Consider the following 72,089-nt stretch of genomic DNA (forward strand, 5'->3'; position numbering starts at 1 on the left):
TTTCTGTCTTACATTTCTCCCCTTCCCATTTTTTCTTTTATAGCCCTTAAAGGCTCATCTAGTGACGCGCCACTCGCGCTCATTAAAACTGGGGGCTTCTTTAACAGAAGCTTATTTATACGGGCTTCACGCCCAACACATGCGTCAAACTTTCGCATGTACCTTTTTCTTCACCATTATATGCATCGATATGACTTAAGTTTTGGCCAAGCTGGGTTGCCTGGCTCCTGTGCTTACCCCTACGTTCCCGATTGTTCGGCTAGGCGGTAAAGGGAGCACCTCTGCGATTGTTACTGCCGGGTCAGCCGGATGTGTACCTCAGACTGGGTGAAGCCGAAAGCTATCGTTCTTAAGGGAATATTCGGTAGGTGAAATAAAAGATGATCTTTTTACTCATTTTATGCGCCCCCAGATGCTTTTTTTCTGCGTCTTTTCACGCAGTCCGGACATGCACCTTAGGGCATGCCTCCCAGCGAAAGGAACCCTTAACGGAACTATTCTCTCTGGAAGATGTTTCTTACTAACCATGTAATATAACATAACTAGTTGGGCACTTGTCTGATAAAGCACTGATGACCCCTACGCCTGGTCTCCACGCATACCCCGGTTCTTATATAACCGCTAAGGTATTCGGACACACTCCAGACCGTCAGGTCTCGAGGTTGAAGCGAAAAGGTCGGCAACGACAAACGATCTACAATCCGGCTAGAAGGCATTACACATGTCAATTCAAAATTACACAGTCATTCTGACTGATTGTATTCCTCTTCTATACCATCTAACAGGCTGTCTAATTTACAGTCCTGCTGGGAATACCTCGCGGCCAACTCTACTTGGCCGTATACTAAGCTTACAGGGATCTCCTTCCCGTCAGGCCCCACTGGTCCGACCTCGGCCATGTGGTTTGGGTCAGACTTCGTAAAACGGGTCTTCACCATGGCCCAGGCCTCCCTAGCGCCTTGTCGGCAGGCCGATATCTTCCACAACCGGAAGCGCCGCCGAGCTCCCTTTAGCTTCTCCACAAGCTCTCCAAGGCCCTCAGGCATGGAGTGGGCAGGCCATAAGGCTTGGGCAACGCCTCGCATCGCCTGCCGAATTCGCTGGTGCAGTTGCAAGAGTTCGGGAAGAAGGTCACCCGTAGAACCAGGCATCTCCTCTGCAGGACGACTTGTGAGCATACCTACAGACATTACTCTGTTAGTCGACTTCCTCGCCGAACTCTTTTTTTCAAAGTTCGTTCAAGCACTTACTAAATATGCCGCGTCGAAGCCGCTAATTCTCCTTCGTGGAGTCCGACAGCTGGCCACGGACATCTTTAAGTTCGACGTCTAGCTTGGTGTTGGCATCCTGAAGATCATTCTTCTCTCGCCTTACCTTTGTCAATGTACTCTCACCGGCCTTTAGCCGGCGTAAGAGTTGTTGCTTTTCCGGATCGAGTCCGGCGCCATCTGCAATATGATTTGTCAGATTTGCACCCACACCGCACAATACTAATCTTTCGAAGTGTATCTTACCTGAGGGGGTCTCTTTGGGCTCCCCTGCTGCGGCTAGTGCGGCCTCTAGTTGGGCCTTGCACTTTTCCAGCTCCTGGGACAGTACGGTATTCTTCTTTGTAAGAACCTGCATATTAAAAGATCCTTAAATCAGTTGCTCTAACTGCTTCAAGTCTCGGGGGCTACTGGCATATATATATATATATTTGACCAAAATTTTCTTACACGTATGTCTTTTACATACTGCTCCGTGACTCTGGCTAAACCATTTTGAGCGGCACGGAGGTACGCATCTCCCGAATTAAAGGCATCTAAAGCCTCTTGGGAGAAACAAGCGTCGCGTAGAACTGTCCGGCGACGCCTGTGGTTCATGGCACTCTCCACTTCAGAATTTGTGGTAGACAGCCTGTCCGCATCCTCTGTCGGAGGAGCGTCCAGTGCGCGCCTTGTGCTCGCCTCCGCTTCCTGGCCAGACGTTGGAGCCTGGCTGGTGGAGGCGCGATTGGCAACCTCTCCGGATGTAGTCCGGCGAGGTCTCTTTGTTCTGAAGACAGCACGAACGTTAATATGCCCTGACAGAATAACTCCAGGGAAACAGAGGGTGCACTATACCTTTGCGCTGGCATCTCAGTCCGGAATACATCCCTTTTTACCCCACAGGGCCCTGCGGCCCCTCGTTAGCTAGCCGCCGCAGGTTCGGCCTCCTGCCTTGGAAATCTCCCCTGCAAAACACGGTTGTCGTCAGAAACACCAGAATACGTGAGAGTGGAATCTCTTTCAAGGGAATGAGGCTCCGGTTTCTGTCACCTGGGAGGCCGGGATTAACCCTGGGTAATCAGCCGTAATGGCTACCAAGGTATTGTCCTTGCTTAGCTGATGGAACTGTTGGGGAACGTAGTAATTTCAAAAAATTTCCTACGCACACGCAAGATCATGGTGATGCATAGCAACGAGAGGGGAGAGTATGATCTACGTACCCTTGTAGATCGCAACGGAAGCGTTGACACAACGTAGAGGAAGTAGTCGTACGTCTTCCCGATCCGACCGATCCAAGCACCGTTACTCCGGCACCTCCGAGTTCTTAGCACACGTACAGCTCGATGACGCTCCCCGGGCTCCGATCCAGCAAAGCTTCGGGGATGAGTTCCGTCAGCACAACGGCGTGGTGACGATGATGATGTTCTACCGACGCAGGGCTTCGCCTAAGCACTATAACGATATGACCGAGGTGGAATATGGTGGCAGGGGGCACCGCACACGGCTAATGAACAATCACGGGGATCAACTTGTACTTTCTTGATGTGTCTTTGGTGCTAGCCCTGCCCCTCTATTTATATGTTGAGCCCTGGGGTCGAAACTTGGAGTAAAAGCCTCCACAAAGTCGGTTTCACCCGATAGGCAAGAGTCCTTCTCGGACTCCAGGGCTAGACGCCAGGGATCCCGGCGTCTGGACCCAGACGCCAGGGACCCTGGCGTCTGGCCCCTGGATGCCGCAAAACTTCCTTTTGCGCTTTCCAAAACCCTTGTGGGCTTTCCCTTTTGGCCCAAATAACGTGTTCTCGTACCCAAACATTTCGGGAAACATCCGGAACCCCTTCCGGTGATTTCCGGAACCCTTCCGGTGACCAAACACTATTATCCCATATATCAAACTTTATCTCTGGACCATTCCGGAGTTCCTCGTCATGTCCGTGATCTCATTCCGGACTCCGAACAACATTCGGTCACCAACATACATAACTCACATAGTACTATATCGTCAACGAACGTTAAGCGTGCGGACCCTACGGGTTCGAGAACTATGTAGACATGACCGAGACACGTCTCCGGTCAATAACCAATAGCGGGACCTGGATGCCCATATTGGCCCCTACATATTCTACGAAGATCTTTATCGGTCAGACCGCATAACAACATACGTTGTTCCCTTTGTCATTGGTATGTTACTTGCCCGAGATTCGATCGTCGGTATCCAATACCTAGTTCAATCTCGTTACCGGCAAGTCTCTTTACTCGTTCCGTAATACATCATCTCGCAACTAACATATTAGTTGCAATGCTTGCAAGGCTTATGTGATGTGCATTACCGAGAGGGCCCAGAGATACCTCTCCGACAATCGGAGTGACAAATCCTAATCTCGAAATACGCCAACCCAACATCTACCTTTGGAGACACCTGTAATGCTCCTTTATAATCACCCAGTTACGTTGTGATGTTTGGTAGCACCCAAAGTGTTCCTCCGGCAAACGGGAGTTGCATAATCTCATAGTCATAGGAACATGTATAAGTCATGAAGAAAGCAATAGCAACATACTAAATGATCGGGTGCTAAGCTAATGGACTGGGTCATGTCAATCAGATCATTCAACTAATGATGTGATCCCGTTAATCAAATAACAACTCTTTGTCCATGGTTAGGAAACATAACCATCTTTGATTAACGAGCTAGTCAAGTAGAGGCATACTAGTGACACTCTGTTTGTCTATGTATTCATACATGTATTATGTTTCCGGCTAATACAATTCTAGCATGAATAATAAACATTTATCATGATATAAGGAAATAAATAATAACTTTATTATTGCCTCTAGGGCATATTTCCTTCAGTCTCCCACTTGCACTAGAGTCAATAATGTAGTTCACATCGCCATGTGATTTAACAGCAATAGTTCACATCACCATGTGATTAACACCCATAGTCCACACCGATATGTGACCAACACCCAAAGGGTTTACTAGAGTCAATAATCTAGTTCACATCGTTTATGTGATTAACACCCAAAGAGTACTAAGGTGTGATCATGTTTTGCTTGTGAGATAATATTAGTCAACGGGTCTGTCACATACAGATCCGTAAGTATTTTGCGAATTCTATGTCTACAATGCTCTGCATGGAGCTACTCTAGCTAATTGCTCCCACTTTCAATATGTATCTAGATCGACACTTAGAGTCATCCAGATCTGTGTCAAAACTTGCATCGACGTAACTTTTTACGACGAACCTTTTTGTCATGTCCATAATCGAGAAACATATCCTTATTTCACTAAGGATAATTCTGACCACTGTCCAGTGATCTACTCCTAGATCACTATCGTACTCCCTTGCTTAATCAGTGCAGGGTATACAATAGATCTGGTATACAGCATGACATACTTTATAGAACCTATGGCCAAGGCATAGGGAATGACTTTCATTCTCTTTCTATCTTCTGCCGAGGTCGGGCTTTGAGTCTTACTCAACTTTACACCTTGTAATACAGGCAATAACTCTTTCTTTGACTGCTCCATTTTGAACTATTTCAAAATTTTGTCAAGGTATGTACTCATTGAAAAAACTTATCAAGCGTCTTGATCTATCTCTATAGATCTTGAAGCTCAATATGTAAGCAGCTTCACCGAAGTCTTTCTTTGAAAAACTCCTTTCAAACACTCCTTTATGCTTTATAGAATAATTCTACATTATTTCCGATCAACAATATGTCATTCACATATACTTATCAGAAATGCTGTAGTGCTCCTACTCACTTTCTCGTAAATACAGGCTTCACCGCAAGTCTGTATAAAACTATATGCTTTGATCAACTCATCAAAGTGTATATTCCAACTCCGAGATGCTTGCACCAGTCCACAGATGGATCGCTGGAGTTTGCACATTTTGTTAGCACCTTTCGGATTGACAAAACCTTCTGGTTGCATCATATACAACTCTTCTTTAATAAATCCATTAAGGAATGCAGTTTTGTTTATCCATTTGCCAGATTTCATAAAATGCGGCAATTACTAACATGATTCGGACAGACTCAAGCATAGATACGAGTGAGAAACTCTCATCGTAGTCAACACCTTGAACTTGTCGAAAACCTTTTGCGACAATTCTAGCTTTGTAGATAGTAACACTACTATCAGCGTCCGTCTTCCTCTTGAAGATCCATTTATTTTCTATGGCTTGCCGATCATCGGGCAAATCCATCAAAGTCCATACTTTGTTCTCATACATGGATCATATCTCAGATTTCATGGCCTCAAACCATTTCGCGGAATCTGGGCTCATCATCGCTTCCTCATAGTTCGCAAGTTCGTCATGGTCTAGTAACATGACTTCCAGAACAGGATTACCGTACCACTCTGGTGCGGATCTCACTTTGGTTTACCTACGAGATTCAGTAGTAACTTGATCTGAAGTTACATGATCATCATCATTAGCTTCCTCACTAATTGGTGTAGTAGTCACAAGAACAGATTTCTGTGATGAACTACTTTCCAATAAGGGAGAAGGTACATTACCTTATCAAGTTTTCTACTTTCCTCCCACTCACTTCTTTCGAGAGAAACTCCTTCTCTGGAAAGGATCCATTCTCAGCAACGAATGTCTTGCCTTTGGATCTATGATAGAAGGTGTACCCAACAGTCTCCTTTGGGTATCCTATGAAGACATATTTCTCCGATTTGGGTTTGAGCTTATCAGGATGAAAACTTTTTTCTCATAAGCATCACAACCCAAAACTTTAAGAAATGACAACTTTGGTTTCTTGCCAAACCACAGTTCATAAGGCGTCGTCTCAACGGATTTAGATGGTGCCCTTTTAACGTGAATGCAGCTGTCTTTAATGCATAACCCCAAAAAGATAGTGGTAGATCGATAAGAGACATCATAGATTGCACTATATCCAATAAAGTACGGTTATGACGTTCGGACACACCATTATGCTGTGGTGTTCCATGTGGCATGAGTTTGTGAAACTATTCCACATTGTTTTAACTGAAGACCAAACTCGTCACTCAAATATTTGTCTCCGTGATCAGATCGTAGAAACTTTATTTTCTTGTCACGATGATTTTCCACTTCACTCTGAAATTCTTTGAACTTTTCAAATGTTTCAGGCTTATGTTTCATCAAGTAGATATACCCATATATGCTCAAATCATCTGTGAAGTTCAGAAAATAATGATACCTGTCGCGAGTCTCAATATTCATCGGACCACATACATCAGTATGTATGTTTTCCAACAAATTTGTTGCTCGCTCCATTGTTCTGAAGAACGGAGTCTTAGTCATCTTGCCCATGAGGCATGGTTCACAAGCATCAACTGATTCATAATCAAGTGATTCCAAAAGCCCATCAGCATGGAGTTTCTTCATGCGCTTTACACCAATATGACCTAAACGGCAGTGCTACAAATAAGTTGCACTATCATTATTAACTTTGCATCTTTTGGTTTCAATATTATGATTATGTGTATCACTACGATCGAGATCCAACGAACTATTTTCATTGGGTGTGTAACCATATAAGGTTTTATTCATGTAAACAGAACAACAATTTATTCTCTTACTTAAATGAATAACCGTATTACAATAAACATGATCAAATCATATTCATGCTCAACGCAAACACCAAATAACACTTATTTAGGTTCAACACTAATCCCGAAATTATAGGGAGTGTGCGATGATGATCATATCAATCTTGGAACCACTTCCAACACACATCATCACTTCACCCTTAACTAGTCTCTGTTTATTCTACAACTCCCGTTTCAAGTTACTAATCTTAGCAACTGAACTAGTATCAAATACTGAGGGTTTGCTATAAACACTAGTAAAGTACACATCAATAACATGTATATCAAATATACTTATGTTCACTTTGCCATCCTTTTTATCCGCCAATCACTTGGGGTAGTTCCGCTTCCAGTGACCAGTCCCTTTGCAGTAGAAGCACTTAGTCTCAGGCTTAGGACCAGACTTGGGCTTCTTTACTTGAGCAGCAACTTGCTTGTTGTTCTTCTTGTAGTTCCCCTTCTTCCCTCTGCCCTTTTCTTGAAACTAGTGATCTTGTCAACCATCAACACTTGATGTTTTTCTTGATTTCTACCTTCGTTGATTTCAGCATCATGAAGAGCTTGGGAGTTGTTTCCGTTATCCCTTGCATATTATAGTTCATCACGAAGTTCCACTAACTTGGTGATGGTGACTAGAGAATTCTGTCAGTCACTATCTTATCTGGAAGATTAACTCCCACTTGATTCAAGCGATTGTAGTACCCAGACAATCTGAGCACATGCTCACTAGTTGAGCGATTCTCCTCCATCTTTTAGCTATAGAACTTGTTGGAGACTTCATATCTCTCAACTCAGGTATTTGCTTGAAATATTAACTTCAACTCCTGGATCATCTCATATGCTCCATGACGTTCAAAACGTCTTTGAAATCCCGATTCTAAGCCATTAAGCATGGTGCACTAAACTATCAAGTAGTCATCATATTGAGCTAGCCAAACGTTCATAACGTCTGCATCTGCTCCTGCAATAGGTCTGTCACCTAGCGGTGCATCAAGGACATAATTCTTCTGTGCAGCTATGAGGATAAACCTCAGATCACGGATCCAATCCGCATCATTGCTACTAACATCTTTCAACACAATTTTCTCTAGGAACATATCAAAATAAACATATGAAAGCAAAAACGCGAGCTATTGATCTACAACATAGATATGCTAATACTACCAGGACTAAGTTCATGATAAATTAAAGTTCAATTAATCATATTACTTAAGAACTCCCACTTAGATAGACATCCCTCTAATCCTCTAAGTGATCACGTGATCCAAATCAACTAAACCATGTCCGATCATCACGTGAGATGGAGTAGTTTCATTGGTGAACATCACTATGTTGATCATATCTACTATATGATTCACGCTCGACCTTTCGGTCTCCGTGTTCCGAGGCCATATCTGTATATGCTTGGCTCGTCAAGTATAACCTGAGTATTCCGCGTGTGCAACTGTTTTGCACCCGTTGTATTTGAACGTAGAGCCTATCACACCCGATCATCACGTGGTGTCTCAGCACGAAGAACTTTCGCAACGGTGCATACTCAGGGAGAACACTTCTTGATAATTAGTGAGAGATCATCTTATAATGCTACCATCAATCAATGCAAGATAAGATGCATAAAAGATAAACATCACATGCAATCAATATAAGTGATATGATATGGCCATCATCATCTTGTGCTTGTGATCTCCATCTTCGAAGCACCGTCGTGATCACCATCGTCACCGGCGCGACACCTTGATCTCCATCGTAGCATCGTTGTCGTCTCGCCAATCTTATGCTTCCACGACTATCGCTACCGCTTAGTGATAAAGTAAAGCATTACATCGCGATTGCATTGCATACAATAAAGCGACAACCATATGGCTCCTGCCAGTTGCCGATAACTCGGTTACAAAACATGATCATCTCATACAATAAAATTTAGCATTATGTCTTGACCATATCACATCACAACATGCCCTGCAAAAACAAGTTAGACGTCCTCTACTTTGTTGTTGCAAGTTTTACGTGGCTGCTACGGGCTTAAGTAAGAACCAATCTCACCTACGCATCAAAACCACAACGATAGTTTGTCAATTTGACTCCGTTTTAACCTTCGCAAGGACCGGGCGTAGTCACACTCGGTTCAACTAAAGTTGGAGAGACTGTCGCCCGCAAGCCACCTATGTGCAAAGCACATCGGGGAAACCGGTCTCGCGTAAGCGTACGCGTAATGTTGGTCCGGGTCGTCTCGTCCAACAATACCGCCGAACCAAAGTATGACATGCTGGTAGGTAGTATGACTTATATCACCCACAACTCACTTGTGTTCTACTCGTGCAAATAATATCAAACCATAAAACCTAGGCTCGGATGCCACTGTTGGGGAACGTAGTAATTTCAAAAAAATTCCTACGCACACGCAAGATCATGGTGATGCATAGCAACGAGAGGGGAGAGTATGATCTACGTACCCTTGTAGATCGCAACGGAAGCGTTGACACAACGTAGAGGAAGTAGTCGTACGTCTTCCCGATCCGACCGATCCAAGCACCGTTACTCCGGCACCTCCGAGTTCTTAGCACACGTACAGCTCGATGACGCTCCCCGGGCTCCGATCCAGCAAAGCTTCGGGGATGAGTTCCGTCAGCACAATGGCGTGGTGACGATGATGATGTTCTACCGACGCAGGGCTTCGCCTAAGCACTACAACGATATGACCGAGGTGGAATATGGTGGCAGGGGGCACCGCACACGGCTAAGGAACGATCACGGGGATCAACTTGTGTTTCTTGATGTGTCTTTGGTGCTAGCCCTGCCCCTCTATTTATATGTTGAGCCCTGGGGTCGAAACTTGGAGTAAAAGCCTCCACAAAGTCGATTTCACCCGATAGGCAAGAGTCCTTCTCGGACTCCAGGGCCAGACGCCAAGGATCCCGGCGTCTGGGTCGGCGTCTGGACCCAGACGCCAGGGACCCTGGCGTCTGGCCCCTGGACTCCGCAAAACTTCCTTTTGCGCTTTCCAAAAACCTTGTGGGCTTTCCCCTTTGGCCCAAATAATGTGTTCTCGTACCCAAACATTTCGGGAAACATCCGAAACCCCTTCCGGTGATTTCCGGAACCCTTCCGGTGACCAAACACTATTATCCCATATATCAAACTTTATCTCCGGACCATTCCGGAGTTCCTCGTCATGTCCGTGATCTCATTCCGGACTCCGAACAACATTCGGTCACCAACATACATAACTCACATATTACTATATCGTCAACGAACGTTAAGCATGCGGACCCTACGGGTTCGAGAACTATGTAGACATGACCGAGACACGTCTCCGGTCAATAACCAATAGCGGGAACTGGATGCCCATATTGGCTCCTACATATTCTACGAAGATCTTTATCGGTCAGACCGCATAACAACATACGTTGTTCCCTTTGTCATCGGTATGTTACTTGCCCGAGATTCGATCGTCGGTATCCAATACCTAGTTCAATCTCGTTACCGGCAAGTCTCTTTACTCGTTCCGTAATACATCATCTCGCAACTAACATATTAGTTGCAATGCTTGCAAGGCTTATGTGATGTGCATTACCGAGAGGGCCCAGAGATACCTCTCCGACAATCGGAGTGACAAATCCTAATCTCGAAATACGCCAACCCAACATCTATCTTTGGAGACACCTGTAATGCTCCTTTATAATCACCCAGTTACGTTGTGACGTTTGGTAGCACCCAAAGTGTTCCTCCGGCAAACGGGAGTTGCATAATCTCATAGTCATAGGAACATGTATAAGTCATGAAGAAAGCAATAGCAACATACTAAACGATCGGGTGCTAAGCTAATGGACTGGGTCATGTCAATCAGATCATTCAACTAATGATGTGATCCCGTTAATCAAATAACAACTCTTTGTCCAAGGTTAGGAAACATAACCATCTTTGATTAACGAGCTAGTCAAGTAGAGGCATACTAGTGACACTCTGTTTGTCTATGTATTCACACATGTATTATGTTTCCGGTTAATACAATTCTAGGATGAATAATAAACATTTATCATGATATAAGGAAATAAATAATAACTTTATTATTGCCTCTAGGGCATATTTCCTTCAGGAACACCCCGTCGATAAGCTCCACCGATATGTCCGGATCCTCTTCGGAGTCCGGATTGAGGGACCGTTCTGGGTCCTCGGGCTGTGGAGGGCGGCTGTTTATATCCTTTACCTCCCGTCGCAGTTCCTGCATTGAAGTCGTTAGACTACCTATCTAACTGTGAGAGTATAAAACAAACGGGCAAGCGCAATTTTTCACTTACCCAACTTGGAGGATCGTACATACTGAATCCGGCCCGCGGGTTGACGCGAAGGAATTCCTCCTTTTCTCCCTTGTACAAAGAGGATAAGATCTTTACTAGGGCGGCGGCTGAGGCCGGCCCCTTACGACCGTAACGGGTGGCGTCATCCTCTCCGTTGAAATCCCACATGGGGTGGCCTCTATATTGAAGCGGCTGCACTCCCCGCATAATGCATGTGGCCATGACTCCAATCATGGTTAGTCCGGAATGAGCCAACAGTCTTATCCGGCCCATCAGGTAAAGGATGTCTCTGTCGCTTTCTCTCTGAGAGCTCCGCGGACGCCAGCTCAAGCGTTTCTTCAATGGGGCACTGTTGAACTCAGGGAGACCGACCCGGATAGGGTCCGGTCGCGGGACGTCATCTATGTAAAACCATTCTGAAGGCCAGTCCTCGGACGCCTTCTTCGGGGTTCCGGATAGGTATCCGGTCCCGGCGATGCGCCATACTTCGGCTCCGCCCACTTGGTAGATAGACCCCTCTTGAGAACGGGGCACCAGGCAGAATAACCCCTTCCACAGCGCGAAATGAGCCTCAACGCCTAAAATAGCTCGCAAAGGGCGACGAAACCCGCAATATGTAATACGGAGGCGGGCGTGAGATTGTGCAGCTGGAGGCCGTAGAACTCCAGAAGCCCGCGGAGAAATGGATGAATTGGAAATCCCAGTCCCCTTACTAGATAGGGGACGAGGCACACCCGCTCTCCTTTAGAAGGATTGCGGGTGCTCTCCGCTTGTTTTCCGCCATTGTAGGTGGCGAGACCGGCTCGGACCGGGACCATGTATGCCTGGGGGAGAAATCCCTTGGCTTGAAGCGACACTAACTCGCTATGCGGGATGGTGCAACTCTCCCAGTCCCCGGGTTTGGGACCGGGGGGGCGAGGGGAGGAGCTGCGACGGCTGGTCATGTTGGAATGGACCTTTGCTGGAAGCGCTCTGATGATAACTTGCGGAGAGGAGAAGATGTGGTTTGGACCTGAATCCCCATCCCGTTAAATAGGCGGCTCGTTTATATGGCTAGGGGCGTGGATGTAAAAACGCCCCGGCTTTTCGCATTCGTTTGACACGTGGAGAACGGCCATTATTGGGCGTGGAAGCCGAGGAGCACTACATTACAAAAGTCGGACATTATTCCTACAGGTACACAGGATTTGGAGAAGAACCCGCCTTGCAATGCCGAACAATCTGCGCGCCGGACTTATCGTCATTGAAGCCTGGTTCGGGGGCTACTGAGGGAGTCCTGGATTAGGGGGTGTTCGGATAGCCGGACTATACCTTCAGCCGGACTCCTGGGCTATGAAGATACAAGATTGAAGACTTCGTCCCGTGTCCGGATGGGACTCTCCTTGGCGTGGAAGGCAAGCTTGGTGATGCGGATATTCAAGATCTCCTACCATTGTAACTGACTCTGTGTAACCCTAACCCTATCCGGTGTCTATATAAACCGGAGGGTTGTAGTCCGTAGGACATCAACTCCATATACAACAATCATACCATAGGCTAGCTTCTAGGGTTTAGCCTCCTTGATCTCGTGGTAGATCTACTCTTGTACTACCCATATCATCAATATTAATCAAGCAGGACGTAGGGTTTTACCTCCATCAAGAGGGCCCGAACCTGGGTAAAACATCGTGTTCCCTGCCTCCTGTTACCATCCGGCCTAGACGCACAGTTCGGGACCCCCTACCCGAGATCCGCCGGTTTTGACACCGACACTCCGTCCTTTGCTTTCTATATGGGGATCGATTAAATCTTAAAGCAAAATAGGGAACTAAATATTAGCAAATGCATGCAAAAAATATGTTAATTCTAGAGGGAGAAGCCAAATAGAGGGATGGGCACTACCCCTCACATAGTACCCACCGATGTGTGACCCCCCACCCCTCGCCCCCATGACTTCATGGCCAACCCCTCTGGCTTGTTTGTCCTCACCTGCAACACCGCAAACTCTTACTCCGTCCTTTGCTTCCTATAGGAATCGATTAAATGCTGCAACTAAATATTAGCAAATGTGTATATATATATATATATATATATATATATATATATATATATATATATATATTTGGAGGGAGAAGCCAAATAAAGGGATGGCACCATCCCTCACATAGTACCCCTACCGATGCCAGTCCAAAAAAAGGGAAATGCTACACTTACAGAATGATTCTTACTGATTGAAGTTACAGACTGAGCTGTTAAACCTTGATTGAAAATCAGAAAGGGGTGGGACCCGCACTAGAAATCAAGGGGAAAAAGAGATTGGTGGAGAGTAGTCCGTAGGTAGTTTCCATGCTATCTTGCTCGTAAGTGTAGAATTATCGCCAAAAAAAAATAGCACCAATCCACCTATTGCCGTTTTGGATCATACTGAAGACCTAGAAGCAATCCACACAACGGCACATGACACATCCCCCGCTAAAGGGCAAATAATCCAACTCTACAAAGAAATCAATAATTGCGGTGTACCCGGTGAGATTCTGTTATTGTTAGTCAAATGACGTTGCAGGGCTTGCACCTTGATATTCCACTTTATAAAGTTCCTTTTTTTTACATAACAATAACAGAATCTCCTGATAACCTCTTGGTTCAATTTGATAGAACGTGTGTCTACGAAACCCGATGTTATAAGAGCATCTCTGGCAGATCCGTATAAGCTCACCGGCCCGTTAGATTCTGGCAGATTTACAGTACGAGTGAAAAAAATACGGGCAGCCTGCAAACCGCCCACGTTTCCGCTATATGTACAAGAGCGACCGCATTTCAGGGTTCACATTTGGTATTTCCCCTCCCCCCTCCGCCGCAAATCGCTCCCTCCGGTGAGAAATCCCTCTGCCCCCGGCCACACACCACGCCCGCCCCGATGTCGAGCACTAGACGCTGGAGGGGTGGCCGAGGGGGCCGCGGCGGCTTGCCACCGCGCAAGGGCAGCCATGACGACGAGGTCGGGAGCTCCTCCCTCCGTCCGCCAGTGAAGGAGTGGCGCAAAGTGCGGGTGCGCGAGTACAACACGCTCTCCCATAGCGGTGGCCAGCGGGCGTGGCGGAATTTCGACCACGTCCACAAGATCTTCTGACCGACAACCAAGCGCTTCCGGGAGGGCGGAGCACACGTTCTTAGAGGCGAAGGAGGCGGTCGCCGCCGGAGAAGAAGGTGTCGCGGTGCAGCCGGAGGCGGCGAAGGAGGAGTACGACCTCACCTTCGTCCTCTCCAACTCCTTGATGGATTAGCATCTCCACGTCAAGAAGGATTGCGATGAGTAGTTAGATTTAGGTTCTTGTTTGTATCACGTTTGTGATGAACTCTGTTTTAATTTGGCAAAGTATCTTGACGGGAAATACGCCTCCTGACATAGTGTGATCCTCTCCAATTTTTTATGTATCTCTATGTTTAAATTATGCAGTTCGTGTTACAGGATCTGTTTTGCTATGCCGCACCTGGTACCACAAAATCGACTTACAACATCTTGTAAACGAATTTTACAGTACCGCGATTTACCGGATCCGTTAGAGATGTTCTAAAGCCGATGGTTTGCTAACAATGCAACACTTGGATTTCACCCGTGGTAATAGGCCGCAAAATATGGGGGTGAATTCGTGCTTCTCGAGAAAGCCACCAACATGGGAACCATTTGGTTTTCGATTTGTTCAACTGTGTCAGCTTATAAGGACATCTGCAAGGAAGACCCATAAAGCTTCGGTATATGTCTGATCGAACACATTGTTCACTTTTGTAATCTAATTGGGACTTGTGTTGGTCTGCAAAGCGGTCTGAACGTTCGTTTTTCGGTAAAGTGAAGACAAAAGTAGGTAAGATATACCATAGTCCGGACATCCACTTGATCAACCATTAATAACCACCACATGCATGGCCTTCATCTACTTTTTCTCCTCCCACCGGATACTTTGTAATTAGCGTTGGATGACTCACTCTCGTACCATGTCCGCAGATCACGTCCAGACACAAAAATAAACATATACCGAAAGAATTTACGGGACTGCATCGAAGATGCCCTAATCAACCAATGACAGTTTCATCTGAAAGCATACGTTGATATGTTCCCGAAACAAAGAAACGACCAATTTGCATGATGTACAGCAGATTGCGTATCGTCCATGCATATAGTACCACATAACCACCACATTTGCAAGTGCGATTAGCATGCAAAAGACCACCGCTTTAGAAATTGATGCGTTTCTCACCGCAGCGAATCTTGGACACCGACAAAAAACACCGAGCCAAAAGTTAAGCTCATTTTGACGTGGCAAAGCACGCAGGTGCCGATAGGCTTGACAACGGCCGTTCTGCCCGGCTCGGTCAGCAAATCTAGTCACTCCACTCACTTGCTCGCTCTCTCCCCTCTCCTCTCGCGGATGGCGGCAGCTGGATCTATCCAAGGCGGCGGTGGATCCTGCGGCGAGCCAGCGATGGCACGGTGGGTCTAGGCAGAGGCTGACTGTCACGCCCCAGTCGATCGGATCTGAGAGAGAAGGGGGTGAGAGGATCTGGGGAGAGGAGCAGAGGGAAGTAGGTGAGAGGAAGCGTGAGGAAGGAGGACATGAAGAAATGTCTCATTCATTCGATGCCTTTCCTCGTCCACACACGCGCTACAAGTAAGCCACCCACAGTTGGCACCCACGCACACCACACCTACTCCTGTAGCTGGACCCGGTCCGTCAGGTGGCCACCTCCTGCGGTTGCGGGTTCAGAGTCTGAACCTGCATCTTCAGTCCGCTGCTGTGATCGATCAGCAGGCGTGACAGGTTCCCCCCTCGAGCAGCAGCTTCCTCTTCTGCCCACAACTGTGCGTTGGGGTAGCGCTGGCGCAGGACGGCGTAGTCTTCCCAGGTCGCGGAGGAGGGCGCCATAGAGCTCCAGTGAACTTGCACTTGCACCACTGATGCGTTCCCCTTCTTCATCATGCGGCGGTCTAGGATGGCCACCGGAAAACGGTCGTCGATGGTGAGGTCCGGAATCTTGGGCAACTCGGCGAAGGCACGGGTGTAGTCGGCGACGAACGGCTTGAGCTGGGAGACATGGAAGACCGGATGGATACGGCTATCCGGTGGCAGATGCAGGCGATACGCCAGGTTGCCCACGCGCTCCAACACGGTGAACGGGCCGAAGAACTTGAACGCCAGCTTCTTGCACGGGCGGTTGGCGACGGATGATTGTGCATAAGGTTGCAGCTTGAGGAGCACTTGCTCCCCCACATCGAAGGCACGTTCGGCGCGGTGGCGATCTGCCTGTTTCTTGAAGCGAGCTTGGGCGCGTTCGAGCTGATTGCGAAGCAGCTCCGTGTGGGTCGCCCAGTCGATCTCGTCCGGGGGCGCATCCGCGGGCATGGTGGAGCTCGCCCCTGGGAGACCTCCCAGATTTGGTTCCCGCCCGTACAGGGCCTTGAAGGGCGAACACTTGAGCGAGGCGTGGTGGGAGGAATTGTACCAGAATTCGGCTGCGGATAGCCACCGGGGCCATTGTTTGGGCGCGTCATGGACGGCGCACCGAAGGTACATTTCCAGGCACTGATTCATGCGCTCCGCCTGGCCGTCCGTCTGGGGGTGGTACGCCGTGGAGTATAGCAGCTTGGTGCCTGCAGCCGCGAGAATTTCGCGCCACATTGCACTGGTAAACACCTTGTCGCGGTCGGAGACGATGGAGTGCGGCACGCCATGGAGCTTGATGATGTTGTCCCAGAAGGTGCGGGCGACTTGGGCCGCGGTGAAGGGGTGCCGGAGAGGAACGAAATGCGCGTACTTGGTGAGGCGATCCACGACCACCATGATCGCGTCGTGACCATCAGACTTGGGCAGCCCCTCGACAAAATCCATGGTGATGTCGCGCCACAGTTCTTGCGGAATTGGCAGCGGTTGAAGCTTGCCCGCTGGATGGGTTTACTCGTGCTTGCCATGCTGGCAGATGCCGCACTGCTTGACGAACTCCTCGACAGCGTGCTTCAAGCCGGTCCAGGCGAAAAGCTTGCGGACTCGCTGGTAAGTGGCGGTGGCTCCCGAGTGCCCGCCCACCGCACTGTGATGGAGTGCGGCGATCAGCTTGGTCTGGAGCGCGGTGTTGGCGCCAATCCAGAGCTGCCCGCGCTGGCGGATCACCCCTTGCTGCAGAGTGTGGCCCTGGTCGTCGGTGTCGCAGAGGACCAACTTGGCGAGCAGTTCTTGGGCGTCTGCATCTGTCTCATACGAGTTTGCCACTTCCTGGAGCCATTGGGGCTGGCACACCGAGAGCGCGTCGAGGACCAGCAAGTGCCCCACTCGAGAGAGCACGTCGGCCGCGCCGTTGTCCGTGCCCTTCTTGTAGCGGAACGTGAACTGCAGCCCCACCATCTTGGACATCGCCTTGCGCTGCAGGTCCGTGACGAGCTGCTGATCGCCCAAGGAACACAAGCTCCTGTGATCGGTGACGATCTCGAACGGTGCACGCTGGAGGTACGGGCGCCATTTGTCAATTGCCATCATAACGGCGAGGAATTCCTTCTCGTATGCCGAGAGCTTCTGATTGCGCATGCCCAGTGCCTTGCTCAGGTACGCGACCGGATGGCCGTCCTGCGTAAGCACGGCGCCGACGCCGGTGTCGCACGCGTCCGTCTCGATCGCGAACGGGCGCTTGAAGTTAGGAAGCGCCAGCACTGGCATGCTCACCATCGCCTTCTTCAGCAGCTCGAACGCGGTTTGCGCCTTGTCGTCCCAGAGAAATCCCTTCTTGGTGAGCAGACGCGTCAAGGGCTTGGCGATAATGCCATAGTGTGGCACGAACTTGCGGTAGTAGCCTGTGAGGCCGAGGAAGCCGCGGAGCTCGGTGGGAGTCGTGGGCACAGGCCATGCGCTCATGGCGCTGGTCTTGCTGGCGTCCGTGGCGACGCCGTTCTTGGAGATGACGTGCCCGAGGTACTCGATTTCCTGCTGTGCGAACGAGCACTTGGAGGCGTTGGCGTAGAGCTGGTGTGCCCGCAGTAAGTCGAAGACCGTGCGCAGGTGTTCCTCGTGTTTCTGCAAATCAATACTGAATACCAGGATGTCATCTAGGAAGATAATGATGAACTTGCGGACATGGCGACCGAAGATCGAGTTCATGAGGCACTGGAAAGTTGCCGGGGCGTTGCAGAGGCCAAACGACATCACCCTGAAGTGGTAGTGGCCGTGGTGCATTTTGAAAGCCGTCTTCTCCTCATCCTCCTCTCGCATTCTTATCTGATGGTAGCCCGCTCGCAAGTCGATTTTGGAGAAGTATGCTGCTCCTCCCAGTTCATCGAGCAGCTCATCCACCACTGGCAATGGGAACTTGTTCTTGACAGTGGCTATGTTCAACTGTCTGAAATCCACGCAAAATCGCCACGAGCCGTCCTTCTTCTTGACTAACAACACAGGTGCTGCATATGGACTCAGACTATGGGCAATGACACCTGATTGCAGCATCTCCTGGACCTGCTTCTCGATTTCATCTTTCTGTGCTGGCGAGTAACGATAGGGCCTGGTGTTGATGGGTGTTGTGCCAGGCTCCAGATTGATTGCGTGATCATACTGTCTTTTGGGAGGTAGGACCTTAGGTTCAGTGAACACGTCTGCATATTCAGACAGGAGTTTCTGAATTCTGGGAGGTGGAGGTGCGGGTTCAGGTTTGTCCGTTCGCTCCAGTGTGACCAGTGCTGCTGTCCAAATGTCGTTGGCAATCTCCATGCGGTGCAATTCGTATGCATCCATTTTCGCAATGGGAGGAAGATCTGAAGTTCTGACGCCTTGTAAATGCACTTGTTTGCCGTTGGTTGCGAACGCGATAGTTTTCTCCTGCCAGTGACAGTTCATGGGGCTGTGCGCTGCTAGCCAGTCAATTCCCAGAACTCCATCGTAGGCGCTGAGCGGCAGCACCGTGGAAGGTGTGGCCTGGTACTTGCCATTCCAATCCTCGCACCATTTTGTTGCACAGTAATCTCTGACCATTGGCGACGCGAACTGACACCGGTGGAAGGTTTTCTGTCTGAACTTGCAGGCGCGCGAGAAAGTTTCGCTGATGAAACTGTGTGTGCTCCCGGAATCGACCAGCAGGAGCATGATCTGATCGCCCACCTGTGCTCGTAGGCGAATTGTGGAGGGAGTTTCCTCGCCGGACAGGGCCTGTTGAGAGAGCGAACAGCATTCCGGCTCCTGAACAGCCGGTGCATCCAGCAATTGTAGGGCGTGGACGGTGTCATCAGACAAGATCTCGCCGAAGTCGCCCACCTCGATCATCAGAATCTGGCCGGTGCATTTGCACTGATGCTCACGCGAGTACTTGTCCCCGCAGCGAAAACAAAGGCCGTTCGCTCGGCGAAACTCGCGCAGCTGGCGCTCTCTTGCATAATCATCGGCGCCTTGCCATGGTGCGGCTGCAGCGCGAGCTGGAGCAGCGGCTGCTGGTGGTGCAGGTGGAGGTGGACGCCCCACTGGTGTGAGGCGCGGACGCAGAGTACGTTGTTTCTCCAGTTCTTCCTCCTGAATGCGGGCAAAAACAGCCGCACGAGTGATACTCGTTGCTGCTTGCAACCGAACGCCCAGGCGCAGCTCGTCCTCGAGACCGATCAGGAACTGGGATATGAAAAATTTGGGACTCAAGGTTGGATCCAAGGCCATCAGATGATACATTGCTGTCTCGAATTGCTGACGGTATTCCTGAACACTGCCGGTCTGACGTAACTGAACAAAGTGATGCATCTGAACCTCGAATTCCTTTGGGCCAAATTCCTCCAGCACGGCAGCTCTGAATGTTTGCCACGACACGCCCGGGTGAGTCTGTCGATAGGCCTGTAGCCACATCGCGGCGAGTCCGTCCATGTACAGCGCCGCGGTGGTGACCCAGCTGTGTTGTGGCACCCGGTACAGCTCGAAGTAGGTGGTGCAGCGGTCCAGCCAGATGCGCGGGGCCTCGCCGTCGAACCGCGGAAAATCATGCTTGGGCGGCTTGATGTAGTGGTCGCCGTGGCGATCGAGCTCCGAAGACGACGGGGACCGCGCGGGGAGGAGCGGTGGTCCGTGGTTGACGAGGCGGGCGAACGGAAGCTGTGCCGCGCCATCCGTGTAGAGGGGCAGCGGTGGAGGGCGAATCGGTGGTGGTGGCGGCGGTGGTGGTGGGTGCGCGGAGGAGTCCGCGGTGGCCGTGACGCCCGAGGGAGATGCGCCTGCCGAGGCGGTCGCCGCGGGATCGACAGACGGCGCAGCCTTGCGGGCCTCGTCCACGTCGGCTTGGGTGAGGTCGATTTGCTTGGAGAGAAGCTTGATCTCGGCGGAGACCTGGTCGTTGTAGGCGATCTGCGCCTGGTGGCGCTCGTCGGCGGTCTTCTGATTCACGTCGAGGCGGCGTATGACGGATTCGAGCATACTCTGCAACTTGTCCGTGGTCTCTGACATGGCGTCGAGCACGCGGCGGGTCAGCGCCGAGGGTTTGGATGGTGGTGCCGTTGTCTCAAACTAAATCGGATCGAACCCCAGGCAGGATTTTGTGCGAGCTCGCCGGAGCGGCGCGCACCTAACCCGGTGGATTTTACCGATCGATCAGCGAGCCAACTGCGGTGGTGGGAAAAAATTTTGGGCTCTGATTACCAGATTGTCACGCCCCAGTCGATCGGATCTGAGAGAGAAGGGGGTGAGAGGATCTGGGGAGAGGAGCAGAGGGAAGTAGGTGAGAGGAAGCGTGAGGAAGGAGGACAGGAAGAAATGTCTCATTCATCCGATGCCTTTCCTCGTCCACACACGCGCTACAAGTAAGCCACCCACAGTTGGCACCCACGCACACCACACCTACTCCTGTAGCTGGGCCCGGTCCGTCAGGTGGCCACCTCCTGCGGTTGCGGGTTCAGAGTCTGAACCTGCATCTTCAGTCCGCTGCTGTGATCGATCAGCAGGCGTGACACTGACTTGGCTGGGAGGATTGCCGACAGCGAGGAAGAGGAATGATGTGGCAGCGGGAGCCTTTTCATTATCGCCCCTGTCATCGCCGACTAAGGTCGCTTGTCGGGTGGTGGTGGACTCACCCAGTGGAGTTTTGCACCTTGGTGAGCTATCTTTCCCTGTTAGGTATGCCAGGGTTTGAGTGCACTTAGAATTTGGGGATTAAGCTATGCTAGGATTCAGAATTGCAATTTAGGGTTGGCTGCAACTTGCTACGATCTATAGGCTGTTATTTCGATATGGCTAAAGTTGAGCCTGCATTTATGTGTATTTTAGTTTGAACAAGTCTGAATTTGATTCTGAAGTTTAGTCTGAATAGTAAATAATAATAATAATCTTCCCTAATAATAAAGCAAATAGTGTTTCTGGTCGTACGTCGTCGCCGTTTTTGCAGAAATGTCCTTGTGTTTTCTGTGAATTGAACCCGCAGTCCCTTTTCAAGTGAATATCATGTTTTTGCACAAATCCCCTGTCATTCCATATATTCATCCCGCAGTACTCCTTCCCCTCCATATTCTGTACCTTATCTGCTGCTCTACTGCTGCTGCAGATTGCCGGCGGGGGGTGACGGGCTCGACTGACTCGGGTTCGAGCTCCTGCGAGCGCTCGCGTGAAGGCTGCGAGAGAGGTGCCCCTGGGAGGCGGCTGACTGCTTCTTGGATGAAGGCGCGAGAGGAGGAATTCGGCATGGATGAAGGTGTGCTCTCAACGCTCGGGTGCGTGTGGGATCTGGGAGGACTCGGACTGCTCTGTTTGTGGATGAAGATGCTCACCGCTCGGGCGCGTGTGGGATCTGGGAGGACTCGGACAGAGACGGAGATACATGCGTCGACCACGCTGCCCAAACGAAACCATCCATCGACGGCCGCAAATAACAAGGAGCAGGGAGATTTATTAATAAGATCCGGTGCAATCCACAACAAAGAGGGAGGGAAGATCCCGGATGTGCATGCAATGCACAGTGCCCTTGCATTAACATGCACGCATATTGAATTACTTCCGGCCTAACAATAAATAAAGCAAGTAATAAATGTGGGGAAACTAGAACCAAATTGTTGATGCACATACAACTCAAAAAAACCGAATACTGCCCAACGTTCCTGAATATAAGTCTTTATAGACATTTTAAATGAATTACAACATATGGATGTATGTAAACATATTTTAAAGTGTTGATTCACTCATTTTACTCTGTATGTAGTCACTTATTTAAATCTCTAGAAAGACTTATATTTGAAAACGGAGGGAGTACATGTCAAAAAAATGCTATCGTTGCAACCACTGCATGTTTGCTATCATTGCAATTTGCTCAATTCTCTCAAATACGACCTCCTTGGTGTAGCTTTTGACAGAATTTTTATCCCGTTGCAACACACGGGCCATTTTCCTAGTAATAATAGTAATATAAAGGGGCTATTGTTTCTGGTGGTACGTCACACAAATTGCCCCCAAAGTTACAAAATATTACCCACCACTGATAAAAAACGTTTCACACAGACGAATCCTCCACCTGCGCCGGCCCATGCAGTAGAGACCTCCTATACTGCGCTCTGCGTGTTGGAAGAAGATGCAGCACGCCCGTTTGGGCCGACCCATGTCCGGGCGGCCTGTTTTCCAAATTCTGTTTTATAATTTTTCTTTTTCTTTCGTTTTTGTTTTTACTACATTAAATCATTTGCAACTTCAAAAAAGTTTCGAAAATTAAAAAAATAAGAATTTTTAAATAAAATGCTTAATAAATCATAAAATGTTTCTGGGTTAAAAAAATGTTCGGGATTTCGTAAAAGATATGTTTGCTTATTAGAAATATATTCAAAATTTTGATATCAAATGTTCGAGAGAAAAAAAACTTCATGACTTTTTAAAAAGTTTGTGTATTGATTTTTTTAATGAAATTGAACAAAGTTTCACCAATTCAAAAAATATTCATGAATGGAAAAATATCCAAAAAATTCAAAAACTGTTCATGAATTACAAAATAGTTTATTCATTCATAAAATGTTTGCTGATTTAAAAAATAATCTTGCATTTCAAAAAATGTTCGTTAAATCAAAAAATTGTTCCACCAATTTGCAAAAAAATGTTTGCCGATTCAAGAAAACTGTTTAATTTTTTTATGCAAATAATATAAAATGTTCATGAATTCAAAAAATGTTCCTGATTTTAGAAAATGTTTGAAAATTTATAAAAGTGTTCACGAATTTGAAAAATATTCATGATTTCAAATATGTGCATGAGTTTAAAAAATGTTCATGAGTTCAAAAATTGTTCATGACTTTACGAAATTGAGAGTGATAGTGTGTCTCGGTGATGCAGGAAAATGTGGTCATGGCCACTGGAGATTATGATTTTTTTTCTCATGTTGCAATGCTATAGGGAGGAAAAAGTATCGAGTGAACGAGCCGCTTCGGCCTACCCCACTTGGGCCGAAATGGCGTGGTACGACCGGCCCATTGACGACCATGAACAGGCATTAACGATGCCGCGTCTAGCCTGTCGGATCGCGCTTGCTTTGCCATGCAAAAAGAGCTCAACTTTTGGCTCAGTGTTTTTTGCCAGCGTAAAAAAATCGCTGCAGTGAGAAACGCACCAATTTCTACAAGAGTGTTTTTTTTTACTAATCATGTCGTAAATGTAGTGGTTCTGTGGATTTAACTCTACTAGATCGACCATGCATATAATAGTACTCGTATGCATGAATTTAGGTTCCATGATTATGCAGCTCCCACTTCAACTCGTAGGGTGAATATCACATCAAATTTCACCTTGGAAACAAGTCCGACAACTTCCTTTGAAGTGTGGTGGTTGTTATATGTCGCCGCTCAAGAGGAGTCTAAGGCCGCTTTTATTAAAGAGCTTGTTAATACCTATCGAGACAATCCCCACCCAATGTTAATGGGGGGGGGGGGGGGGGGGGTTTAATATCTTTAGATATCAAACAGGAAAAAAAAATTGACCGATTTGACATTAGGTGGCCTTTCCTGTTCAATGCTGTTATTGAGAGTCTGGACCTGCGAGAGCTCACTTTGTCTAGTCACCAGTAGACGTGGGCCAATAACCAATCCATCCCTACCTATGAAAATCTTGACCGGGTGCTAGTGACCACCGACTGGGAATATAAATACCCCCTTGCATCGGTACACACAGTAGAAAGAATCAAGGCCTTATTGTATCAATGCTCCTTTGCTAACCAATTTCGGGCAAACAACTCCAAGGTCTAATTGTCCACAGTTTAAATTCAAACTGGGATGGCTAATCAGGGAGGGTTTCCATGGTCTGGTTAAGAAAGTGTGGGCGCATCAACCTCGAGGTAACACCGCCATTCAACGATTGTTCGAATTCGTGCCTTGCGACGATTCCTTCGTGGATGGGATAAACACACTGCCGGCATATACAAAAAAGAAAAGTTGCGACTATCTACCTTAATCAATACCCTTGCACTAGTAGAAAAAGGATCAAATGTGAAGCACAATAGTGCCGGTTTGAATTTGAGCCGGCACTAATATGTACATTAGTGTCGGTTCGTGGCGGCGATCAATTGTACCGGTTCGTGGCGAACCTTTAGTACCGGTTCATGCCACGAACCGGTACTAAAGAGGCTGCGTCAGCCTGCGGTCAGGCTATGGCCCCACCATCACCATTTAGTGCCGGTTCGTACCACGAACCGGTACTAATGAGGTTATGGCAAGCTGTTTTTAGTCCCATCTCGCTCCCCTAACAAGGCTTTTACCACCTTAAATATGTTACTTTCAAACTATCACAAGCACTTGGTCTTCATTGAACTCTATGTGTAGAATTTGTGGCCGCAATATGAGTCTTCACCGGTTTATGAATCGTTGAGGACTCATATTGACAATTCACATTGTACACAAAAAGATCATTGATGATCAAAGTATTTTTGATGTATAAGATCATATTGACAATTCAGACTGTAAAGAAATATAAGATCATGATCTAAATGCTCTTATATTTTTTGCGTTCAGTATGCACCAATCAAAGCGACGCCATCAACTTTCAACCATTTATGCCTTCATTTGCTATTTTTCATGCATTTAATGATTTGTTTTGAGAACTAAATGACCTGGAAATTGAAAAGCACTACAAATGAACTCTGAAAAAGTTGAAACTTGGCATGGTATCATCATTTCACCCACATATCATGTTCAAAAAGTAGAGAGGGTTACGGCAAAAACTGGATGCACTTCGTTTACAAACTGGACAATCTCTTTCGAAGTATTCGGGTTTCTGACGAAATTAAACTCATCTGTTATAAAGGCATTTCATTTTTTAAACTTATTATAACTCCAGACTTTTTGTGCATTCAGTATGCACCATTCAACTACTAGGCGGGAGGAGCTCTTTAGTAGCGGTTCCAACTGCTAGGCGGGATGAGCTCTTTAGTACCGGTTCGTGGCGAACCTTTAGCACCGGTTCGTGCCACGAACTGGTACTAATGAGGTTGTGTCAGGTAAGGCTGGGGCCCACGAGCACCTTTAGTACCGGTTCATGGCATGAACCAGTACTACAGTTTCTTAGTAAGCTGTTTTTTAGTCCCACCTCACGAAGAGAGAGGGACTAGGAGCGGTTTATAAGCTCTGAGTGCAGAGACGATGAAGAAGAGGTTCAATGCTCACGTTGTTTAGCTTCAAGCCTTGAGGAATATGGTAGACTGCACGGAGCTATGTGCAGTGCAGTTTACACTATTCCGAAAGGCTTGAAACTAATTAACGAGCATTGCACCTCTTTTTTATTTTTAATAACTTATTACAACTCCGGATTTCTTCTGTTATGGCAAAAACTAGTTGCACTTCGACATTTCATTTTTTTTAAACTTTAGTTATAACTCCAGACTTTGACCATCAAGTTTTAACCATCAACTTGGCATGGTATATAAAAATAAATGAATAGAAGAAAATAAATAAAGCAGAAAAGAAAAAAATAGCAGAAAAGAAAAAACTATAGCAGAAAAGAAAAAAACTATATAAAAAAACTACTCAAAAATAAATAGAATAAAATAAATATAGCAGAAAAGAAAAAAACTACTTAGAAATAAATAGAAGAAAAAATAAAGCAGAAAAGAAAAAACTATATTTGCCATTTTTGATTTGTTTAGAGAGCCAAATGACCGTGAAATTGAAAATCACTACAAAATGAACTCTGAAAATATTGAATTTTGGCAAACTAGATGAAAAACTACTCACAAATAAATAGAAAAAATATAAATATAACAGAAAAGAAAAAAATATACAAAAAACTACGCAGAAATAAATAGAAGAAAATAAAGCAGAAAAGAAAAAACTATAAAAAAAATTGGGGCGCTGCCCTGTGGGCCTGCTAGGCCACGGGCGTGCAATTACAGGCCCTAAAGGCCCAGCAGACTCACAGGGCAGCGCGCAGAAGTTAGGCCTACAAGCCTGCTAAATAGAGGAGTTCAAAGAGGCAGCCGCGACTGGGTTTATAAACCAGTACGGCTGCCCTTCGCCCGGCGAGGTGGGACTAAAATTTGTGCACCGCGGGGTGGCAGCGCAAGGCCGGTACTAAAGGTCTTCGTTTCCCGCCGCTTGGCCTGATGAAAATAGGCCTTTAGTACCGGTTGGAGCCACCAACCGGTACTAAAGGCCCATCCTATATATATATAGCACTTACGAAAATTTCAGTTACATCTCCCCACTTCGTCTCCAACCTCTCGCGAGACATTACCGCGTGCCGCTCGATCCCGTCGTCGCCACTCGTCGCCCGTCGTCCGTCGTCGTCGTCGCTGTCCCCGCCGCCGCCCGTCGTCGTCGTCTCCCGCCGCCGCCCCGAACGCCGCCGCCGTCCGTCGTCGTCGTCGCGGCCGTACTCTCTCGCACCCGCGCCGCGCGCACCCGTACGTACGCCGCCGCCCCCGTCCCGTATGCCGGCGCCCCCGCTCGTACGTACGGGGCGGCACTGCAGTATACACACACACACATACACACATACATACACACACACACACACATACACACATACATACACACACACACACACACACACATTTTTTTTACTTATTTTCTGTTTTCTGTTTTTTAGAAAAGTTAATTAGATGATCGAATGTTAGATTAATGTCAAATGTTAGATGAATTAGATAGAAAAGTTAAATATATATTAATGTCAATTGTTAGAGATGAATATAGTTAGATATTAATTAAGTATATGAGATTTAAACTAGTTGAATAATTAATATGACTAGTTTATTTTTAGTAAGAAAATTGTCGAACTAGTTTATTTAGGTATATGAGCTAGATTTGAACTAGTTGAATAATTAATATAACTAGTTTATTTTTAGTAAGAAAATTTAGGTATCTGAGATTTGATGATCTAATTAAAATATTATTTGTTAATGAGTTTTTCTGTTTATTTAAATTTTTATATATTTTTAGTTTATATAAATGTTAGATTAATGTCGAATATTAGATGAATTAGATAGAAAAGTTAAATATATAGTAATGCCATGAATATAGTTAGATATATTAATGTCAAATATTAGATGAATATATATTTGAATTAGCTAGATATTAATTAATGTTAGATAGTAATAAGTGTTTAATGTTTCACCTATATGAACGTAGGAAATGTCATCTGACGACAAAAAAGATTTCATTATGTGCGAACACTGTGAAGACCAGTGCGGCCTGTGCGAAAAAAATTTCCTTGTTGATGGTAGGCGCTTCAGCATCAAGCTGGATGAGACATTCGAAGTGGATACAGTAAGTCACAACGGCAATTATTATTTGAATGCAAAACTTATGCTTCATTTGCTTCAACTTATAATTTTAAAGCATGACTTATGCTTCATTTGCTTCAACTTGTAATTTTAAAATTTCACTATTCTACTAGCGCATCCCCTGCCATGCAAGAATTTTTGTCTTGGATAAGATAGATTTTAGTGCTATAGATGATTTGGAGGTAAAGAGAGTTTACTTGAAGACCGAGAATGGGTATACTTTCAACGTCAAATTATATAATGGAGACACATACACCCATTTTGAATGCAAAACTTGGCAAGCACTATGCAAGGCTTATGCATTTGAGCCTGATATGGTTATCACCTTTGATATTCGTCCGGAAGATGATATTGAAGGTAATAGAGACATCTGGGTCGATGTGCAAACACCTCCAGTTCTACCATTATGTGAGTTTTTCTCAACCATGCATGCATATGTTTATGTTTTTGATATTGTTTATTCAAAAATAGTTGACAACTAATTTGTATTGTCAGCTTATTTCGGTTCAAGCAAACATGTCCGGCGCTTGGTAGACAGGACCTACTACTGCCCCGGGGCTCAACTAAACTGCGAGGAGATAAGTCATTATGTTTCATGGCTTGAGGATCTTCATACTGTCAAGACAAATTTTCTTCCTGAACTTAGAAATGTTAGTACTCAAAACATGCGACCAATAGTGATCGTATTGGACTACGGTCACATCTATAATCGAAAGATGGTAAGATTTTACTATTTGTCCTTAGTGCATCTTTTGCATACATTATTTTTGAAGCTAAACTTTCATTGCTAAGTATATTAATTACTATACGATGTTCTTCAACAGGGACTCCCGATGACAGTTGTGCCTCAGTGGGTCGAGACAAAAGGTCGCATGTCAATGGTTAGCTTATGACCAAGATTTCCTACATTGCACATGCGTGCATTCAGGATTTCTAAAAGCGAAGAATGCTTAATAGTGAAAGATTGGAGCAAAATTGTTAACGATCACAGAGAAGTACTAGGGGGCAGCAAGGAGAAGCGCAATCCAAGATTAGGAGACAGATTCATTTGCATGCTCCAGTATGATGAATCAGGAGAGCTATACATGTTCTATGCTATTCTACCTGAGAGGGAGCAGCAGGAGTGATTTAGCTAGTTCATGCTCTTAGTACTTGTCCTCTCTCATGTCCGTATTGTCCTGACCTTAATTAATCTCAAATAGTGATTTGCTTTTGAACGCTTATAATATCATGACCATGTTGAACTCGATGATATCTTTGCTTCTGTTACAAGTGAATGTTTCTTCTTTAAGCTAGTGTTGGTGGTGATTAGATAGCAGTAATGACTATGATGATTAAATAGTGGTAATTAATGACGACTACGATGATTTTTAGCTAGCTAGTATATATATACTGTTGTTGGTGATGATATGATGCAAGAGTTTATTTATTTATTAATATGTGATGATGATGATGAGTTATTATATATATCATTTATGAAAGAAACCGCAAATTAGTTTGAACTGGATGGATCCTAGCTAAGTGATCAAGCATATATATATGCCATATCCATATCCATATCAAGTATAACAACTCATTATAACGTAAAACAATCCTAAATTAAATTGATAACACAAATTTAAATGAAAAATAAAAAATAAAACAAAAACCCACAAACATTTAGTACCGGTTGGTGTTACCAACCGGTACTAAAGGGCTCCCGGCCCGCGGAGCTGGCTCGTGCCACGTGGTTGCCCTTTAGCACCGGTTTGTGCTGAACCGGTACTAAGGGGGGGGGGCTTTAATGCCCACACTTTAGTGCCGGTTACGGAACCGGCACTAAAGGGCCTTACGAACCCGTGCTATTGCCCGGTTCTGCACTAGTGTTGATAAAATTGCATCCGTCTAAATCGGAGGTGAGGCCTCTTTCTGTTGGTGAGATTGAGCAAAAAAGGCATCTAAATGAGTAGATTGCCCGCCTTTTACGCGAGGAAGAGATTAAACGTACCAACGTTCCAAGGTCAACTCGCCTTTTCAAGGTGATGATAATACGAATTACTTTCAAATATTGGCCAATGGCACACATAGAAAGAAAGGTATTTCCGCTCTTGACGAGGATGAAGGCCGTATAGAGGGGGATGCACCGCTCAGAAATTTCATTACTAAGTACTACAAAGAGCTTTTTGGACCTTCACCTGAAATCTTTTTTGCACTCGACGAGTCTATTACTCATGACATTCCTCAAGTTTCGGAGGCGGAAAATGAGCTTTTAACCTCTCCATTCTCTGAAGAGGAAATTCGGACATCGGTGTTTCAAATGGAGCACAACAAAGCTTCGGGACTAGACGGTTTTCCGACAGAATTTCACCAATGTTTTTGGGATATGATTAAGGCGGATTTGGTTCAGTTGTTTAACCAACTGCTTGCTGAAAACCTTGATATTGCCCGTTTAAACTTGGGGGAAATTATTCTTCTGTCCAAGACTAAGGAGGCTAGTCGTATTCAACAATACAAACCGATTTTCTTTCTAAATGTCTGCTTTAAAATATTCACAAAGGTGGCAACTAATCGGTTGAACGGGGTGGCTGACCACGTGGTCAAGCCCACTCAAACAACATTTATGCAAGGACGCAACATACTAGATGAAGTTGTTGTGCTTCATGAAATTGTACATGAGCTTCATCGTAAAAAGTTGAATGAAGTTATCTTCAAAATAGACTTCAAAAAAGCATATGAACAAGTCAAATGGCCCTTTCTCTTGCAAACTTTGTGCATGAAGGAGTTTCTGCCAAAATGGTTTCGATGGGTAGAGAGTTTTGTTTGTGGAGTTAGTGTGGCTATCAAAGTGAAAGATGATGTCGGTAACTACTTTCAGACTAGGAAGGGGCCTTGTTAAGGGGACCCCATACCCCTATTCTGTTCAACATTGTGGCCGATATGTTAGCTACCTTGTTGAGCGGGCTACTGTTGCTGGTCAGGTTAGCAGCGTGATTCCTCATTTGGTAGGAGAAGGTTTGTCTATTCTATAATATGCGGATGACACTATAATTTTTATGGATCATGACCTAGATAAAGCAAACCACAAATTGCTTTTATGTGCATTTGAGGAGCTCTCTGGTCAAAAAATTAACTTCCATAAAAGCGAGCTTTTCTGCTTTAGCGAGTCCGCATCTGAGTATGCTGAGATTTTCGGTTGTCGGCTCGGGCAGTTCCGATTCGGTATCTAGGTATTCTAATTCACTATCGGCGTTTAAGTATCGCTGAGTGGAAGCACATAGAAGAAAGACTTGAGAAACGTCTAGCCAGCTGGAAGGCCAAACTCTTGTCGTATGGGGGACGGTTGATTCTGATCAATTCCGTCCGCAGCAACATGGTTCTATATATGTTGTTATTCTTTCACTTACCGAAAGGGGTTCTTCATCGTCTCGATTATTTTAGATCCAGATTTTTCTCGCAGTGCGATAATGAATCCAAAAAATATCGGCTAGCTAGGTGGAGTGTATTACGACCTAAAAGTCAAGGGAGCCATGGAATTCAGGATCTTGAGATTAAAATATTGCTCTTCCGGGTAAATGAGTATACAAACTACTCACTGAGAATGGAGTGTGTTAGAAAATCATTCGTAACAAGTACGTGGGGTCCAAAGCCATTTCTCAAGTTCTTTGAAAACCCGATGATTCACAAGTACGTGGCGTGATGAAGGCCAAGAAATTCTTTTTCCAATTTGGTACTTTCTCGATTAGGGATGATTCTCAGGTTCGATTCTGGGAAGACACCTGGCTGGGGTTCACTCCACTTATGGTGCAATACCCTGGCTAATATAGGATCGTCAGACATAAATTCGTCACAATCAAATAAGTATTGGGACAAGAAAACCTTGATATTTATTTTCATAGGGATCTTTTTGGGCCTCGCCTGATAGCATGGAATGAATTACTCATTCGTCTCGAGGCCATTCAGCTGTCAGGCGAACCAGACAAGTTCCGATGGAATTTGCATCAGAATGGTAGCTTTTTGGTCAAATCCTTGTACGATGTATTGGTCCACACTGATGTTCCGGTTGATAACAAGAAATTGTGGAAGCTCAAAATTTCTTTAAGAGTGAAGATATTTCCATGGTTTCTAAACAAAGGGGTCATCTTAAGTAGCACATGACACAACTGGCAGATGATGCAACTGGCAAGGTAGCAAGACATGTGTTTATTGCCAATATGACGAGTCCATTAAACACTTATTTTTTGAGTGTAAATTTGCTCGTGCGTTCTGAGCCATAGTTCAGGTAGCTTCAAATCTTTATCCCTATGTAGTGCACGTAACATGTTCGGCAATTGGTTGCGGGCTATCCATGAACAATTTTCTGCACATTTACTTGTGAGGGCGGCTGCCTTATGTTGGGCATTGTGGCTTATCAGGAATTATGTGGTTTTCAACAATAAAAGTGTTTCATCTCCTGTGCAGGTTATTCATGCGTGTACTCGATGGCTTCGTACATCGTGTATCCTGCAGAGGCCGGAGGACATAAATCTTCTTATGATGGCGTCTACACGGTTGGAACATACGGCCAGGAAGGTTTTCTCCCAACATGGATGACGGTGTAATCTCCGGATAGGATTTGCCACACCGTTGGACTGATTTACTTTTGCTGTAAAACGATATTTATTTTTAGGCTTGTTGGACTTGTTGGATATGTGCAGCTATTAGAGCCCGGACATTCTTTCAATGCGATTATATCACCTTGATATTTCAATTTGATATATCAATTGAATGAAATTTTCTTTATAAAAAAACTCCAACTCGTAGGAGATGTGTTCGGATACGTTCTAACTCCAACTGGTAGGCCGCTCAAAAAAAAAAACACTCCTAATCGTAGGCGTCTAGCGCTCAGGTATTTATGCCATCCAAAACTCCCCTCCAGTTCGATCGATCTCAACTTTAGATTTGGTGCCAAAACCCAAACCCTAGAAGCCTGACGCACATGGCCGCCGGCGACGGCAGCACCCAAGGGACCTCGTCGGTGGCAGGGCAGTGGTCCGACCTCCCCCATGATCTCCTCGCCATGGTCTATATCAGGTTCGCCTTCCCCGCCGACCGCGTCCACTTCGCCGCCGTGTGCGCTTCGTGGCGGGCCGTCGCTTCGACGCACCCACCACCATCACCACCCTATACCCCGTGGCTCATACTCGATCCACGTGACGGCGACGAAACTAGACACTTGTATTGCCCCCATGACGGCACGGTCCTGCCCCGCGTCCTTCTCCCGAGCAAGGCTGCCGCTAGGTGCTTCATCGGTGGTTACGACGGCGGATGGGTCGCCTTGTCGGATGCGCCGCTCGGGATCGTGAACCTCTTCTCGGGCGCTCAGGTGCCGCTCTCCGCGGAGCAAAGGAGGATCGTCAGTGAACGCGGAGATCTGCGGAAGGTCATTTTTTCTAAGGCACCCACCTCGAGTGGTTGTATCCTCGCCGCCATCACCGATAAGCCTGGTGTCGCGATATGCAAGGTTGGATGCCGGGAGAAAGGTTGGATAATACAAGAGCTTCGTGGGCACGACAGGCTCATGGATATCACCTTCTACAATGGCGAGCTTTACGGGGTCACACGGCATGGTGACAGGCTCGTCAAGTTTGAGATTACCATGGATAGCGAGTGGGCGCCGATGCGCATAGATGTCCACCCGCTAAATATGCAGAATCGCTTTTCACATCCATACTCTGATGAGTATCCTAAGTACTCCCTCCGTCCGGAAATACTTGTCATCAAAATGGATGGAAATTGATGTACTTACAACTAAAATACATCTAGATACATCCATTTCAATGACAAGTATTTTCGGACGGAGGGAGTACATCATTGTGCTAGATGGGAAGCTCCTGCTGGTGCAGAGGACCCTTTGGGAGTGGCCGCCAAACAACATGTCTTTCTTCAGAGTGGACCAGCTAGTGCACTCTGACAGCAACACAAGGAGGCGTAGCTACGATTACAAGTGGGAGGATATGATGAGTTTGGGTGATTACGCTTTATTTTTAGGGCCGATGTGCTCCAAGGCGATGCGCGTGCCAACGGATGGGCGCGGCAGTTTGAAAAGGAATCACATCTACTACTCCCACCATCGTTGCTTAAGGCGAAAAGATCAAATCCCTGACGGTGCCAAATTATTGCACGCGAGCTCAGATAGCAATGGAGACCGTGTGTACTACATGGAAGAAGAGAGCACCGGCAACAACATGGAGGGGATCATGTCGGTACGATACTATGCGTCGAGTGATCTACATCCTCCTATGTGGCTTCCCCCCCCCCCCCCCCCCCCCCCCCCCCCCCACACACACACACACACACAAATATCTAGCTGATTCATGATTAGTATCTGTATTGCTCCCTCTATTCCTAAATATAAACCCTATTTGAACCGTCCAATTTTGATCTTTTTCCATTAATCCTTTCAACAGTACACGGATTTTGTAACGTAGATATGATACTACTGAATTTGTGCTTAAGAGCAGTTTTAATGTTGGTCTAAACAATCAAATATTGTCCTATATTTCAAAAGAAGATCATTTCTTTAGTATATGGACAGTTTAGAATGATTCATCAGGCGTTTAGACATATTGCTTGCCCACCGTATTTTACCATCTTAATTTTTTTTCCAAGGGTAGCAATATTCTCTTCTTGACTTGTCCATTTGAACTTGTATCCGAATACAGTTCACACACTTGGCCTTCATCCGTATTTAGTAGTAATTAAATTTTTTCTAGATAGAGTAGGTACCTTCATGAAGTTTGGCAGGACATATTTTGGTTTGGCAAGTTTACACTGGCAACATTTCCTTGTATTTTGGTCATTATGTTTGCTATTAGCAAGTTGCGCGAAAATGCAACTCGCGATTAGAAGGATGGTCTGGTGGCACCAAATCGACGGAGGTGGTGGCTTGAGGAGGGCGGGGTTGCGAGACGGGCTTGGCGGTGCCACAGGTGACAGGGCAGCTGGCAAGGTTCATAGGAGGAAGAGGAAACGATGACGGCAGAAAAGAAGAAGAAGCTAACAAAAACTGACCTACACCATAAAACAATTCATGCAACTACTTGCACATAATCGGTCACTTTGGTTACTTTGTTTCACTTTAATTTGTTTCTAACAACGGAATTAAATATCACGCCCCCAAAATCTTGTGAGGATGACAAAAGATCACTAGTGCACAGGCTACGTGTCAGCGGTTGTCTCATCTAAGGACCAGCCCGAGGTGGTGAACGTCTTAGCTGGTGTAGGCGTGTAGCTCTCCGTGGAGTAGAGAGGATTGTTCGCTGCACCAACAATGCAACCCGCCTTAGCTATTAGTCATCGAGATTTAGCCAAGGTATTCTTGAAGGCTTGGGAAATGTTGAAGTATATTGCACGCCTCTCTCCATCAGTTCGACTTTTGAATGAGTTGGCTGGTGCATGAATTCAATATGGTATTCGAGCCAGGAGGTCTTGAGTTTAAGATTCTACCAACGCAGTATAAAAAAAAGATTCTACGGCCTATATAAATCCCACGTCTAAGAGCTAAATAAGCCTAGACGTGAGGTGGAGTGTTGAAGTATATTGCACGCCTCTCTTCACCAGTTTGGAGTTTTGGATGAGTTGACTGATGCATGAATTCAATAGAAAAAGAACGACTGTGAGGAGCGTACGCAAATGCAAAAGAATAAATAAAATAGCTTAAGAGTGAATTGGATTCTTTGCGCAGAAGGCCAGACTAGTGGGATCTGATCGCCAAGAAAAGATAAATGAAACAACTGTATTTCCGTTCGTTTGCAATGAAAAGGGGTATAGCCCGGTTCGAAAAAAATGAAACAATTGTGGAGTTATACGCCAGGAAAGATACGATGTGGCGACAAGGTTCCAGAATACAGTGGTTGCCGGACAAGAATACACATTTTTATCATCAGAGGGTCAATAAGAGAAGGAAAAGAAACCGGATCAAATCTATTTTCAATTTGCGGGGGGTTCTGGTGAACATGGCCACCGAGTTCTATCATAGACTTTTTTGGTGCACCTTACACTGTTGAGGAGGTGAATACAGCCCTTTTTCAGATGTATCCTCTGAAATTTCCTGGTCCGGACGGTTTCCCAGCTAAGTTTTCTTCACATCACCCATGGCCGGGCTAGAATTCGAGGCCGAATTCTCCTGGTTCTCTGTCTGTGAAAAGCAGGTTTCCGCAGACGGGACAACCCTAATTGCTTCACCGTCCAGCCGCGCGAGCCGCAAGTCGAAGACCCCGCAGTCACCGGTGAGAGGGAAGGCAGGAGAGCGAAGGTTCTCCACGTCGTCGCTAGGCGCCGTCGGGAGGAGATGAAACCCTGACGTGAGTGGATCGTCAGCTACGAGTTGGATGAGATGAGATATTTTCTTTTTTGAGAATCGGATGAGATGACGTGCAGGTGCCAAACCTAACCGGCCATTTACGCCTCTGGGCGCATGTAGGCCAGCCCACCACTTCATTCCATAGGTTTCCTACGACTACGGTGAAACAAACAGCCATTTTTTTTTACAACTGAAACAGACAGTCAGGTTGTTTTTTGCAGGGTTAAGAAACAAACAGTCAGGTTGACAACAATAATTTGAGTTGTGTTAATTCTCAAATGGAACCAACTCTTGCCAGAGTTCATATGATATGCTAACTAGAGTGCAGAATTTACTCATCCTAATAATGTTGCAGGCGTCGGTCAACAAGTCAGCATCCCTCAAGTGAAATGTTCTCTGTTCCCAAATCTAACAATTATAACCAACTCTTAAGAGCCTTGGCCTCACTCGTTTCTTTCCATGATCATTGTTTTTGATGAGGGAGGCTGGCGACAGTGAAGCTCCCTTTGCATGAGGACCTCCAGCTTTTGTTGCATTCAAATCGGGATAACAAAATCGGAAAAAGTCAATCAACATAATCTGGACACAAATAAAAGTGACTCCCTACTTTACATAAAAAAAGTGACTCCCTACTTGCCGAATTATAGTGCATATAAGTTTTTCCAAAGTCAAACTTTGTAAATTTGACCAAGCTTATATGAAAGATTATCAACATCTACTACCAATCATTCGCAAAGAGGGAGAACATAGAGTTCTCCAGAGTCGTGTTACGATCTCAGCCACGTGGATCTTGAACTTTCATTACACACCTGATGAAAAAACTATTACAGAGGACAAGATCAGTACGAGCTAGATAACATGCAAATTATTTTGAGAAGTTGCACAAAGTGATAGGCTTAAAACCTTTTGATGCATGTGGTCGGGGACACATTCCTTGTTATCATAACATAATTGTAATAGGAGCAAACCAAGAGCACCAGATGGCAAAATATTAGAAGCAGAACCAAAACAAACTTGGTTAAACATCCGGATGCAAAACACACATGGGAGAATGAGCTTGAGCACCACTCGACACGTAGTACCCTGCTGACGTGATCCCCTTCATGCCTTTGTCAACACTTTCATCTTACTTGTAGTACACATGGGGACCGTGGATGTTACTGCTCGTCAAGAACTCCTTGGCGTCATCAGGCAAACATTCTTTTGGTTTGTAGCATGGACAGTGCGAGTAGTAGATGTGGTTTCTGCACAAACCACCAAATTCGATGGTCGATAGGCGCATCACCTTCGAGCACGTCCGGCGCAAGAACAAGACTTAGTCGGAGGCAAAAGCCACCTGGGAGGATGTCCACCACCAGATACATAGTACCCTATTGACGTAATCCCATTCACGCCATTGTCAACGTTTTCGTCTTTCTTGCAGTACACACGGCAGCCCCTGCTGGTGTCTTTAGGCACGCTTTTTCTCTGTGTGAAGCATTGACTATGGGAGTAGTAGATGTGGTTTCTTTGCGGACCGTCATGCTCGCTCGTCGATAGGTGCATCGACTTAGCACACATCGGCCCCAAGAATAAGGCGTGGTCGCCAAGGCTTGTCACGTCTTTCCACTTCTGCGTCTTCCCTCTGTTTGTATCAACATCAATGAGCTCAAACACCAAGAAAAAGGCCTGCCTGTGTTGCACGGCCACGACCGTGGGTCTTTGGTCTTCCTCGCCACCATCACAAGGTTGCCGCGTAGCTCAAGAATGTATCTGGTATATGCCTCCTTTTTGCCCTCCATCACCAAGTGGCGGTTTGGCATGGGTAGCCAGTGGACGGCTCCAAACACTGCTGTGCCGTATTCAGTTAAGCCGAACTCGCACCTGACAAGTTGGTCGCTCAATCCCAGGAGGCAATAGAGATGGCCATTGGAGAAGGTGATGTCAAAGACTGTATCCTCGCCGAATCTTTGCCTCGTCCATCCATGCTCCAGGTGGCCAAGTCCGCAGATCGCGACGTCATGCCCGTCATTGATGGCAGCAAGGATGCAGCTGCTCGAGGTGGGCGGCCCGAAGAAGATCATCTCCGACGGAAATAACTGGTCGCCGGTGCCCAAGCGTGCAGTTGGGTTTTTCGGTCGCACTTTAGACGACGCTACCTCGGGACCGTTGGGTTGGTTCACGATCCTGATCTTCTTCTGTTGCGCGGAGAGTGGCACTTCGGCACGGGAGAAGAGGTTGATGATCCTAAGCGGGGCATCGGACGGGACGACCCAACCACCATCGTAGCTGCCAACGAAGCGCTTGCCGACGGTCTCACTTGGAAACGGGATGGGCGGCAGGATGGTGCCGTCTTCGAGGCAGTACACATGCTTCGCCTTGTCGTCGCTGCTTGGGTCGAGGATCAGCCACGGGAGACGTGGCGGGAGCCCCGGCACGACGGCGCGCACGATGTGCACACGGCGGCGAAGCGGGCGCTGTCAATGGGGCCGACAAGCTTGGCAAGGACCTGGCGGAGGAGATCATCCGGGAGCATGGACCACCGCCTCGTCGGCGCTGCAGAGGTTCCTTGGATGCTGCCATCATCGCCTGTGACGGTTTGCGTCGTCTCCATCTTAGTGTTCTAGCTAGGCTTCCTTGACAATGGCACGTGAAATCGTTAGATGGACGGTGTGGACGATGATGGAGGCAGTATATAATAACGAAAACACTAACGCCTATATATGTGGGCGTTTGCATTTCGCCCACACGCGTGGATCCGCGTCCGTTTGTGAGCGCACGAATCTTGGCATGTTTCTAATGCCACGTAGGACTGGGCTGGTGTGTGGGCATCCACCCGGTCGTCCACACGGCCGTTTCACCACACGGAGGGGCTGGTGTATGGACGTTCAGTAGTTCACTCACACGCCACTTTCCACTCACGCATAAGGGCTGGTGTGTGGGCATTTGCCATCTTGCCCACATGCCCGTCTCATCTCCCACACCCAAGTTGCCACTTGCCATGTGTTTTGCAGTGTACATGGCAACTGCCCTAGTGTGCTTTATAAGCAGGTGGCAACTCTTTTTTTTTACCCGAACATGTCAGTTGCCATGTATTTTGCAGGGTACACGGCAACTGCCCTAGTGTGCTTGTAAGCAGATGGCAACTCTTTCTTTTTTACCCGAACATGTTGCTTTGCCATGTCTTTTTGTAGCGCTACACGGCAATTGCCTAGTGTTAGTAGGTGGCAACTCCTAAGGTTTTCAAATCATGGCAACTGTAGTAAACCAGACCATAAATGGCAACAGCCGCAGTTGCCCAAAAATGGCATCTGGAACTTTTGACATGAGATGGCAACTGCAGTTGAGCAACCATGGCAACTGTAGTTATCCGACATGGCAACCATAGTTCAGCGATATGGCAACTGCAGTTAAACGAACATGGACGAGGGTCTGGACCATGGCAACTACGGGCGCGCGATGACTGTCACGCGGGGTGTGCGGGACCACGAGGTACGAGGCCTGACGTACGGGGCGTGTGGGCGTTATCTATTTCGCCCACACGCACGCGTGTGAGGGGGATTGGGAGGGAAAAAAGAGGTGTGTGGGCATTACTTGTTTTGCCACACATAGGTGTGTGGACTGTTCCTTTTATACATCACACAAAATGTGTGGGCAGACCCCCTAATGCCCACACGTGTGGCATTTATCGGCGTCCTATAATAATAGTAATAAATAAAAGTTAATACGTAACATGAATGGAGTCGGATTCAGGTAATTCCTTTACCTACACGTACAAGACCTACTCGATCAGGAAACGCAGCTCCGATTCAGCGATCCCAAATAGTGGATCTCGACCCAACTTGCAGGGCCGCTCCTGATATTTCCGGGGCCCGGGGCGAAACTAGGACTCGGGGCCCTTGTTTTGTTAGGCCTCAGAATAGTAATCTCATCTTTGTATAGACTCGTTTCTTAGCAAATTATTATCATCCTTGCTAAAAAAGCAAATTATTATCATCTTGTTTCATAATAATACGAAAATGTCAACTAAGGATTCAGTAGTAGAACGAGCCTTAGATGCTTTTATTTCTCTCTGGTGTTATTGTAGCTCGCTTCACATATCTGATTATGTTTGTTTCGTGGTGGTTTCTTTAATAGAAATCGGAGGGGAAACCCTCTTTTGCTAGAAAAAAGTAGCAGAACGAGTTAACTAGAGAAAGTGCTGAATAGGATAGAAAGAGCACTGATTAAAGGTTTGATGTTTGAAGGTTTGAATTATTATCCTGAGGTTTCAAGTTTTTGAAGCTTCATTCGCAGCAACACAGACCTTTTACGTGATGTCTACGGGAGTATGAGTGATTTTTTATATAACCATATTTGGGTTGAAGCTATGCCTGTAAGAATAGCCGAGTCCATCTTCCAATTCTAACCGAACTTGCAATCAACAAAGAAGGCTCCGTATTGTCCCGGCAAAGTCCAAACAAAATTAAGAAATAGTCAAACAAAGAACAGTGCAACACAAAGGGCAAATGAATCAGCGGAGCGGTCACATGCATGCATGGACTCAAAATTTTGAACCACAGCACATGCGAACCCACATAAGAGCTTAGCTATTATATACCGCACCTTGAAACGTGAACAAACCGAAAGGGAAATAGAGAGGAAGGGGAGGCGTAGAGTACTCAGAACCGATTATGGATTACCTTATAGATGGGCGGCTTGTCTTGCCCATCAGATCTATAAACTTCGACGGCTGCGTATGGCAGCGAGTGGAAGGGGACTTGGAAGAACATCGTCTAGGCGCATGGCGGCGACCGGATTTACTTCGGCGGCGCGACTCGTGATCGGGCGCCCCCGGAGAAATAGGATCGTGGAAACGCGGGCGAACTCACGATCGGAAGAAGGAATACATGACGAAGTGGGCTATGTGCGACTTGGGCCATGGGCTACCGAGCAATGCTACACCTACGAAGAGCTACGTTCAGTTTTACGTAATTAGCCACTTGGCATTGTGTGATTGGAAGTTAGGGGGAAGAGGGGCCCACCCCCACTGAAAATCAGGGGGGAGAGAATGGGTGAAGGAAAGTTACGTAAGATAACTGTTCGTAGGTGTAGAATTATGCTGGGCTACCTGCAACCTGGGAGGGCGCTCCTGGATTTCGGGTCAACCGGAGTCCATGGCATGAGCCTTCCGCCGTTGACCAAAACGATGCGTGGCGGAAACAGGTGTGGACGTGTGGACAGCGGACGCTGTGCTCCACGGCCGGACGGCGCCGGCGGCTGGTGTGGGCCTGCGGATGCGGCGTGCCCGGCTTCCCGCTGCCCGTTCTCTTGATTGGAGTTTGGGAATCATGCATACTAGTGGCACATTCTGTGGAGTAGATTGCTTTCCGCGGTCCAAACTTCCAAAAAAGAAAATGTGCTTCCAAAAAAGAAAATGTAATTCCTATATATTCTCTGAAAGATGGATAATTTGACGAGGGTGGCGACCGTTCCTTGACCCGCGGTATCGTTCCAGGGTCATCTTCGCCAAATTAATTGGGTCACGTTCGATAGGTCGGTCGGTTCGCTTGAAAGATGTATACCCCCATAGTTCCCTACTATATTGCCCACCCGGCGATCCTCGACCCTCTTTCCCCTCGTCTCGAGAACTTGGCAACTGCCTAGTCACCTTGGACCTCTTGCCATAAGATGACGCAATGCTGCAGAAGATAGTCAAGGGTACGCTTCTAACCTTCTCGGAGACGGCGGCGCTTTCTCGTCATAGCTAGAGGTGGCAGTCGATAGTCGTGGGGGAGTCCAGGCCCAAGGCCACGTCTGTCGCCGCCCCGGGCATGCTCCCGCTGTTCAACCACGACATCTGCTTATTTTTGTCTTGCCTCGTGATCCCCACCGTTGACGAAATCCACGTGTCGGCGCGGGTGCGGTGGATGGACAAAAGAAAAAAGTTTCTCGACAAGCTTTGTCAGGTCAAGAACAAGAAGGCCGGCGATAAAGTAGGGTTGGAGGACAAGGTTCACGTGGATCTGCTCACCACGGGCAACGTGGAGGACCAGAAGGAGTACGTGGGGTGGGCTCCTATTATGAAGATGAGACGGATGACGATGGAGCCTGCTTGTCCATGTGAATTTGATGAGAAGAATCCAGGATGTGTGCATGGTGCTGTTGATCTGAGAGAAAGTAACATAAAACTTTGTTATTGAACTGTCTATCTATCTAAATTGCCGGTCCTGTTTTATTTACCTACGTAGGCTATGTTTAGCACCGGAGATGGTGGCATGGCAAGCTCGTCCTGCGATAATACTACACGCATGGGCAAAAGTGACGGACTTTCACAGACCAGGTTGCATGCGCTACACGTATTCGTCAGTTTTCTCCGAAACCCTAAAAACCCCTCTGGCGGCGGCGACTAGGGCTTCAAAGTGGAACTGCGGCGGCCACTAGTTTCCACACCGGCGGGCCGCGCTTGAGATCCCGGCGCGGGGATGGCCTCACCCTCCCAAGGCGCGGGCACGGGAAAGACGCCGGAGTCACCCAGGGCGGCGAGAGCACGTCTGGAGGAGGCTCTGGGCAAGATGGGAATCACCGATGAAGAGGCAACACCGTTGATCATTGATGATAGAGAGGACGATAGACCGAAGAGATGGCTCATCGCCGGCAAGGTTCTACACCGGAATCTGCTCCATACCAACACCATAGCCGGCGCTCTTCGGCCTGCATGGGGCAATCCTCGAGGTCTACAATTTAGATCGATGGGGGAGAATATGTTCGTGGCAGAGTTTGAGAATCAACGGGATCGTGATCGCATCTGGCAGGGATCGCCATGGCACGTGAGTAAGAACGCTGTAATTCTGGCGGACTTTGAAGATTGCATGCGGCCCGACGAAGTTAAGTTTGAGCGGCTCCATCTATGGGCTAGGGTTCCAAATCTCCCATACAACCTGCGTGATGATACATGGGGGAAACTGATCGCGCAGCAGATCGATAAGGATGTTCAATCCAGTTTGATCATGTGGGTGGCTTCTTGCGAGCGGGGTATCCATTGATGTCAGCAAACCTCTTAGGAGGTGGATTTTGATAGACTCGGCAAAGAGAAAGAAGGTTGATCTCTATGATATACAGTACGGGCAAGTTCCTCACTTTTGCTTTTCTTGTGGTCGTTTGGGCCAGTCTGAGATCATGTGCCCTACACCGGGTCCTCGCGATGACAAAGGAAATCCCTTTTGGACCAAAGTTGAGGGCACCAGAACAACGGGGGAAGGCTACGTCGGCGGACAACTCAAGTCATGAGCAGCACACGGAGCCGAGTAGCCACCGAGAGTCCAAGAATTCTTCCAACGCCGGCAAAGGTGAGGAGGTGACCTCCCCTGCAAAGGAACGTGCAAACATCAAGAGGAAGGGAGCCCCAAAACAGGTCTACCGGCGGGTGGAACACCCTCCTCTCATGCTAACGGATGGTGTAGCTCCTGGGAACATTGACCATACTAAAGATGAGGACGCAAATGCATTAGCACTCGGAGATGGATAAGAGTTAGAGCGGGAAGCAAAGAAGAAGAAACCCACACCTGAGAATTCGGCAGAGACTACAGGGCAGTCCTGCCCGTCCCAATGAGCTGCATAAGCTGAAACTGCCAGGGGCTTGGGAACCCCGAGGCAGTTCGAGAGCTTCGCAATATTGTGAAGCAAGAGTTACCCATCCTACTCTTTATCATGGAAACTAAAATATCAGCGAAAAGAGTAGAGAGCCTGCAACATTCGCTGGGATTTGCAGGATGTTTTGCAGTCAATAGCACGGGATTGAGCGGCGGCATCGGACTATTTTGGTCCCGGGATGTGGATGTTGAGCTCAAAAATTTCATCTCCGCCCACATTGATGTGATGGTGCGGAGGACAGACCAAGTTTCGCCAATATGGCGGTTTACGGGGTTCTATGGAGCCCCAAGAGTGGAGAATCGTCACCATAGCTGGCGGTTTCTTCGGACCCTGCATGCCATACAACACTCCGCGTGGTTATGCATGGGTGATTTCAACGAGACTCTCTACGCCACTGAACACTTCAGTATCTCGGCTAGGCCGGAGTGGCAAATGAGAGCGTTCCGAGAGGTCGTCGATGAGTGTTCCTTCCAAGACCTTGGCTGGTCCGGGGTGCCTTACACCTGGGATAACCGGCAGGGGGGAAATTCGAATGTTAAAGCCCGCCTGGATCGAGCATTAGCAAATGAAGATTTCAGGCAGCTTTATGATCATATTGGAGTAAGGCACGTTTGTGCAGCTGAGTCGGACCATTGCTTCATTGTTGTAAATCTGAACCAGCTGTCAAATAGGTCTCGCTCAAAGCGTCAGTTCCGGCACGAGAACGTTTGGCAGACGCATATTGATTATGAACGCCTAGTTACTAAAACTTGGCGTCGGAGGGGGACCGGGACTGCAGGGTGTGGCTGATTCACTTGGTGATCTTCAAAGAACACTCGAACCATGGGGAGCAAGGGAGTTCGGATGTCTAGCCCGGACAGTCCGACAACTACAGCAGCGTCTTGACAGGTTGCGACGGCAATCTGTTGGTCGGGGCCCTTCTGAAGAAGAGAAGAAAACAATTATCAAGCTAAGATAAGCGCTCAGGCAGGAGGAAATTTGGGTGCGGCAACGATCTCGTGTACCTTTGCTACGAGAGGGCGACTGCAACACGGGGTTTTTTCACGCTCAAATGAAAAGCGACAACGAATGAATCGCATAGCTGGTTTGCAGTGAGCTGATGGCTCGGTGTGTGCAAACGCAGATGAGGATAAAGTGGAGGTTCAGAATTTCTATCAACAGCTATATGAGTCCCAAGGGGCATCAGACTGTAGCGTGTTGTTATCACATGTTCCTAGCAGGGTAACACCGGCCATGAGCAAGTTTCTGGATAGACCATATGAAGCTGTTGAGGTGCGCACAACATTATTTCAGATGTCTCCGTCTAAGGCACCGGGTGTAGACGGCTTCACATCGGGTTTTTTCTAGCGGCATTGGGACTTGCTCCATGATGATGTAACACAAGCAGTCCTCGGATTTCTAAATGGGGGAGATCTTCCAATAGGTTTAAATGATACCTCTATCACATTGATACCTAAGGTACGACACTACCAGTCTATCTCTCAATATCGACCCATCGCTCTCTGCCCTGTGCTCTACAAGATAGCAGCTAAGGTTATTACTAACCGTTTGCGGAGCTTGATGGATGGGCTGATTAGTGATGAACAGAGCGCTTTTGTCCCCGGCCGCCTAATAACGGACAATATATTGGTTGCTTATGAGAGTATTCACACAATGAAGCGGAGGAAGAAGGGGAAGAATTATATGTGCGCTGTTAAACTAGACATGATGAAAGCTTACGATCGAGTGGAATGTCATTATCTGGAATCCATTCTACTGAAAACTGGGCTTTAGCGTCGTTTTTGTTCAATTGATAATGAAGTGTGTCACCTCGGTACGCTTCACAGTTCGAGTCAACGGAGAACTCCTACCATACTTCACCCCTTCATGGGGCCTGAGGTAGGGGTGCCCTGCGTCACCGTTTTTGTTTCTTCTGTGTGCAGAAAGACTGTCCTTGTTGCTTAACTCGTATGGTGGATACATTGATAGGGGCATCCGTGTGAGCTTCAGATCACCATGGGTTAATCAACTACTGTTTGTTGACGATTGCCTGATTTTCATGAAAGCGGGCAGTCAAAGTGCAACAAGACTTAATGATATCCTTCACATCTATGGGGAGGCATCGGGACAGAGTGTAAATTGTGGAAAGAGCTCAGTATTTTTCAGTCCCAATACTCCTCATCAGCTCCGTGAGGAAGTTAAGATTTTGCTGCCTGTCGAGGCTTTTGGCGAGCGCTATCTTGTCCTGCCCACATCAATAGGCAGGATCACCAGTGGCACTTTCGTTTATATGGCTGAACGGGCGCGCGCGCACATGCAGGGGTGGTCGGAGCGACTACTAGCTTGTGCTGCGAGAGAAGCGCTCCTAAAATCCGTGATCCAAGCAATTCCTACCTTCAGCATGTCATGTTTTCTCCTGACTAAGAAAGTATGCAAGACTCTGACATCAGGTATGGCAAAGTTCTTTTGGAGCAGTTCCATTGATCGGCGGTCTATGCACTGGATATCATGGGATAAACTAGCTACACCGAAATGCAAATGTGGAATGGGCTTTCGTGATCTCCGCTTGTTCGACCTAGCTCTTTTGGGGAAGCACGGATGGCGCTTTATGACTAACCCCAATTCTCTATGTGCTCGGGTTTTGAAGGGCCGTTACTTCCCAGATTGTGAGTTCCAGCTCGCCACAGTACCAAAAGCTGCATCTGCTACTTGGCGAGCCATCGTTGCCGGTCGAGAGGCGCTCGATGCCGGCCTTATCAAACGCGTGGGCACCGGTTCAACCATATCCATGTGGGAGGATCGATGGATTCCTTCGACAGTATCTATGACTCCCATGCTGAGACCTCAAAATGCATTTGTTGAGTTGGTTAGTGAGCTGATCGACACTGACAACTGGACATGGAAGACGGAGTTAGTACATGAGCTGTTTATCGGCCCCGATGCACAAGCTATTTTGAATATACCTTTGTGCCAGGGGGCGGTGATGATTTTATGGCATGGGCACATGAAAAATCTGGCATCTACACAGTCAAATCGGCGTACTGGTCTCTAGTGAACAAAAAAGAGCGTTTTGCTCTCGAAGAAGGGACCGGTATCGGGTCTTCAACTGACAACACAGAGCTGTGGCGTGCCTTATGGAAACTCAATGTGATCCCTAAAGTTCGGGTCTTCTACTGGCGAGTCTTGAGAGGAATTATTCCGGTGGAATGTACCTTGAAGCATCGCCATATTCAGGAGCTCGGAAGATGCAAAATCTGCATGGCCATGGATGAGGATTTAGCTCACGCACTCATCCACTGTTTGCATGCAAAGCAATTCTGGGTGCAAGCTCAACAGCTATTTGATTTCTCTCTACCGAAGCTACACCCAAGCACTTGGTCTCATGACATTTTATGTGACCAGCTTTTCTCAGAGAAGAAGCGAGCGATCATAGTCACAGTGATGTGGGCGATCTGGCACTCTCGGAATCGTCTCACACATGATCAGGAGAAACTTGACCCGTCTACTTATGTGAGACGCATTAAAGAAGATCTAGCGATCTTGGATATACCTCGGCAAGACCTAAAAATTCTGCCAGGTTATGGGTGGCGGCCCCCTGATGGAACGATCATCAAAGTAAACACCGACGCAGCAATTCATCTGGATGGCGGCAATGGTGGAGCAGGGGGGGTGGCGCGATCAGCTGGTCGCCTCTTGGGAGCATGGAGCAAACCCCTTGTGGGTGTCACGGACCCCCTTATAGCTGAAGCCATGTCTATACGGGAAGGCGTGCGCTTTGCGAATCTCAGAGGATTTCAGGAGGTGATCATCGAAACAGATTGCCTGGAGGTTGTGGAACTCTGGAAGAATCGTCACAATTCCTTCGCGGTTGTGGCACCGTTGTTTTATGAGATAGGAGAGCTAGCTACTGTTTTTCTTATTTTGATATTATTCATGTAATCCGGTCAGCAAACTATCCAGCTCATCTCTGTGCCAAGCGTGCTTGCACACTGAGTATGACTGGAAGTTGGCTGGAAGAGACCCCTAGCTTCCTGATGAGCAGCCTGTTGGCTGACGATCGCGAATGCTTTTGTTTGAATAAAGCTCTCACTATTGCCTGCAAAAAAAAATTGCGCCCCCTATTTTAACTGGTGGGCCCGCCTCACTTAATCAAATCTTAGCCAATCAATTCTAACCACCCCGTAATCCCCCGTGTATCTAGCATTGCTCCTTGTCCTGCGATAATACTACATGCACGGGCCAAAACGATGAACTTTCACGAACCAGGCTGCATGCGGCGATGCGCTACTCTAATTGCCCCCCTGTTTTTAACTGGTGGGCCTGCCTCACTTAATTAAATCTCAGCCAATCAATTCTAAGCACCCAGTAGTACCCCTCTAAATCCCTCGTGTGTCTAGCATTGCTCCACGTCCTGCGGTTATCCTTACCTGGAACGGCCGCACGTCAACTTCAGGGAAGGCAATCTAAAAAAAACTGTTGGCCAGCGCAAGCCGCGACTCCCACCAGTCAAGCGCCAACGCCAACGCCAACGTGTGCGCAGCGTTCCGTCCAGCTGCATGCACATCGTGCACGTTGCCGCGCGCGTTGCTCAGGGATCATTGATGGCGCGGGTTGCTGCATCCATCTATTTTGGCTCTTGATTATTAGGGATGAATACAGTATTTTTTACATATTTGTATTCAATTTTCCTTCAAGTGTTATATGTGCATGCACATCCTGCACTTGAAGATAGTGTTAATGACACAGCGGAAGTAGGCATGGTCGATGAGAGGTTGGCCATAGGAGCGAGCAGGCGGGGCACTACCGAGGTGGCGGCGGGAGGGAGAATCTCTCGCTCTCATTACTTTCAAAGTTTCGGACCAAAACAGTGTATTTTCAAGTACTCTGTCCCAGGCCAAATCAGTGTTCTTTTTTCAAGCACTGTATCGTTCAACAAAGATTCATTACCAATTTTTTTTATAGAATATTGGATCATAGTCAAGCTGGGTACAGATACGGTCTATCAGGTACATCACTTGCATACTTCATATATGCCTCTTGCTATTGAGTCTATGCATAAACCCACTTCTAGATGTACTTCCTCCTTGCTTCTTGCCTTCTTTCCATCGTGTTATCGCCAAAGTATGTTTCCAGAGCCACACAATAGTAATCCCGTATTATCCTCTATGGTGTTGCAAACACAAAATGATTCAATGAACTATGCTAGATCTATGCATGAGACAAATAGGAGTTGACTGTTATTATTTGTGGAACTAATTTAATTCCAAAATATGAACAAAAAATGGATTTATATATCAGTTCAGTAATAATGTTCTGCAGCCTTTTGAATTTCATCAAACACCTTGTCTACAGAAATGTTGGCCGGCGTGCCAGCACACTCTGGTACCCGATCGACATCTTGGTCCTGGAGGAGCCGGTGATGGTGGACCGGGAGGATGATGGTGGCCGGAGGCCTCCACCGCCGCCGTCGCCACCTTTGGGGAATGATGATCCGGTGCGAGGGCCGCCGAGGGGGGATGCCCGCAATCTTGCGGTGCCCGTCGCTTTGGTCGGTACGGCAGAGTCGTCGACGGTGGCGCCGCCGCCGGCGACGCGCTGCATTCAAACCGGGGCGGGTTCGGCAGGTGGCTCGGTCAGCGGCAGCTGCCAAGCCATCGTCACTGGATCGCTTTTGGCTGATCCTGTGGGTCCGCATGCAGGAGACGCTGGTTGCCAGCCTATAGTGGAGGCCGACGTGTCGGCGCAAGCGGGGATTGGTCAAAAGGAAAGATCGGCGGTCCAGTGTGCTGTGACGGCGCGGGGGGCAGATGTGCAGGTTTCCGTTGTCTCTCCCGCCTCGGTCCAGCTGTCCTGGTGGGCACGAGCCGACAAAGATGCTCACGCGCCCGAGGTGGACAGGCTCTCGGATCTGGAGCCGGTTGGTGGTGTGCATGGGGATGGATCCGTCCAAACCGGATCGTGTTGTATCCCCCTGCGGGGCCCGGTGGATGATGAGGGCGCCTACTCCTGTGGGGACAGATGGGACGGATTGGACTCGTTGTTCGAGGAGGATTCGGGGAGTGGCTGCTCGCGAAGGCTGCATGGACAGGTGGAGGACTGGGATACGTTTTCGGTGAGCCTATCAGAGGATGGTTGCACCCATGCACCATGCACTCCTTTACGTACAGTGGGGCTGGCGAGTCCGGATGGTGCGGTGGAGGAAGCCAGGCATCTCAGCCCTATACAGACCGTGGCCACACCGCAGCGTGCTAATGGGGAGGTTCCCTTGCTAGATGACATTCAATCCATGCGGGTGCAGATGTGCCAGTCTCTAGCACCAATTTTGCCACTCCCACCCAGCCGTGAATGTGGGTTGCAAGCCCGAAACCCCAGAAAGAAGCAGAGGGTAGATGTTACGCCGAGGAGGAGTGCGCGGTTGGCGAAGAATGGTGCTTCCAAACAGCAACAAGTACTCATTAGAAGACTGTGTTTGGCGCATGAAGGGGAGGTAATCTCGGAGGAAGCATTGCGGATGCACGTGGACCTTTTCTCTCGTTCACTCTCGAATGCTCACATCGCTGCGATACTTGCTTTGTTTGGGTGGGAGTCACCGGCAATGCCGCTGGCGAGTGCGGTGGTGCACTAGCAGCTTGGCTGGTGGTCATGGTTGGCTCTGATCATGAATGCGCAACCATTGAGGATGATCGTGTGGAATGTTCGTGGGCTAAATGCTCCGGCCTGCATGAACGCCGTTTTCCAGGTTGTTAATTCGGCAGGCTCAGCTATTGTTTGCCTCCAGGAAACAAAATTGCAAGATGTATCTGTGACCATTGTGCGTCAGTGCCTTGGCGCTAAATATGAAAAATTTTCCTACTTGCCGGCTTTGGGTACACGAGGTGGGATTTTGGTGGCTTGGGATGCCGCTGTTACGCAATTATCGAATCCATACTACACGAATCATACGTTAACGACACTGGTGATGTGCCCGGAAGACGAGCAGCCATGGTGGCTCACATGTGCGTATGGGCCGCAGGATGAGGCGGACAAGGTGGATTTTTTGCAAGACCTTGTAGACATTCGGGACTTACACGCAGGGCCCTGGTTGGTGGCGGGAGACTTCAATCTAATTGCCAGGGAGGAGGACAAAAGCAATGCTTTGATCAACCGCAGGATGATGGTCAAGTTCAGGGCGAAGTTGAACTTGCTCGAGCTAAAGGAGCTCTACCTGAATGGCAGACGGTATATGTGGTCCAATGAGAGGCAGATGGCTACTTTGGAGAAGATCGATCATGTGTTCGTGTCAAATGAGTGGGATGAGGCGTACCCAACGTGTTTCCTCTCAGCTTTGGGAACTGTGGTCTCGGACCATTGCCTGTTAATGTTGGATATGAATGGCTCCATCTGTTCTAAGAAGAGGTTCAAGTTTGAGTCTTTCTGGACTTGTGCGGAGGGTTTCCTTGATGTGGTCAAGCTGGCTTGGACTACGACTCCGGCGGCCTCTAATGATTACCTCACTTTGCAAAACAAGCTAAGGGCCACGGCGCGGAGTCCACAAAAGTGGAGTGATCGCTGGATTGGTAATGTGAAGCTTCAAATTGCCATTGCTATCGAGGTTATTAAGCAGTTGGATATTGCTATGGAGGCAAGGACGTTGTCGGATGCGGAGAGGGATTTGCGGAAGTGCTTAAAGAGGAAGCTTTTGGGTTTGAGCTCGTTGGAGAGAAAAATTGCTAGGCAGAGATTAAGAATGCTGCAACTACGTGAGGGCGATAGGAACACGAGGATGTTTCACCAGCAAGCAAGTCATAGGGAAATAAAGAACGTCTTGAGGACGGTCAAGTACAATGATCAACTATACTCCGGGCAGGATGAAGTGGCTTCGGCTGTAGATGCTTATTTGGGTGCGACCTTTGGGGTTGCAAGCTCTAGAAGGTATGCGCTCAACCCGGAGGAGCTAGGCCTTCCACGCCTTAACTTGGCACACCTCGATCGGCCGTTTACTGAGGAGGAAGTAGAGGGGGTGATCAAGTTGATGCCCCGGGATAAAGCGCTGGGTTCGGATGGTTTTACGGGCAGATTCTATGCAACTTGCTGGAGTATAATCAAGGAGGATTTCATGAGAGCGATGGGCTGCTTCTATAAAGGTGACATGAGGGGTTTGTCGGCCATCAATAAGTCCTTAGTCTCTCTTTTACCCATTTAATAAGGAGCCCTAGAGGTGAGTGACTTCAGACCCATCAATCTTGTGCATGGGGCAGTGAAGATCTTCGAGAAGGTGCTTGCATGTAGAATCATGGAAGATCTACCTAAACTGGTTGGTAATCACCAAAGTGCTTTCGTCAAGGGCAGATCTTTGCATGATAATTTCATGCTTGTGCAAAGCACGGCAAGACGGCTGCATGCTCTGAAGAACTCTACGATTTTACTTAAGCTAGACATCTCAAAAGCTTTTGACTCGGTGCAATGGCCCTTCTTGGTCGAGGTGTTGCAACATATGGGCTTCGGGCCAAGGTGGAGGTCGTAGATTTGTGGTATCCTCTCAACTTCTACCACAAAAGTTATGGTTAACGGTGAACCGAGTGACACGATCTACAACTGCAAAGGGCTACGACAAGGGGATCCTATCTCCCCAATGCTTTTCATCCTAACTATGGAGCCGATGCAAAAGATGATGCAATTAGCAGTGACCCGAGGGGTGATGGCACCTTTGGCGCGAGTGGGCATGGAGAAGCGACTATCAATCTTTGTGGATGACGTTGTATTATTTGTCAAGCCCAATAAGGTGGATCTTGCGGCTTGCAAGTGCATCTTGGAGCTCTTTGGAGAAGCGTCAGGTCTGAGGATCAACATGCAAAAATCGGTAGCTATTCCTATTAGATGCTCGGAATATCGGATTACTATGGCAAGTGCCGAGCTCCAGTGCCCCTTGGGATCCTTTCCCGATCAAGTACTTGGGGCTGCCACTCTCGTTAAGGAAGCAATCGGTGACACAGTTGAAGTACTTGGTGGATCAAATGGCTAATAAGTTATCAAAATGGAAGGCAGCTCTTATGCCAAAGAGTGGCAGGTTAACGTTGGTCCAATCGGTGCTATGTGCCATGCCTATCCACACAATGATGGCGTTGGATCTACCAATGAAAACCATTGTTGCAATGAACAAGATCTGCAGAGGTTTCTTGTGGTGTAGACGCACGGAGGCTAATGGTGGTAATTGTGCGGTTGCTTGGGATGCGGTGTGCACACCGAAGTGGGCAGGTGGTCTTGGTTTGCCGAACCTACGCTGGATGAACATAGCAATGCAAGCGATATGGCCGTGGCTTGCAAGGATAGATGTGACGAGGCCATGGAAGGAGTTCCAGATCAAAGTCCCGGAGGAGTCAAAGTGGCTTTGTGAGGCGGCCATGAGGAGTGTGGCTAATTCTGGGCTCACGCCACTTTTTTGGGAGGACCGATGGCTCGATGGCAGCAGAATTCAGGAGATTGCACCACTCCTTTATAGTTTGGTTCCAAAGCACATCAGAGCCTCCCGGTTAGTTGGACCGGCGGTGGAGAATGGAAGTTGGGCATTGGGCGTTGGCCCGGACATAGGACCTGGTGTGCTGCATGAGTTCTTCTTGATATGGCAATTGGTTCCAGCTTGGGAGCCCATGGTGGATGTCCCTGACAAGGTATCATGGTCGTGGGAGGCCACCGGGCAGTTCTCCGTGAAATCTACTTATGTGGCTGGCTTTTGGGGTAGAGAGGGCAGTGTGACGACGGATCTGACTTGGAAGTCACGTGCACCCTCATGGTGCAGGTTCTTCACTTTGTTGGCCCTCAGGGATAGATGTTGGACATCGGACCGACTTGCGAGGAGAGGGCTGCCGCACCAGGACGCGTGCCCGTTTTGTGACCAGGAGGAGGAAACCATTAACCACATTCTACTCACTTGCGTCTTTGCTAGGACTGCTTGAGCGAGGATCTATGGGGCCTTGGGAAAACCGGATTGGACCCTCACTCAACAGGACACGCTGGCGGAATGGGCAGTGGCCAAGCGAGGATTAGATGGCATGAGCATGAAGGATCTTCGTACTATTGTTGCGCTAGTATGGTGGGAGTTGTGGAAGCATAGGAATGGTATTATCTTCGATGGGGCGCGCCCTTCAATAGAGTTTTTACTAGGGAGAGTGAGGCAAGAGGGCCAAGTGTGGGCATCTGTGGTCCTTCCCGCCCCTCCCATCCCTCGCGTCGCCCCTAGGGCGACTCGGGGGAGTCTAGGGTTTTCCCCCGCCGCCTCCCCCCACCTCCCCCACCCCCTCGCCGCCACCGGAGATGACCGCCAGGAAAGCCCGCGCGGGCGCCGGGGAAGGTGGCGGCGGGGTCTTCGACGCTTCTTCTTCGCGGAGGCCATCGGATCCAGGGGCGGCGGCCCCTGCTGGCGTGGCGTGCGGCGTGCCTGAGGGTTCGGCCGTGAGGACGGCGAGCCACAGGCGTGCCAGATCTGGAGGTATTGCCCCTTCCCTTCCATGCATCTCTTCCCAGTCCCCAGTTCGGTTTGGATCTTGCCGGATCCACCTCCGGTGTGTTTTGGTGGAGCAGATCGGTGTCCGGGGAAACCTTGGCCGCCTTGGCTGGCCGGCAGCGGCGACGCCGCTTTTTGGCGCCGCTTTCCTCCTTGGGGGCGCTGCTGAGGGCACCATCTCTCCACTCCGACCCATGTCCGGGTGAAAGCCCAAGATCCGATGCGGATCGGGCGTCGGCGGCGCCCCGTGCACCGTAACCTTCCTGGAGGCGACGCCAAGGACATTGGGATCAGATGGAAGGGTCTGCAAGTGAGGGGTGGGGGTGTGCTGCCTCCCTTTCGGTGGAGCAGTGTTTCTTTCTACATATTCTTGGCGGCGGCTCTTGGCAGCATGGAGCAGCGGAGGCTTGGCGTCAGATGTGTGGTGACGGACACGCGCAGGAGGTCGACGCTATCTGGCGTCGTGGTGGCGTCGGCGGCAGCGAGACCGGGCAAGGCCGATGCAACAGTACAACTCTGAAGATGGATATGTGGCAGGTGGCTGTGGCGGCCTCATATCCGGCAGGCATCCTGGTTGAGGAGCACGCCGGACTGGTGGGTGCCCATACTCGGCAGGTGTCCTGGTTGGGACCTCAGGTCTTAGATGTTAGGTTTGGCTGCGAGGTCTGTTTGGTATTAGGCCCAGACCATCAGCGCCCCTTCATCAGTTAGATAGGAGTAGCGACAGAGGTTGCGAAGATGGTGGCTTTGGTCTTATTGTTGTACGACTTTGTAAGGTCTTGTGTTAATAATTAATAAATTGGCCGTATGCATCGTCCAGATGCAGAGGCCGGGGGTATTCCTCCTTTTCTAAAAAAAAGTGTGGGCATCTGCCGGGCTAATGAAAGGGAACGTAGCTCCCTTCTTTAGAAGGGTGGAGAGGTGGGAGACTAGTGAGGAGTAATATGTACTAAGTACTGTGTAATTGTGGTGGAGGCTTTCTTTGCCTTTCTTCTTTAATATATGATATGTACACTCGTGCATATTTGAGAAAAAAACAGAAATGTAGAAACCTGCAAAAAGTGAACTGCAGCAGGCCAGCAACACAGATGGTTCAGTCCAAATTTGAGACTAATACTGATTCAATATTAAACAGGATCATTTAATTAGTTGCACAATCGGTTAGACCGGGATCAACTAAACAGCAGGTTGAATATAAAAGGGAATGCTACCACCAGGAAATAAAGTACCTATTGTGGCATATGTATTCCGTCAACGATGTGCTCAGTACAACATTGAATTTATATAGCATTCCTCGTGAGCAATGCTACACCTACGTAGCTATCATATGTAAACTAACCTAATAGCTTAGGTGGCTTTTTTCTGTTGCAGGAAATTAGGGGAGGGGGGCCACCCAGCTGAAATCAGGGGGGGCAGAGGGATTAGTAGTTAGTTTTTTTTTAAGGATCGGATTAGTAGTTAGTTAACTTACGTAACAGTACGTAGGATATTACGTAAGTGTAGCATTTTTGTTCCTTGCTGCTAGTCTACATGGGAACAAAGCAACTAACTACGTTTTTTGAACGCAAGGCTGGGGACAGAGGAAGAGCGCCAACTGAAATAAACTTCAGGGCTCTTCTCCAAATATTCTGCATGCGCGCGCTCGTTCTCTCATATAGCTCGTGTATTTTGAGGTACGGTTGGCAACAGCAGCTTGATCTCAACATTAATCTCTAGCCAATTCATACAGTGAGTATTTATAATCTTCCTTTTTTTTATCTCTGTATTCTCTTTGTACTAACAAACTAGCTTCCCTACAGCCGATGCAACTGCCGTCCTGAGCAATTGTGATCAGCTCTTCATCCAATGAAATCTCTTCTTGCGTCAGTCAAGAATAAAAAAGGTTTTCTGACCAAATGAAGATGTTGTGACGGGCTAGTAAAACGATCGCATAGACCAGATCATGCATGCTATATCACCACCGGAAGCAGGGAAGAACAGAGAACCATTGCTCTTTACCATAACATATACACCATGCAATAAGTTCAGCAGATAGTGACCATTCCTGGAAAAGAGCAGCAAGCACGAGTGAGCTGAACAAGTCACGCGAACAAATCAGTGTATTTACAATACGGCCATGTTCATTCAGTTATTCAGTTGATATCAACAAGTAGGAGATAGCAATCGCAATCTGAGGAGGTCAGATACAAACGAACGATATAAGCAAGCAAACACAGATGGATCCACGCTCAACACTTAGATCATCATATACTAAGGAACATCCAGTCTTCTGTTTATATGCGATGGGATACTAGCTAGGACACATGAGCTCCAGATTTCTGACAAAACAAACAGCGTACGATTTATCGCAAAGATAACCACACTTCTCAAGGAGAAAATGGTATGGCCTGCATGCAAAGAAATTGTGTTTGGACCAATATTATTAGGTCAGTCATCAGTTTCAAGAGCAGAATTCCTCCTATAATATCCAGTAACTGTTACCGGAGAAGCAAGCAACTAATGGGATTCGACAGATTCTTGATTGAAATGTATGAAAGCTGTAAGGATCGTTTAAATTAGTTGTACAATCAGCTATACCAGAGTGATTGACAAAAAAACTACCACAATTGGGGTTGGCGTCCCATAGAACTACCACTTTGAAAATTTTGACCGAAAACTACCGAAAATTTCTTAGTTTGTCCCTTAAAACTACCAGTTTCAGTTGATGATCGTTTTAAACGATTTAAACAGAAAACTGATAGGACTGGCCCACCCGTCGGGACCGATGTGGCTGAAAAGTCAACGCCAGGGGAGACTCGCCATTGCGCCGGGTGTGGAGGCGACTAAGGCCACTGGCGAGGTGCAGCGGCAGCTATGGCCACGCATGGCGACCGGCGTGGCAGCCGCGGCCACACATGGCGATGAGCAGCAGTAGAGGCCACGTACAGGTCGCCGCCGCAGCCGTTGCCTCCCACCTCCCACCCCCACCCGCACTGCAGATCGACGCCAGCAGATCGACGGCACCGGACCCGTCCCCCCATCTCGCCGCCGTCCAGGTCGTCCTCGGCCTCCGGCTCACGACCGACTAGCTTCCGGACAAGCGCAAGCTCAGTATTGCCCCGTACAGATAGCCTAGGGCTGGCCCTAGTCTCGCCCGGCAGCAAGGGCACGCCGCGAGGGTGGTCCTAATTCCGGGGGAGGGAGAGTTGGCCTTCGGCAGCAACCAGGACGACGACGACGCGGAGGACGCCTCGCCGGGCAGCAAGGAGCTGCCGGCCATGGTGGAGGTGGCGAAGGCGGCGAGCGTGGAGCTGGACGCGGCCGCTGACCGGCCGCCGCCATACGGGGACGACCGAACGCCCTGCACACCGGCTCGTGTTCGCGCGGGAGGCACCCCGTGTGCCCGGGAAGAAGGCGCCCGAGGAGTTTGTGGCCGCCGTCTCGCGCCTGCTCCGGCGCTGCCTCCGTCTTCCTCGACTCCGGCAGCCTCTAGACGCGCGACATGGACGACGCCAGCGCACATGAGGTGTTTGTTAAAATGCGAGAGAGAGAGAGAGGAGGGAGAGAGAGAGAGGAGGAAGAAGAAGGTTTAGCCACATCAGCCCTGACGGCTGGGTCCTGGTTGTCATAAACATGTTTAAATCGTCTAAAACGGTCATCAACAGAAAGTGATAGTTCTGTGGGACGCCGACCCCAATTGTGGTAGTTTTTTGTCAATCACTCGCTATACCGGGATCCACTGAGCAGCAGGCTGAATATGAAAGGAATGCTACCAGCAAGAAAGATAGTAAAAATGGTGTAACTATATCATTAGTTCCGTCAACGTTGCGGTCAGTATAGCATTAAATTCATATGGAGTTAACCGTTGTAGATGGGAACAAACCAACTACCTAGATTTGCAGAGGATCCATACATACTCCATGGTGTATGAGTTTTAGCCAGGAAGACACCTGTGTGTTAAAAACTGCAGAACTACAAAGCTAGGCCATGGAACAAAATCTCACTCCAAGATCCAAGGTGCAGAACATAATCTCACAACCAAAAGTAAAAGTAAAATTACACTTCTCTAAACTTTTCGTCGTGATCCTCCCAGTAACATGATCGACTTTTCTTTATGCGCTTCATAATTGTTTTTTACATCAGATCGACAAAAGCCATACTAGTTCGATAACATGAAAGAGGGTGAAAATTGCAAGAAGTGATAATCTAAAACCTTCGGATGTCCTTAACATACTCCTCACAGGATAGAATGCTTGACTAGTTAATTGTTCTGAGAAGAAACAGAAAGCCTGAGATGAGAAAATAGGAGAAACATGACCAAACCAAACTTGGCTAGAGAGCCGGAGGGAAAAGCCACATAGGAGGACATTGATTGCCACCCAACACGTAGTACCCCACCGACATGATCCCCGCGTCGGTGTTGTCATCACTTTCACCTTGCTTGTAATACGCATGGCAACCATCACTGTTTGAGCTCGTCAAGAATTCCTTGGCGTCATTGGGCAAACATTCTTTTCGTGGATAGCATCGATGATGGGAGTAATAGATGTGGTTTCTTCGTGGACTGCAAGGCTCCCCTATCGACACGTCCATTGCCTTGGAGAATGACGGCCCTAAGAACAAGGCATGGTCCACTAGCCTTTTCACAGGTTCCCATTTGTACCTGCCATCTCCGACATCAACTAGCTCGAGACAAAAGAAAATAGGCATTGTATTGTTGCGTGACCACCACCATGACCCCGTCGTCTTCCTCACCACTATCATGATCTTGCCACGTAGCTCAACAATGTACGCGCAACGCTCGTCTGGATTGCCATTGGCCTGCAAGTACCCCGGGACATGTATAATCAACCATTGGGGAGCTCCACTGGACACACCATGTTTTGTTAAGCGAATCTTCAACCTAACAATGGCCATTGTTTTTGACATGAGGCAATAAAGATAGCCGTTGCAGAAGGCAATATCTGTGACTGTCTGCCCAGGAAATATACTTGGCAACCATGCAGACTCGGAGCGGCCAAGTCCGCAGATCGCGACTTCAGAACTGGCGATGATGGCAGCGAGGATACAACCTCTTGAGGTGGGCCGCCCGGAGAATATTATCTTGAGAGGAACAAACGAGTCGTCGTCGTGTGGACGTAACCGGGTGATACTCCTTTGCTTCGCTGAGAGGGCCACCTCGGCACCAGAGAAAAGGTTGATGATCCTCAGCGGGGCTTCGGAGACAGCGACCCATCCGCCGTCATAGCAGCCGACGATGCACCCGCCGACAACCTCGCTTGGAAACCGGAAGCGCGGGAGGATGGTGCCGTCCTCGAGGTAGTACGCATGCTTCGCCCTGTCGTTGCTTCCTGGATCGAGGATCAGCCACGGGAACACACGACGCTTCGGCTGCATCTGTGCAATGATGCGCCAGGACGTGCACACGGCGGCGAAGCTGATGCGGTTGACTGCCCAGGCGACCCTGGAGTAGACAAGGGTGAGGACATCGTCGGGGAGCATGGACCACCTCTCCGCCTCAGCGGCCGCTGCCGAGGCCCCGGCCTCGATGTTAATGCTGTCGTCGCTGGCCGCTGCCCTGTGCGTCGGCTCCTCCTCCATTGTGGCCTTGTGCGTGCGCCGGCGCGATAGCAATTATAGATCGATCGATGAGACAAACTGTAAGAGGTCGATGACTCCTAAGGACCAAAACGATTAGGCCTCGGGGTGCATCTTGGCCCGGCCCGGCCCACTCCGCCCGTACGTTTTCTGCTGCTAGTCTCGCCTGCTACTCCGCTCACCGTCGCCCTAAAAATCCCAAAGCTTCGCCGCCATGCCGTGGCCAAGTCGCCAAGAACAGTCGATAGTAGTTTCGCCAAGAACAGGAAACTACTATCGCGATAATTGGGGAGTCCTAATACTGCCCAAAGTTTCGCAGGCTGCCAATTCTTAAAAGTGTATTCTTTGTATATTTGGTTCGAACATAACTCTACTCCGACACAAAAGCTAACCGCTCATACTTTGTGTATTTTGGTTTTTGTTCTTCCATACACCAGAGCTCTGACATCGCCTATACTAGCAGATTCAGTAGTGTTTTCCGCATGATCTTTTTAATAAGAGGTAAATACACCAAGAGTCATAGAACTTGCACGCAACGGTTAGTTTGGTGCACAAACTTGTAAAATACGTATTTCTGGCCATCAAACTTGCATAGACATTCATATACGGTCATATTCCATGTACGTAGATATATCCGTGGCCTATGTGGCAATGCCAGCGTGGCCAGGCCCCGCTGTAAGCCCGCGACGCACGGTAGATATGCAGGCTTTTTCTTTATTTATGTATTGTGCCCCTATTTTTTTAAAACTTATTAAGCCCCTAAAATAAAAAGATTTTTTATTTATTTATAAAGCCCCTAAAATAAAATGGAAAAACAAGGGATGGTTCGTTTACGAACTAGGGACATGCCCCTACTAGGCTCGGGTTAACAACCACCAAACCGATGATCATTCATGTCTAGGTAGCATGAATAATTTCTATATCATATAAACACGGCCGAAAAATCAATTTTACAAGAAAATTTACCCCAAAAAAGGGAGCACCGTGGCTCGACTATGTGACCTCGTGGTCAATGTTAACTAAGATTACCACCAGGCTTCAACAACCCAGCATGTCCAAATGGGATAAATATTTTTCATGTTGTTATTCCTTCTTGTTCTATGTAAGAAAAAAAATTATATTCTTGTGTTTGTGATATTTAATAAATGTTTATGTGTTACAAAAAAAGAGGTGTGTGACATTGAAAAAATGTTTAAACATTGTAAACCACATTTGTGTAATTAAAAATGATACGTTGCATTTTAAAAATGTTCATGCATTCAAAAAAACAGGTCATGACATTTTTGAAATGCCTATACAATGTATAAAATTGTTCGTGTAGCTTAAAAATGTTTTGTAACATCAGAAAATGTTAAAAACATATTTAAAAAAAGTTTCAAAACTTGTATTTGAAAAAAATGTCAATCATATGTTTAAAAAGTATTAAGCATTTTTTTAAATACTCCAAACATAGATGTATACTGGAGTATTTAAATATATTTGTATCAAAACATAGATGTATACTGGAGTATTTCAAACATCAAAACATATGTGTATCATATGGAGTATATGTTTCAACACACATAAGTTTCAAAACTTGTATTTGAGAAAACGTTAATCTGGACGTGTTGTGTTGATTAACATTTTTTCGAATACAAGTTTTTGAAACTTTTCAAAATGTCACGTACCTTTTTTTGTAACAGATAAATATTTTTTGAATGTCACAAACACAAGAATATAAATTGTTTTCTTACATCTGGACGTGTTGGGTTGTCGGTGGTAATCTTAGTTAACCTTGACCACAAGGTGACATGGTCAAGCCACGGTGCTAATTTTTTCTGTGTTACATTTCTTGTAAAATTTATTTTCAGTCAATGTTTATATGATACAGAAATTAGTCGTGCTATATAGATACGAATAATCAGTAGTCTGGTGGTTGTCCACGTGAGACTACTAGGGCACGTTGCAGCTTCAAAACCCCACATCGCTTGTTTTTTCATTTTATTTTTAGCGGCTTAATAAAAAAATAAAAAAGGCCAAAGGCTTCTCTGCAGATCTACATGCTACAGCGGCTGACAGTGGGCCCTGGCCACGCTGGAATGCCACATAGGCCATGGATACGTCCGTGTACATGAAATGTGACCGTATATGAACACCCGTGCAAGTTTGATGACCAGAAACACGTATTTTACAAGTTTGTGCACCAAACTGGCCATCGCGTGCAAGTTCTATGACTTCGGGTGTATTTACCTCTTTTAATAATTGTATACAAAGTAAAGAGAACAATGCACCTTGAAAAAAACCATGAGTGTTGAGGAGAAACCAAGAGAACCTAATCATAGGAAAAGCAAGACAAAAACAAACTAATAAGCTAAAGACATGGAGGTAAAAGCCACATGGGAGGATGAATTTGAGCGCCACTCAACATGTAGTACCCTACCGATGTTATTCCCTCCATGCTATTGTCAACATTTTTATCTTCACTGTAGTACACACAGCAACCATCGTCGTTCGAACTTGTCATGAACTCCTTGGCGTACGTCATCGGGCAGACGTTCCTTTCGTGCGTAGCATCGATGGTGGGTGTAGTAGACATGGTTTCTACACGGGCCACCCCTTTGACCCAACGGCACGTGCATCGCCTTGGCACACGTTGGCCCCAAGAACAATGCGTGGTCCCTCAGGCTTGTCATCTCTTCCCATCTGTATGATCGATGTGGCATCACTCTGTTTGTGTCGGCATCAACTAGCTCCAAAACCAAGAAAAAAGGCCCACGTGTGTTGCGCAACCATGACCGTGGTCCCTTGGTCCTCCTCACTGCCATAACAAGATTGTCACGTAGCTCAACAATGTATATTGCATGCGCGTCTGGATCGCCCTCGTACCCCAAGTAAAGGTTTTCCACCAGCGTTCGATTTTGAATATCCAGCAAGTGTACACTTTTCAACACTGCCACGCTTCTATGGTCTATGCCGACCTCAAATTTGAATATCTCCTTCCATGACGTGAGGCAGTAAAGATCGCCATTGCAGAAGGCGATATCGATGACCGGCCTCCAATTACAACTTCCTCGTGCCCATGCACTCTTCTGATGGCCAAGCCCACATATCGCGACTTCATACCCACCCGTAATTGCAGCGAGGATACAATTACTCGAGGTGGGCGGCTTAGAGAATAGCACTTTCATCGGAAGAAACCGGTCATATCCACGGAGAGCGTCACCTCGGTTCCCGACAAAAGGTTCATGATTCTCAGTGGGGGTTCCAAGAAGGCGACCCAGCCACCATCATGGCAGCCAATGAAGCTCCTACTGATGACCTCCCTCGGTAACTGAAAGCGCGGCAGGATGGCGCCATTGTGCTTCTCTGCATCGCCTACAACGCTCGGGTCAAGGATCAGCCACGGGTGTGTTGGCACGACGGCACGCCAAGCCGTGCACACGGCGGCGAAGCGGACGCTGTCAAGCGGGGAGACAAACTTTGCACGGATCGCGCGGATGAGATCCTCTGGGAGCCCTGACCACCGTTCCGCCTCCGTGGCCGCCGAGGTCCCTGCCTGGAGAACGGCATCGTTGCCGGAGGCCGCGTGCGCCGCCTCTTCCATGCTCGCGTTCTAGCTAGGTTTTCTTTCTTGGCACGTTCGTTATGTCCGATCACAATTGCATGCGAAATAACTGTAGCATAAGAAGAGGAGGCTTTGCACATGTGCGTCGCAAGCCCGACGGGCCACGACTGGCTTTCCCTAAATAAAAAACCCTGGCCGGCCACGAGGCGCGGGCCATGTACAGGCATCACGCCGCCGCCGTGTGGCTTTTTTTTTTAGAAAAGGAGGATCCACCCTCGGCCTCAGTATCTGGACGATGCATACGACCACTTTATTAATTATTAAGCACAAAAGACCTTACAAAGTAGTACATCAGTAAGCCTGAAGTCACCATCTAGGAAACATCTGTCGCTACTCCTACCCCCTTGATGCAGTGGTGCCGAATGTCCGAGCCTAATAACAAACAGACATCACACCAAATCCTAACATATAATGCCGGATGCCCCATCCTAGCCACATACCGGGGCTGGGTCACACGCCGGTCCGGCGCACTCACCGAGGCTGCCGCCGCCTTCTTCCACCGATCTATCTCCAGAGCAGGTACTGACGCACAGACCTTGCCAGGCCTGCCGTCGACGCCACCATGACGCCAGACAGCTCGACCACCCTGCGCTTGTCCATCCAGCCGCATCTGTCGATCAATATGCAGCTGCACCATGCCGCCACCACTCGTCGTCAATGACGCAGTAGATACAACGTCGCACCACCTGGCCACCTCCACACCATCGCCACTGCTGGAGCTACTCGGAGCCCTCCATCCACAACATCTCTCCCCCGAACAGCAGTTTCTGCCAAGACGTCGCCTCCATGGAGGATACAACGCGCAGGACGCCGCCGCCGGCCAATCCAGACTGAATTTTGGACTTTCGTCCGGGAGGGGTTCGGGGGTGGATAGGGGGGACCTCGGCTTCGCCTCCAGGAAGGGTAACTGCGTCAAGTGACGTCGCCGATGCTGGGCCGAACACGCCAACCAAAGTTTCCTCCGGTCCCCATCCTATGCCACCAAACCTCCATGTACTCCGGATCCGGCAAGCCACGATCCGAAACCCGCGAAGATAAAAGAGCCATGGGGCTCAACCCACCAGAAAGGAGGATCGAGAAGAACTCCTTGTAGATCTCCAGACGCCGAATCCAACGATCCGACGTGGCCAGCGACGATCATCACCACCCCGCGACGGCCGACGGAGTCCGAAGAAAGGATCCAGATGGATCCGATCTGGATCCGGCGGTACCCACGACCACCGGTCAGGCCAACGCAGCCACCACCTCACGACACGTAGGTCGCCACCGCCACGCCGCGCACGACGCCGATGGGAGACCCGCCCGCCGCGCCGCCGGACCCCACGTTCACCCGACGTTCCTCTGGATCCCGCTGTCCCGCGCCAGCCAAGACGGAGAGGATGGGGAGAAGCCCCGCCGCCGCCCAGCCGGCCAGGCTTCGCTCGGCGGCGCTATGGACGGCGGCGAGGAGGGGGAGAGGAGGAGGAGACTCGAGGGGTGGCGGCTAGGGTTTTCCCCCGGGTCGCCCGCGGGGGCGACGCGAGGGGCGAGGGGGCTCCGCTGTGTGGCTACTCGTCTCTAGGACAGAAACGTTGTACCTGCCGTCTGACTACTCGTCTCTAGGAGAGAGATCTCGTCACCGGCCGCAGAGGTAACTCCTGCATGGGCCAGCAGGAAATTTTCTTTTCAAACGCACGCGTTCCAAGGAAGCACGCGAAATAAAACAAAGAAAGCACACAAGGTACGGATACTGCCTTTGGAGGCCGAGCTCCATAGAGCTCGGTTTTGAAAAATTCAAAATTCGTCAATTTTATATTTTCTACATTTCAAAAAATTGTGAAAACGAATGCAGACATACATGAAGGCACAACACACATGTGTGTAAATTTTCAGGGCAAAATACGTTGAAATGAGCGTTGTGCAAAAAAGACAAATGTGGGGCTTTTTAACACATGATACTATTCATCCTCCCAGACGATGAATTTGTCTTTTTTGTACAGGTCGCATTTCAACGTATTTCATTCTGAAATTTTACATACATACACATAACATCCTTATTTACTTGCATATTTTTTTTAATTTTTTCAAAACACAAAAGTTGAATTTTGAATTTTTCAAAAAAAAAGTCTCCATGGAGTCTGAGAGCCAAACGTCAGTTCTCAACAAGATATTTATTTATTTAAAAGTAGCACACAAGATATTTTTGGTATCTTTAAATTTTCAGATAAATGAAGAGATATGAAAAAAGGCAAATAAAAGCATATTGCAAATAAAATTAAAACAAGTAAATGTTAAGTGTGTGTGAAGGAACCTGTATTTGTTTGGTGAAGCCTCCATGGCAACGGAGTCAGACATTCTTCTGTTGCTTGTTATAAGCGTTGGGATTCCCCCGAAGAGGAGATGTAGTATAGTAGCAGATAGTATTTGCCTCAATTGAGAACCAAGGTTATCAAATCAGTCGTAGACTCACGCAAACAAACGTCAATTGGCTTATATTAGTTTAAAAAACAATGGCTTATATTTGGTTATTTTGTTTCACATTGACTTATATTTATGTCCGTTTTGACCAAAAGGGACGCGCACAGACCAAATAGGGTCATGCTTTGGAGTTGGCCTGGTAGATTATGCTGAAGAAATTGCCCGGGAGCTCTGAGCCTCTGACCACCGCTCCATGTTTGTGTTGTAGCTAGGCTTCTTGGCACGTGCAGTGTGATCGTCATTGGAGATCGATAGATGGTACGAGTTTGATGAGATACTTTACTTTTGAACCACCAGAAGGACTACACCTTATTATAATATAAGAACAAAAGAAACAAAGCCCACAATATACAACATAGTTATCCACCCTACCCAACACACAGACATAAGCACTAATTGAAAATGTGTAGAAGGCATTTTTCCCCAACCTTAAACCACATATGGGCGTCCATTTATAATTTGATCAAGCAAACTATCCAATGAGGACAAATTGTCCTTAAATACTTTACAGTTCCACTCCTTCCAAATCGACCAGGCGACCAAGACGGCCATGACGTTCAACTTCTTCTAATCTCCGTGAGGGCTCAATTCTAGCTCTAGCCCAACAATCGTCAAAAGTGATGTCAATGGTGGGCGAAATCGCAGGGAGACCAAGCCAACCTAGAACCTTACTCCATGAAATGCATGAAACTATGCAGCCCACAAGTAAATGGTCAGCATCCTCCATTGAGGAACCAAATAGGACACTTTCTCAAAATGCGGGAGGCTTCGTCTAGCAAGACGATCGGCTGGAGTTTGATGCGATAATTAATACCTAACTTATTAGTCGTACGCTAGATACAGCTCCAAACAGGGCTCATACCTCAGCACCAAAGCTAATCACTCATTCTTTGTGGTATTTTAGTTTTTGTTCTTACATAAACATGAGAGCTTTGACATGGCCATACTAGCAGATTTTAGTAATGTTTTCAATACGATCTTTTTAACATTGGTATAAGGTAAAGAGAACAGTGCAACTTGAAAAAAAATGTATGTTGAGGGAGAAACCAAGAGAACAAAATCATAGGAAAAGCAAGACAAAACAAACTAATATAAACGATGACCACTGACGAGGTCCTTTGGTTAAAGTCTCTCGAAATAGGCTTTTGCCCCGCTTTATAAATAAAGCAACGATCCACACGATCCAAGTTTGAACAACATCCAACAGGTAACGGCTGGGGCCACAGCACAAATAAGCCCAAGAAAGCATAAGAGAAATATAGAAGAAAAAGCCACCTAGTGGCTACCGCCGAGCGGCCCTACGAGGACGACAGCCGACGCGCCGATACCAAAAGCGCATCCATCATCAAGCCTAGGCGATCACGATCACGCTGCCTCGAGAGCGGGTGCCAGTGCTGCAAGAAAGCAAGGAATTTGAAGAAGGAGTCAGAAGCCTTCTTCGGGAAAACCTTCTCAATCACCATCTTATTCCTAGTCGTCCAAAGAGTCCACGACATTGCCGCAAAAATAAGCCAAAATAGGCGGCGTTGTCGTGCAGGCTGAATAGCTCGAAGCTGCAGGGACTCCGCGAGATTTAGGGCCTCCCAGTCAGGCCCCAACGCCTCGCGGACGAAAGTCCATAATACCCTCGCTGCCGTGCAGGAGAAGAGAATATGTGTCCCAGTCTCCGGTACTGCACAGAGGGGGCAAATACCATCCCCAGGTCCGTGCCGCTTAAGTACCTCTGTCCCCGAGGGGAGACGATCTCGTAGAAGTTGCCAAACAAAAATCTTAATCTTTAATGGGACGGGGGCTTTCCATAGAGGGACAAGCCAGGGGTGAGTTGTCGGCGGGCAAAGGGCCTGGTAAGCCGTGCCCACTGAGAACTCCGCTGTCGGCGTGCGCCGCCATGAAACTGTGTTTGGATAGTCCGGGAACACGAGTGGCAGCGCGGCCCGCAATGTAGTCCAGTCATTAATCTCGGCCGGTCCGAACGAGCGACGGAACTCAAGGTTCCACTGTCCATCTTGGAAGGCCGTGGCCACAAGAACAGATGGATCTACACAAATCGAGAATAGGCCAGGGAAGGTGACGCGTAATGGCTCCATGCCCAGCCAGGGATCCAGCCAGAATTGGATCCCGTGCCCGTTCCCTAAGGAGAAGGAAATCCCTAAGCGGATGTCCTCCTTGATCCTTTGGATGGCTCGCCAGAATTGTGAGCCATCTGTCCGGGAGCAAGACAAGAGCGGTTCTCCCCTAAGGTATTTTTCCTGAATGAGCTGCAGCCATAACCCTCCCTCGCCGCGTAGAATCCGCCAGACCCATCTCAGCATGAGGGCCACGTTCATGCGGCGGGAGGCAATGATGCCCAGACCACCACGGTCCTTAGGCATGCAGATATCCGCCCATTTTACCATGTGGTATTTTTGGCGGCCTTTGGCCGCCTGCCAAAAGAACCTAGCGAGGTCCTTATCGAAGGCACTATGGACGCCTTCCGGAAGAATGTACAGCCCCATCATAAACATGGGGAGGCTCGCAAGGTTCGAGCTAATCAAGACCGCTTTGCTCCCCTTGGAGGTAAACCATCCTCGCCAGGGCTCAGCCTGAGAGGCCACTCGTCCCACTAGCGGGTCGAATGCACTTGTCAGGATCTTTGAGTCTGCCAACGATATCCCCAAGTATGTAATGGGGAAGGATGTTAGTCTGCAGTTCAGATTATCCGCAATCCTCTGTTGGTCCTCAGCAGGGTAACCTAAAACGATGACCTCGCTCTTGTCAAAGTTAATCTTGAGTCCCGACATAGCCTCAAAGCAGAGGAGTAGGAACTTAAGGTTAACTATGTCAAGGGCAGAGCCTTCCACCATAATCATGGTGTCATCGGCGTACTGAAGGTGAGAGACCCCCCTTCCCGGAATGAGGTGGCCGACCACCCCCGAGATGTGGCCGGCATGCCTAGCCTTGTCCAGGATACCTGCCAACGCGTCCACGGCAAGGTTGAAGAGAAGGGGGGATATCGGGTCCCCTTGCTTCACCCCCGCTGATGCAGCAAAGAAAGGTCCCACCTCTCCATTAATGTTTATCGCAGTCTTGCTAGACCGTACCAATTGCATAATCCAGTTGCACCATCTATCCTCAAAGCCCCTACGCTGCATGACAAGTCGCAGGAAATCCCAGTCAAGCCGATCATATGCTTTCTGGAAGTCCAGCTTCAAAAATACACCCTTCAGCCCACGTGATCGCATCTCGTGGACAATCTCATGGAGGGAGAGTATCCCGTCATGGATTCTTCTCCCTTTCAGGAATGCTGTCTGGAGTGGGTGATTCATCCTCTCAGCAATAGGCGCGAGTCTAGACGCGCATACTTTAGAGAAGATGCGCTCCAGGACGTTGATAACTGTGATAGGCCTGAATTGGCGAATGTCCGTCACCCCAACTACTTTGGGGATCAGGGTGATAACACCAAAGTTTATGCGCGGCATGTCAAATGTGCCGATGTAAAATTCATGGAACATTGGCATGATCACCGGTTTTAGGACATTCCAGAACATCTGGAAGAAGGCAGCCGGCAAGCCATCCGGGCCCGGTGCCGACCCAGCCTTCATCGAGGCGATCGCCCGCCCCACCTCTTCCGGCGAGAAAGGGATAGTCAGTTCCGCATTCTCTATGTCAGATACCCTGTCCGCAAGGGGCCAGAAATCATCCGCCAGGGAGATCCCACCACGGGGTTCTGCCGAGAAGAGCCCCTTATAGAAGGAGTAAATGTGGGTCCTAATCTCATCCGGGTGTTCGAGAAGGGTGTTCCCTTCCCAAAGGCACGGGATGGAGCACTTCCTGCGACGCCCATTCACGATCGCTTGGAAATACGCGGTGTTAGCATCGCCTTGAAGGAGCCACTTCTGGCCCCCCCGTCGCTGCCAGAATAGTTCCTCCCCCTTGAAAATCTCCATAAGGGAGGCTTCAAGGGCGTATCGCTGCAACCATTCGTCTGCCGACAGACCAACTGAATCAGCAGTCTCGTCCAAGGCCTTAATCTGGTCAAGGAGCGCCCCTTTGCGGGATCTCAGGGCAGCACCCAGGTTGGCGCCCCAACCCCGCATAAACTGGCGGATGACTTTGGAGCAGTGATGCCAAACGTCTGTGGCACAGAAGGACCGAGGCGAGGTTAGAGTAGCCTGCACCCAACGGTCCTGAACCATCTCGACGAACCCCGGCTGTAGGAGCCACGATGGTTCGAAATAGAAGCGTCTAGATCTCGGTGGGGACCCTTCCCCTGACGCAAACAGCAAGGGGACGTGGTCGGAGCCAATCCTAGTGACCGCCCGTAAGGAGCACAGTGGGAACATAACCTCCCACTGCACGGACACAAGGACCCGATCCAGCACGCTCCGTATAGGGTCCACCTGTTTATTGGTCCATGTGAACCTAGCCCCTACGCGGGCTATCTCACGGAGGGCCATCGCAGCTATGGCATCACTGAACATGCGCATACGCCGTCGGACAATGTTGGGCGAGCTTTTGTCAGCCTCCGTTCTGATAAGGTTGAAGTCGCCCGCCACCACCACTAGGAACGTGCACCGTTCAACCTTATCCTGCAGCTCGGCCAGGAAACCCACCGACCGCCCGTGATCAACCGGGCCATAGACAATGATCACCTCCCAGCTGAGGTTCACACGTCGGTCGGTGATGGCCATACTCAGGAAGAACTCCCCGCGGTCCATATCCTCCACCGAGAAGAAGTCCTCCCTGACCCCCAGGAGAATGCCTCCAGACTGCCCAGAAGCCGGGAGCCATTGCCAGGCAAAAGGGTGTTGAGAGAGCCCCTAAAGCTCCTGAATGGAGAAGTCCTGACGAACCGTCTCTTGAAGGCCAACAATATCGATGTCTTCTTGTCGGATGTAGTCAATCAGCTGGCGTCGGCGGCCTAGGTTGCCGAAGCCCCTAATATTCCAGCATAGGAGCTTCATATAGGAACCTTGCCGGGATCGCTAGGCCCCTCAGGTGGGGCCGAACTAGCCCTCCCGCCTAGGGCGGGGTTTGGAAATTGCTTCAATGGACGGCCACGACGCCCCTTCTTAGCGGGGGCCTGACCTGCCATGTCTGCAAAAACACCGCGAACCTCCATCGCCTGTTCAGAGGGATGGAGTCGCGTAGGAGGCCGTCCCCGCAAGGCCCTCCCTACTGGAGGGTCCCTCGCAGCGTCAGGCCGAGAGGGAGGCCGGCTCGGGCCTGATCCAGCTCCAGGCTCTCTATGCCCGGAGCCAGACGGGGCCGAGGCATCCGCAACCCGTTGTTCAGCACGGGCCCGCGCCTCAGCAAGGGCCCCATCGAGCCGCTCTTTGGCACAGATGGCCGAGATCTGCTCGAGTCGGGGACCCTTTTCTCCCCGAAACACAATATCATAATCCGAAGCAACGTCGCCAAGGTGTGCCATCGGCACGGAGCCAAGCACGACAAAACGAGAACCGGAATAAGAGGCACCAGAGGGATGAGGAGGAGTCGTACCTGGAGAGAGGTCACGTGCCGCCACGCGCATGGCCGCCATCTCAGCGACCGTCGGGACTCGCCCATCCGGAAGGGTCCGGGACCGGCAGAGGCGGGCGCTCTGCCTAGACACCACAACCGGGGAGTGCATCACCCGAGCGCCGGGGCTGTGCACGGGAGAGACGATGTTGACCGTGTCCAACCCCACCCCCGACGGAGGTGGCGAAGCAGCCTGGCCCACCCCTAGGCGAGGTGGCGGTGGTGTAGCTGGAACCAAGGCCGGGGACCCCACAGCTGGTGATGGTGGAGTCCCAGGTGAGCGAGAGTACGACACCACCCCGGGAGAGCGCGGGGACGACGACGGGCACACATCCATCCCCACGCTGCCAGAATCCTCCTCGTGCTCCAAGATCGGCGAGGATGCCGGGGACGTGGGCCTTCCCCTTGAGAGGGGTGGCGAGGCCATCCCGGCCGCAGACAGAGCGAGAGCGACAGCCTTGGGGGGCCCTGCCCCCGCCCCACCCACCCGAGCCGGACTCAGCCGAGGAGGGACCTGCTCCGGGGGGGTGTCATCCTCCTCCTCCTCCGACTCCTCAGAGCCCTCCCCGCCTCCGTCGAATCGATCGCCGGAGGGGGCCGGAGGCGGGGTAGGCTGGACCACGCCCGTCCGGCTCTCGAGCTCCTCCAGATCAACCTCGTATGTGAGACGCCGGCCCTTCTTGCCGAAGTAGAAGATCAAGGACATGCCA

At 48.5% G+C, this 72,089-nt stretch overlaps 2 protein-coding genes and 1 pseudogene across 2 annotated transcripts; 1 reads left to right on the plus strand and 2 right to left on the minus strand.

Moving 5' to 3' along the window:
• Nucleotides 1-17,063: 17,063 nt before the first annotated feature.
• On the minus strand, nucleotides 17,064-20,609 carry LOC147982381 (uncharacterized; annotated as a pseudogene).
• A 12,197-nt stretch (nucleotides 20,610-32,806) lies between these two features.
• LOC147982382 (uncharacterized) lies at nucleotides 32,807-33,607 on the plus strand. Its single transcript, XM_087516291.1, has one exon. The coding sequence runs from the start codon at nucleotides 32,807-32,809 to the stop codon at nucleotides 33,605-33,607; it is 801 nt and encodes a 266-aa protein (XP_087372417.1).
• Nucleotides 33,608-58,553: 24,946 nt separating this feature from the next.
• Nucleotides 58,554-59,822, minus strand: LOC147982383 (uncharacterized). Its single transcript, XM_087516292.1, has one exon. The coding sequence runs from the start codon at nucleotides 59,820-59,822 to the stop codon at nucleotides 58,554-58,556; it is 1,269 nt and encodes a 422-aa protein (XP_087372418.1).
• Nucleotides 59,823-72,089: the final 12,267 nt, after the last annotated feature.

Source organism: Triticum urartu, chromosome 3A (genome assembly GCF_056163025.1).
Source record: "Triticum urartu cultivar PI428250 chromosome 3A, HENAU_Tu73, whole genome shotgun sequence".
In the NCBI taxonomy this organism is placed as follows: Eukaryota; Viridiplantae; Streptophyta; class Magnoliopsida; order Poales; family Poaceae; genus Triticum; species Triticum urartu.

Excerpts from the sequence above, each read along its gene's own strand:
- LOC147982382 (XM_087516291.1), top strand. The coding sequence starts at position 32,807 with ATGGCCGCCGGCGACGGCAGCACCCAAGGGACCTCGTCGGTGGCAGGG.
- LOC147982383 (XM_087516292.1), bottom strand. The coding sequence starts at position 59,822 with ATGGAGGAGGAGCCGACGCACAGGGCAGCGGCCAGCGACGACAGCATT.